Below are 72,089 nucleotides of genomic sequence, written 5' to 3'. Positions count from 1 at the left end.
TACACACAAGATATCAAAATAATGCATAAAGAAATAAAGCGAGCGCGAAGCGCGACCTATCCCTTTTTCCATATTTCATGTATAATGATATAAAATTTAGTATTCTGAGCAGCTGTTTATTATCATGAACAAGATGCGTATGGAACTAAAGAATTAATGCGAGCGCATATAGCTAAAAATGTCAATATACTGATCTGAAATGAAACCAGGTAATGACAGTTTGCAGTGACTCACAAAGGGGATATATTGCGAGTGCTGAGTGCGCGCGCCCTGAAAATTTTAATATACTGATCTGAAAAACGACCTATTAATGACGGTTTTCAGTGACTCATGAAAATTATATGTATGTCATGATTCATATGATGCGAGCGCGAAGTGCGAGCAGTATAGACTTTAACACTTGTTGTAAAAATGAATATAATAGGTATCTAACCAAACAATATTGATGCTAGGGCGAAACGCGAGCTTAAAATTTTCATTGTCCGACAAAAAAACTGGAAATGTACTTTTCGTAATCATCAAGAGGATAGGTAGGCCTATCTAATTAAAAGTAATTATGCGAGCGTGAAGCGCGAGCTACAAATTTTTGATTTTCCTACGATGTAACTGGAAGCATTTATGTAATTGATTCTGTTTTCATCATTGATGAAAAAAAAAATTTTGCTGATTTTGTGTACCTCGATCACTAAATATATTCTAATAAATAAAAAGGTATCTCACTAAAAAAATGATGCGAGCGCGAAGCACGAACTAAAAATGTTGATTTTTCGACATTGGAAATTTGTAGCACTTTATTTAACCATGTACAGAATGGTAGAATAGATATCTAACTAAATAAGTAATGCGAGTGCGAAGGCGCCAGCTTAAAATTGATATTTTCCGACTAGAAAACTAGAAATGTACTTTTCGTAATCATTAAGAGGATCGGTATCTAACTAAACAATTTACGCGAGCGCGAGCTGAACATTTTTTTTCTGACTTTTAACCTGCAATTTTTTACAGGGACCTATCCACGGAGGATTAGTCTATTGTTAATGGGGGTGCTGAGCATTGTCACAGCACCCCCGGTAACAATAGATAATCCGCCGTGGCCAGGTCCATGATTTTTTAAGCACTTTTTGTAACCATGAACAGAATAGAAGAACTGATGCGAAGCGCGAGCTCAAAATCTTTGATTTTCCGAATTTTAAACTGGAAATTGTCAGCACATTTTGTAACTATCTCACTAAAAAATTGATACGAGCGCAAAGTACGAACTGAAAAACTTTGATTTTTCGACTTTTAAACCGGATTTTTTAAAGCAATTTTTAGCCATGAGAATAGTAAAATAAGTTTCTAACTAAACAAGTGATGTGAGCGCGAAGCGAGCTAAAAAAATTCATTTTCTGACTAAAAAGTTGATGTTCTATGAATGGGCCAACTGTTTGTTATACCATGAAGACAATGGGCATCTGATCAAACGATTGAAATGAAGCGTCACATGATTTATTATTTTATTTTACGACCTGAAAAGTGGGCATTCTAATTAACAATTTGTGCGAGCGCGAAGCAGGAGCTAAATTTAGGAGGGGGTAGATTTTGACCCCAGAATAGGACGTTCTTTGCATTTTTTTCTAAAGGCAAAGGAAAGGATGGAAATCTTCACTAAATGAGACGAGTGCGAAGAGTGAGCCATTTTTTTTTATATTCCGATCTAAAAAATACATTTTAATCATCATTTTAATAAAAAAAAACACACGTACTGTGTAACCCCCAAAACAATTAACAAATGCAAGCGCGAGCTGATGTTTTATATACTCACTTAAGATAAGGACTGTTTTAAGCTCTAATTCCTCTTCTTTTTTCTCTCTGTCAATGGGGGGGGGGGGGGGGGGGGGGGGCTTACATTTCATCTGGATGGTAAATCATTAGGTATGGGTCTGAATTGGCAGCTGCTGCAAGAGAAGGAAATTCGTAGAGCCGCTTTGCCCCCTGAATCTGCCTATGCATATTGGAATCCTAACATTTTAAGGACTTATGTGTGGGATCTATGGAGTGGATACCTAACTCACTAATCAAATATTGCGAGGGCGTAGCGAGCTGAGTTTTATATTCAGCCCTTTTTTGTGATCCTGAACGGGATACCTATCTCGCTTTTTTGTATCGTAAAAACGGGATATTTTAATTCAGACGCATTTAACCTTTTTTGGCAGGACGTGTATCATCTCACTATAACCAGGCAATACGAGCAATTTGTATGGCGCCCCCTAAATTTAAGGTCAATTTGGCGCCCTCGCGGTTAACCATGAATTCGGTTCCCCCATGTGAAATATGAGTATCCCCCCCTCTGAAACATGAATTTGTCGCCTCCGGTCGAACATCCAATCGCCGCTCCCTATAGTTTAAACATCAATTCGGTGCCTCCTACTTTGAACATAGATTAAAGCAAATCCTATTTCTATTCAAAATACATCCATCTGGATCATGCGATATTTGTGGAGTGCCTGAAACAACATGACATTTCTTTTAACTGAATGCTCAAAATATATCATAGAAAGAACAATTCTATTATAGGGGTCGAAACAGACTGCTACGAGGCAGCAGATCTCAAAGGATTTTAGCTTCATCAGAGGTTTCACACCAGAGAGCACTTGTGCATGTCTCGTCTTATTTTAAGTTCTTTCTGCATAACAGATTACAAGATACTCTGTCCTTTTCACTTTCATGTATCCAACTATTTTTTCTCTCACTCCCATTTTACCCTCTCCCCCCACTCACGTCTTTATCTCTCCATTTTGCCATCTCTCTCAACATATATCCAACTGTTTAGGGTGTAGACTGAGTGACAATCATCACCATCCCTTTCACCCTTCCTCTCCCCCCACTCCAAACTTAATAGTCTCCATTTACCCCATTGCTCCTCCCCCTAATTATCTTTAATGCTTCTATATGTGACTCTTAAACCACAAAAGCAAAGTTTTAAAAGTTTTAAAAGTTTTAAAATGTTGATAATTATTTAATATGCATAATTTATACTTCATAATATAGATTCTCATTCTGTACAAAATGCATTCATTTATAAACAAGATAATGCAAAGGCCTTTCAAACGAATACAAGATATATATATTTGTAAACATTAGATACTGTGGTAGCCAATGAAAGCGTATAGACAGTTAACTCTGTAATCGTTAATCATTTTTCCCTTCAGTATTTATATTCTGTTCCTTCATTTCCTTCATGTGTTAAGCATGTCAAATGTGTTGAACAAGTCAATTTTTTTTTTTTGGGGGGGGTTGGATGGGGAGGTCCCATCATGACAGTATAAAGAACAAGAAATACCAAGCACTATTAAATAGAGAAGGGTGGAATAATTTGTAAAATGGCAGAGAAGTAAAATGAGATATATATCATATTTTCTTGAAGATTCCTGATAATGTTCCACTTTAAACAATGTATTTGTCTTAATTCCATATCAGTCACAACTCTCAGCCAAAATAGAAGTAGTTATACAAGTGAAAACCCTTAAAAAATGTATAGACGGATGAATTTGAGGTTCCTCATAGCTCATTATGTCATGATTGATCTTGCAAACCTGTTTGCCAAAGTCAAAATATGAGCATAGAGAATTCAAAAGACCTTGGGGTAATATTCAATCATTAAGACAATTTGACATTAACCATGTTAAGAATATCCTACGTAAAGAAATATGCCATCTCCTCCTCCTCTTTGTTGGCCTTCTCCTTGGAACGATCAACTTTGCGCTTCGTTTGTGGGGGCTCTGAACGATAGACAAGTTTGCGACCAGTCTGGAACAAAAAACAAGCAAGCAAATTATGGATTAATTCCTGTTGACTATCAACAAATGATGTATAAGTAGTGTAACACTTGAGGTATTTATCATTGATATCCAAAAAAATATCAGGCATTACAAATGTTGATAAATACTGGAGTCAATGTTACTGATGACTTATGTTTAATATCTTTTTTTCTTTCAAGTCTTGCATGACTTTTGATATCAAATTTGCAAGGCCTGTGTATACAGTTGTGAAGTACATATAATTCCTTACATGTGTGAGACTAAGAAATACTCAAAAACTTGAATTTGTGCAGAATGTTAATTCAAATGTCTCTTTCACTCTTAATTAATTAAGTGTGATCTTTTATAACTGAACTAAAAATTGCATGTTTATGAGCAGAAAAGTGTACTCATAAATTTCATAAAAAAAGAAAAAGACAAAATAAAAAGCAAAACACACAAGAAAATATTTAATCTTTTTTTTTTACAGTAGAAGTTTTAAAAGACCAAAAGGAGTATCAAGACCTAACATAAATATATTTCTTTATTTAGAGCAGAAATTCATGTATAAATTAGCATGAGTAATGACATCACACAATTAAAAAAAGAAATTGACCGCAATTTATGATAAGGGTGACAAGCATGTTGATTTCCGGTGCACAACGCTGTCACTGGCCAATATCCAGAGGGGTCAAACGCACCCCACCCCCTGTAATAAAAGCTGGTCTTGTAATGCTTAAACTGTTATTAGAAAGTAAAATATAATGGTCTACTTAGCTTTAACTTTTGCTCAGTGAGAATTGTTGTTTTGCTTTCCACAATCCAGCTGTTATGAGTAACTTTATGAGCTACTTTATCAAATATCACCCTTTTCACCAAAAGAAATGTCAGTACAGAGGCTGAATCACCTGATGACACCTACCTTTTTCTTGGGATCTGCCTGTGCCCTTTCTAGGGCTCTCCTAACCCTCTCCTCTTGGTGAATCCTCTGAGCCTCCAACTTCTCCTCCCGAAGGCGGAGACGTCTCTCTTTCTCCTTGGCCTTCTCTGCAGCTTCGACCTTCTCTGGGGGCATGGTCTCGATGCTCTCAAAGAGTTCCTCCAGTTTGTTCTCTATGTTCGTCAGCATCTGGAGAGTGCTGTTGTAACAATATCAATCGCATCAAGTGTTACTGCTAATGTGCAGAGTGATATATCAACCAGGTGATTTGAAATCTGCCCATTATTTGTCATAAAAGAAATATGTATCACTTTCTCAATCAAATGATTTACTGTAATTTGATTATCTTTTTATTCATTTATATGTTACTTAATTAGTGAATTGTTAATTCACTAATTCATTCGTTCATTCATTCATTCATTCCATCTTCAAGGTAACCTTGTTAAAGATAGTGGCGATGTAGGTGCTGCACAAATATACACATTATCCATTCCATTTAAGATAAGAATTGGTATTAAATACTTCTGTTTAAAATCATAATTAGTAATACTTCTGTTTTAACATGCAATTTTTTTTTTTTCATAATAGTCACTGTAACAACAATCATCACAAAAGTTAAATTGTTACAAGCATGGATTTTCATGACTATTTGTCACTCTCTTCAAATAAGACAAACAACCCAATATTTCTGTGATCCTACAGAATTATACAAGGCACCAAAATTGGGGACTGGCATAAACCTGTCAGTATTATCATCTTCTGACAGTAATATTCTCTGCATGTACATTATGAAATATTGTTGAATTAGGAGATTTTCTTTGTTGTTGTGTAGATACAGATGTCAAAGCAAAAAACACAAACCTGATATTTGCTTCATTGTCACCAATACAATTGGCGTAGACCTCTTCTACTTTGTTGTTTAATGTATCCAACATGGCTTCCTGCAATAAAAAAAATTGTGGGAAATCATTAATCAACTTTGCATCATGGCCTGTGTACTAAAAGGAATATGTATCTGAAATCATATCCAGTGTACAAAAATGATTTGTATTTCATACATGTATCCAATTAATTGTATTGTCACAAGTTTCATAAACCCACCATTTTCACACATGGCTTTTGCTCATAAAGTATTTACATCATCTAAAAACTCAGTTTTTTTTTGTGCACAGTTCTTTACTAAGTGTAATAATGAATACAACATAAAGGGAAAGACATTTTATGAAAAGGGGGCACTACCCATTTGCTTATGCAAACAATAATCTTGTGCTTGAGTGTTAAAATGTAACTTGGTGATATGTTGTTCTTCCTACTTGAGATAAGTTAATCTAAAATCAAATTGAAATAAAGCAAATAGGTGGTGTCTATGTAGTTCGAGGAGGGGGAGGTTTCTTTCACTTAAATAATAGGGTTGTGTTCTATACACAATTAAGGCCTCCTTTTTTTTATACCCTCCTTTCTTTCTTCTTCCACTTTACTCCTTTTTACTCCATTGTTCCACTTCTTGAAAAAGCATGGGGGAGGGGGGCTACTTCACCCCATCCCTGTTTGCATGTAGCACCATGCACCCCTACTTGAGCATGCAATGTGATTTAGCAGCAAATTATCTTCCAAAAGTGGAACCTGATATTGGTATTTCCTGGAAGACTTTAAACTTGACAAAATATTTGTGGTTAAGCCACCATCACCTTTTTTGAAATATCTTGAAGAATGCCACTTAATAAAGAGTTTACATGCTGAATTTAAACATAAAACATGAAACCACATGACTAAAAATATAGAATATGAAAAAATAAAAATATATTTATACACCTGCAAAAATCCATAAAAATTAGGGTGCACTAATATTGAATGAATTAATTGAAACAAAAAAGTGTGCCCCTCAGATATGACTGAAATGAAGGATGAGTAATGAATATAAAAAATTGCATGTATACAAAAGTCATGCCATTTCCATGCATTCAGAAAAGTTCAATCAAGTAGTAGCAGGACGGAATAAAAACAATGACAGTGATGTTGGCTTGACTATATACATTGAAAACGGTTTCAAAAGGGGGTACTCCCATACATTTGTAGTAAGCCAATTTGATGACCCCCTTTGTTAGACCTGGATTTCTGTTATCTCTACATTCTACATATGACAAAAGTTCCATTCAGAAGCCGTCCTACCCTGCTCACAAGAACCCTGTTACAACATCTCTGTTCCCCAGACCTGCCAAAATTGTCCAGCGTGAGCCTTGAAAATTAAATCCGCAAAGCTAGCTGTATACATGGCTTCACAATTCTCTTCACTCCATCATGCCACTATCCCACAGCACACTGTACCTTCAGTACAGAGCCAGCCATAAAGCGATTGCGACTACGGGACTACAGCGTTGCCAATTACAAGTGTACAAATGGTACAAATGAAACGTATAACATTACGCATGCTGCATACACTACCCCTTAGATTTTCAAGTCAACTTATGCAAGCTTAACATGTAAATTGCACGCTTACATATATGATCATTTTATTATATGTGGAATCAGATGTTGAATCTCAGTAATCATCTCAAGCTCATTTCTGAATTTAGAACATAGTGTAAAGCATTCCATCATGCATATGATACATTATTTGAGAACTTTCATAGCTAATGCAAAAATTTTATATACTAGAGCTGAAAAGACAAGATTCCATATGGAAATTCCCTTATAACGGAAGCCAGTAAAGGAAATGTGGGATTTATCAAGCAATCATAAAACCAGTATTTCATTCATGCGAAATCATGCTCATAAAAACAAAGAGGGAGCTTTCTTACAGAAAGAAGGTTTGCATTTTTTAATGACAGACAGGAGTACTCTTTTTGATAACAGTGTAAGAAAGATTCTACAGCTTGGAAAAAACAATCCAGATTCAAAGATACTAAAACTGAATTTTAGTAATTACATGCAGTATCAATCACAAGACATACAAGAAAAGATCTAGTGCTCCTTAAGTAAAAGAAAATTCAAATACTGCAGTACCAAAGGGAATATAAGCAATCATGTTTTTACATGATAAAGAATTGCACACAGTCTCCCCTAAGACCACAAGAAATATAAGCAAATGGGACTAAGCTGGCCAATAAGGTATGAATGTCACATGCATGTCCATAGTCCCAGGCTGTAAGAGAAGGATTTGATAGGACTTGTGGAATCTGAATCTCTTACGGTTGACGATGGGGAATCTACAGATCGACCTGCTGACGATTTATTGGCTGCACTTGTAGATCCCTGTAAAAATTGTCACAACACACCTCTAAAAACAAACAAAGCTGCTGCACTTTAATTCAATACCCTTTGGTAAAAAAAAAAATCCATCAATGAACATTGTAAACAGCAAATACAACATAAAAAAACAAACAGATTTTAGTGAAAACAAACAAACAAAACACGAACATGATATTAAAAACAATTTTTTTTTTTGGGGGGGGGCTTTAATACCATGAATGTGCAAGATGTGTCTGTATGACTGCCTGTTTCTGTCTCTTATCTCCATTCCTGCCCTTCTCTTGGTACTCTTGTCTTAAATAAATGTGTTGGTACATAAATCTTGTTCAGTCTTGTTGTTTAGATCAGTCAACAACATTTACATACATTCATTACCAAATACTGCTAAGATTTCTTACCTGGTCTTCTGCCTTGAATTCACCAAAAGAAAACATTCTAAAAGCAAAGTGGTAAATATAACTTATTGCATTACACTGAGTTGTTACATTAATTGCATATTGCATTCTTGGAATTAAAATACATACGTGCATCATTTTACTATTATTTACATTTATTTTGCTATTTACCTGATTTTTTGTTGGCAACAAAATATGATCACAAATTCTATCAAAGTCTTAAATATGGCAAAGTAATTTCAAAACAAAGAATCTGTGAGAAATAGCTGGAGATAGATTAATCATTAAATGTACTTCACAAATTATCCATCTCTCAACAATAATATAACCCTCAATAATGGATGTAGTCTGTTCTTTGTTTTAGTTTAGCAATTCATAACATGTTACCAGGGGGATTAAATGCATTAAAATCTATCGGCAAATCTCTTGTTCTATACACAAGTGTTATGAGTACCAAGTCTTTGTTCAAATTTTAATCCTGATGTAACAAGGTTCAAGCTCAATTTTAGCAAATATAATAATTATTCATTATAACATCATCATGTCTGACTTGCTATGATCTCAAGGAACTGATCATATTCAGCAGGGTATTCTCATTAATGTCTCCATAATCATAGATGGGATATATGAAAAGGGGTTTTCATTATGATCAAACTTACTTGGATTTGTGCTCTAGATCTTTGGCCTTCTCCTCTTCTCTATCAATGGCATGTTTTAACATGTCAATCTGCTGCTTAAGAATCTCTGTTTCACGGTCCCTGAAAACCAAAATAATAAAAAATGCAAATGATTACAATAGTAAAATAGTCTAGTTCTTGATATTCAGAGAAGGGGTATGAAAGTTTATTATTATGGGATATAACACCAATCAGGGTTAATAATACTCTTGAAATATGTCTTTCTATGCAACGTTGCACCTATACAGCTGTATTTAGAAACAGATTTTGTTGATATCTTTAATAAGGATAACTGTATTCACATGCTGATCAATTTTCAACACCCATTAAATTTCTTCATTATTATTAATACAATGATATTATGCCCATCCTCATCTCTTTCCTCTATTAATCACTTATCACTTATTCATATTTTCTACATTGGATCTCTTTAACTTGTAAACTGAAAGCAAATCAGCCTACGAGCTGCTATGATCAGTGAATAAATAAACCATACTATTACTACCGGTACTACTACTACATGAGTGTGGAAGTTGTCTGTCCATCTATTAAACTCACATTCTTGTTTCTGTTGATGAGATGGTCTGTTTGATCTCCTCTAGGTTTTCTTCTGTTTCTTGACTGTTCTGAATCAAGGATAGGTTCTGTTCCTCCAAGTCAGCAAATATATCAAGAAGCTGTTGAGGGTCACTGAAGAACAACTCTGGCTCCTAACAAAAACAAAAGCAAAGATAATGTTTAAAAATCTTCAAATTTTATTACAAGGCATAAGCGATGTCATGTCTTGCCCACTTGTGAAAGTAATCAGAAATACATCATGATTTGCGAGGGCACGCAACAGAATTGTACCGGTATCAAAAGTTCATTGTAAAATAACTGGGATGGAATAACATTTGTCATAAGAGTCTTGCATGTAAACTTTAATGTTGACCTCAAAATGACCTTTGACCTTACCATGTGACCTCTGAACACAATGACATGCAGGTCTACTAAGTACAGCTACAACCCAAATTTGGTTCAAAAGTGACTTCAGTTGTGGAGTTGTCATAACAATGACCTCAAAATGACCTTTGACCTTACCGTGTGACCTCCAACTGCAGAATTACATGCAGGTTCCCTAAGTACATCTACAATCCAAGTTTAGTTGAAAAGTGACTAACGGTTGCAGAGTTATGTGTCATCATGTTTGCGACGGACGGACGACATTTGGATCCCTTAGTCTTGCCTTCACTTCTGGTGGCCAAGACAATAACAGATAGCCTTTGTCCCTATAATGCTACTATTGCTCCTACAACTAATAACAATATATAACACAGTGCTTAATACAGTGGTAAGTGTTACATGATATTACAATCCTTCTTATCCTTATTCTTTTCCTTCATCTAAGTAAAAATACTGGTCAGACTCTTGCCAACTTAAGGAGTTTATCCTTCCCGGCTGCTTCAGTATTCCACAGCATTTCTTATCAAGGAAACAACAGTTCATGACAATGAAAAACATGAAACAGACTCTAACACTACTTTACAAAGTACATTTATCACCTTACCTTTTGCAAATGCGTCAATCATGAATATAACCTTCATGGGCTGTTAAAACATTGTATTTAAAATAGGTGCATGTTAGACCTATAACAACCTCATAATAGCAGGTTGCCACTGATGTCAATAAAACAAAAAAAATTTTTTTTTTACATAACAAGTTTTTAAAAGCTCGTCGACAATAAGTTTTTTCTAAGAATGTTTTTCTTCCTTTACAATTATTTCCCTAGGTTTAGCTATGCAAATTTAGATTATTGTTTATTCAATGCTAAAAGTAACATTCTATTCCCGTAAAGGTATTAGTTTTAGAGGTGTTATTTGATATTAGTTAGGGAATGATAATATGGATTGCTACCTCATCGCTCTCATAGTCTGAGTCGTCATCTGCTGGTCGTGCTTCATCTTCACTCTTAGCTGGACTCTGAATCGTTGCTCTGGAAAGGCAAACAGTAGCAAACACAATAAATGCTCAAAATGTCAAAATTTAGATACTCTACAGAACATCTACAGAATGCCTAACATGCATTTCAGCAAAGACTATTGTTAATTTAGAACTTTATACTTTCACCCAAATCTTTAACAATAAAACAAGGGTTGAACTGAATTGTTTATCTCAATGAATTCAAATCTATCCCCAATAAATATTGATATCAATCACAATATCTCCAAGATGGACACCTTTAGATAAATGAAAACAAATAATCAGCCAAAACAGTTGGTAAGTTAATATGCAAAATAAACTAGAGATAATCAAAATCAAATCCTTAATCTCCAGCACCACACATGTAATATAGAATGATTTATTAAAGCTCAATATAATACCTCTTGACAGCTGATCCTCTACTAGATGCCTTGCCCAGACCCTTTGACATACTGGACCGAGAATTTCTTCCTTCAGTACTTGCAGACGATACTGTATTCAGAAAGTAAGTGACAAGATTGAACCGCTTCATATCAAATTCCTTTTAGTCTTGCACATTTCAAAATTCAAAGAGGAAAAAATAATGAATTTCTCAAATTTGTATGTACATATAGTGTACAACTCAAGGCCATGAAGAGACTGTCTAGCAGTAATGTCACATAAATGTTTTTTTTTTTTTTTTTGTAGGCCTAGAATGTGAATGTCTATGCAGAACAATCGCGGACAGAGTATGAAACAGGCATGCATGTACTGTATAAGCTGAATATTTTGAAGAGATTTATTTGTAAACACTTTGCATCATACTAACAGCAAAATAAAAAATATTTACTCTCTGACATACTTGTACAAAGTGGATTAACAAGTGATAAAATTAGAAAACTATACTCCTGTGAATTTCCGGCCTCAAGGCAACATTGTGGAATATTGTTTGCACTTAAATCCTGAAAACAAAACTCATTTGTGTTCTTAGTGTAATACCGAAAGTTTCCTTTTAATTAGTCATGCAATTAAAGCAAACTGCTGGCATTCAGCATTGTCAAAACTGTGCTCAGGTTAAAGAGATGTAGACTTTAAAAACAATATAGGTAATGCTATCACTGAGAGATAACAAGCTCCTGCTACAAGTTACTGAACTTAATCAAACTGTGTAATTGATTAGCTTATTGATAGATAGGTTGGCATGGAATAAGAGCATGCCATTGATAACAAAATTGATTCAGATTATATCACTGTATTCACCTTTCTTCCTGCTTGCTGATGTGAGTTTCTCATGATCTTTATTCTTCAGTTTCCTCTTCTCCATCCTCTGTGTTCTATTTTCTTCTTTCCATTCTGCGGGTGTGAGAGAATCTAAAAACTTCTTGTAGAGTTGGTAGTCTTTCAGCAGCACCTCATTCTTTGAAATTTCACTAAACGAAACCCCCAAAAAGATGAAAAATAAGAATGTCAGATATCAACAAGTGGAATGCCTCTGGCCGTCTCACCTGCATCACGCGATTCAATATAGCAGCAGTGCTGATTTTGAAAACTACTATAACTCGCACAAGATGTTCAGTGATACTTGGTTACTCTTATTTCCACGTTTTATGAACTAGACCAATACACTTATAGAGATATGATGGCAATTCAACAAATACCCCCAACGTGTCCAAAGTTCTTTGACCTTACATGACCTATGACCTTGATCATGTGACCTGAAACTCGCACAGGATGTTCAGTGATACTTGATTACTCTTATGTCCAAGTTTTATGAACTAGACCAACACACTTTCAAATTTATGGCTGTAATTCAACAAATACCCCAATTTGGCCAAAGTTCATTGACCCTAAATGACCTTTGACCTTGATCATGTGACCTGAAACTTGCACAGGATGTTCAGTAATACTTGATTACTATTATGTCCAAGTTTCATGAATCAGATCCATAAACTTTCAAAGTTATGATGGTAATTCAACAGATACCCCCAATTCGGCCAAAGTTCATTGACCCTAAATGACCTTTGACCTTGATCATGTGACGTGAAACTCATGCAAGATGTTCAGTGATACTTGATTAACCTTATGTATAGGTTTCATGAACTAGGTCCATATATTTTCTAAGTTATGATGACATTTCAAAAACTTAACCTTAGGTTAAGATTTTGATGTTGATTCCCCCAACATGGTCTAAGTTCATTGACCCTAAATGACCTTTGACCTTGGTCATGTGACATGAAACTCAGGCAAGATGTTCAGTAATACTTGATTAACCTTATGGCCAAGTTTCATGAACTAGGTCCATATACTTTCTAAGTTATGCTGTCATTTCAAAAACTTAACCTCAGGTTAAGATTTGGTGTTGACGCCGCCGCCGCCGCCGTCGGAAAAGCGGCGCCTATAGTCTCACTCTGCTATGCAGGTGAGACAAAAACGTAAGAGAAACATTGGTAGAATCTACCCAACATTTAACGCAATACAAGAATGAGAATATTAGCGTATACTACAGTGAGCAAAGGCCCATCTTTCTCTTTACTGATAAACTATTCTGTAATAATTTTAATGTACATGTAAAAAACCCATTCTCAGTTACTGTAATTGAGAATTATACATCTAAAGGGCAATTTGGTCACTATAGGGCAAATAGATAGGTTAATGAAGTCCCCATTTATCAAAATAGAACATATTTTTTAAAGGCCATGAGCCACAAGTGTCTGGATTATAAGCCTGTTTGTGCATAATGCCATGTTTTTTACTTAGATAACTGTCTTTGAGGAATGGTAAATTATTTATGCATCATTGACACAGTATCTAAATAATTAATAAAGAATTGAAGTGTGATTGCTTTCTCACCTTATGTGCTGATTAGGTACACTACAATACTTTATAATCTATTTATGTATTAAACTAATTCCATTCTATGTCATTTTTGTTTTTATTTTGAAGAGGATTATGCTGCATGGGTAATTCTGACATAGTTGCATCTGACAGAAGGTAAAATTGTGTCCATTATTGTAGATGTATAAATATGTGTAATGCACTGTAAAAGAAGCAAGTATCATTATTTATTCCATAAGTCAAAAAAGCAAAGTAACCTGAGCAACTTACCCTCTGATACGTCCAATCTCTTCATTGATTTTCCTGATTTCTTGCACCTTTTCCATCTTGGCCTTTGTTTCTGCTTCAGCTCTGTAAATATTCAAAATTCACATAAATTTTTAAGATGAAATCTGCGTGCAGTTTAAGTAAAGCTACCCAACTGTTTAATGCTCTTACTTTCTGACTTGTTAGGAGAGCAGTTTTAGGTAAATTCAACTAGAATAACCCCTAAATAGCTAGAATCAGCTTTCCACTTCTGCACCAGTCTGAAAGAAATATCAAGCTTAACCATACCTTTACTCATAAGATATAATATACAGCCCTCACTACTCTACCTTCTTTTTTTTTTGGGGGGGTCCCTTAGTTTTGTTTTACCTTTATAAAAAAAATCATTACACTGTGACATAAATAAAATTTTGTTGAATATTTCTTTAATAATCTGAGTACTTGCTAACTGTCCAACATACCTTTATCACGTACCTCATCAATTCAAAAGTAATGGATGAATGCCAGCAATTACAATAATTTACATTATATTTTGAACATTCTACTCTTTGCATGAGGGGAAAATGAAACATGGATTACACTGATGTTTGGAGAATTTTTCACTGAATTAATGCAGATACTGTAAATTCAGATACAACTTAAAAGGAGCAGAACAGGTATTTCAAGCTAACATTTTGATTGCCTCTACAGAGTTCTTGTCATTCTCCTTGAGGAATTCATCAAACATGGCTGCATCCTCCTCCAGGTATTGCTCAGCCAGCTCTAGCTTCCTCTCCTCTGCTGATGCAATCTCTTCTAGCTTGCGCATCTCATCTCGCTTCACGCCCAGGGAATATTGAACCAGAAACATCTCTCGCTTCTTGGCAATGTAGTCTGGAAGGCTCTCTTTCTCAACATGTCTGTCTGATAACAAAGAGAGTAAATGAGAGTACATATCTATCCTCTATCAATAAACACAATTCCAAAGACTAAACAGTTTTTTATGAATACAATAAGAAATATAACTTCTTACATTATTACATAATCATCATATCAACAACTGACTTGTTTGTGATAACTTTAGGACTGTTACTTATTTGCTCTTATCTTCTCTGAACTGTAATTATTTCATTTGAAACTTATGTATTTGATTTTTGTTGTTACTAGATAATAGATCTAAAAATGTTTAATACATCTCTTTGAATTTCAATTGTTTTTTAAATATAGAAAATATGGCATAGCTCACAGATTTATGTATGATTATGTGAGGTAAAGGTCAAAATGCAGAAATATGTGCACTCTATCTTTGCTTTTTATTCCTCATTTTGAAAGGAATTCTGGCTTCATGGTCAAGAAAGTTATAGTACTTGTTACCAAACCATTTTTAGATTGCTTGAGAGATAAATATGATGATGGAAAACCACCATGGAGTTACATGTAGCGTGATTTTGCTTTATTAACAGCTGATAAGTGATAGAAATTTATCAATATAGATTCAGTGAAAATCTATCAAAGAATGACAAAATATTTTTGAAATTACTTATTCAGGAAGCTGTCCGTATGTCACAAAATCAAAACTTGAAAGAAATCATTACCCAGTATTTCTTCATTTTTTCACAAAACCGAGTGGACATACTTTTAAACCCTGTTTTAACCAAGTACATCATTGTTATTTATGATAAATACCTCTTGTGACAGCAATAGTAAATGAAGGGTCATCCTTAACAGCCAGTGCCTTCTCATCTCCTGCTTCATCGTCTTCTTCAGCATCAAGTTCATCCAAAGGCCTTCTCATAGAGGCCCTCAAGGCATTAACACGAGATGTGTATGTTGTCTTTTCATGGACTTTGAGTCCCCTTTGCTTGATTCTTTCCTGTTTACAGAGAAAAAAATGAAAGAAGACCATAACCAATAGAGCCAGAGCAGATGTGATTAACCAAATGAACACATTATTATTTGATTTTAATATACACCCTACCCCAAGGCATTAAACTAAATTGGTACAACAAATACAGCAACTTATCAAGTATTCTCAGTAATGGAAGTAGACTCAACAATCAATAGTAAAGCAGGCTGGATTTTGCCTTTATGGCCTAACAATAAGATAATTACATATTAACAGAGCAAGTGGAGCCCCTCTGGCAGCCTCGTCTGCATTACGCGATTCAATATAGCAGCAGTACTGACTATGAAATAATTATTCACAAATAAAAACATTCATATAAGATAATACTACGTTCATTGACCCTAAATGACATGTTACCCAAGACTTGTGCAATATGATCAGTGACACTTGATTACCAGTATGTCCACAATACATGAACTATATCCATAATCTTTAAAAGTTATGATCGCAAATCAACAAATACCCTTAACTAGGCCAGAGTTCATTGACCCTAAATGACCTTTGATCTTAGTCATGTGACCTGAAACTCAGACAGGATGTTCAATAATACTTCATTACCATCATGTCCAAGTTTCATGAACTAGGTCAATATACACTCTCAATTATGATGTCTTTTCAAAAACTTAACCTTGGGTTAAGAATTCAATGTTGACGCTAGCGCCATCAGAAAAGCAGCGCCTACATGTATAATCTTGCTCTGCTATGCAGGCGAGACAAAAAATGAAGATTGATATCACAATGACTAAGTCTGCGAGTACCATTACATAATGTAAAGGCTGGCTAAAATTTGAATAGTTTGAAGAAAAAAAAAATCGAAAATTATTTTGATGACTTTAAAAAACAAAAACACCCCCTTACATCAAAATGCAATAGACATAAGGACGTTCCACAGTTATTTGTGTGCATCATGATTTGTGCATATTTTTACACTATGCTCATTGATGTAACAATGGATGAACAGGTGATTAATCAACTGTAGGTACAATGTATCAGCTGATTTTCCCCTTTATCTGCATTCCAACTGCAGGCCCGATTTGTTATTTTATGAACCCAATTAGCCAGAAATATTCCATGGACCCTATTTTTTAAAAATACTTCTACAATTTCAGAATACTTTACTCTGCCGTTCTGAAAAGTATGATGAATATGACGTCGAGTATGAATACTTCCAATTGCGTGAAGCTCGATAGCAAAAAAATCAAGTACATGAAGTCATGAACCCATGTTAATTTTTGCATATTTGGAATAGTCAGGTGCTAAAGTACATGTCACTATGTGCAAAATTTTGTGAAAATAACATGGATTTCACTTTAACTGTGGCGTCCTTAAGTTGAGAAAAGTAATATTCATTTCTCTCAACAGCTGAAAGAATGAATGACTTACTGCTTTCTTTCTCTGCCTTTCCTTGTCTCGTAACATGAATATATCATTATCAGCAGGCATGGTGAACGGATTGAAGTCGGCTGGCATTTCTTCATCTTCTGTGGTATCAATGTACAATCAATATAATAAATACAAATAAATGAAAGTATTACACAGAAGGAAATGATGATTCATAGTTTTAACAAATCAAGCAATAACTCAAGTACAATCTCATAAACAGTGGCGGACCGTGACCCAGTAGAGACAATGATTGGAGGGGCACTGTATTGTTTCTGAACAATGCTGTGCCCCTCCAATGTTTTGTCTCCTCCGGGTCACAGTCCGCCACTGCTCATAAATAAGAACCTTTGACTTATCAGGCAAGACATTTGAACACGAACAAAAATAAAGAATACAAATAGTTCATAACAGTAATAAGAAAAAAAATGTAAATCCACTAAACACATATAACAGCATATAAAGTAAAAATCAATTTTAAAAATATCAACATAATAACAATTATAATATGCAACATTTATATAATGCTTAATACAAATGTTTCTAAGCGCTGCATACTATTTCCCCAGCTATAGCATGGCTACCCTGATCAGGCACATTGAGCATTCAAGGAATTCCTTCTTACCAGGTACCCATTTACTACACCTGGGTGGAGAGTAACAAATGTAGATAAATGCCTTGCCAAACGATCTCCGGACCTTGTGGTTTAAAGTCCAAAGACTTGTCAACTGAGCCACAACCCCTCTAACGATACTTGAGTATATACTATAGAATAATAAATCTCATTAAAACACTTAAAGAAATGTTGAAAGAAATGAAAGAGTGTTCGGCTACACAAAATAAAGAAATAAATTTGGTTATAAATAAAAAATAAAATAATAAGTTAATTACCTGTTATTACTGAATTTTGGGAAGCTGATTTGATGGATTGTGGGAAGGTCACTCTTCCGGATTGTCGAGAAACAATATCTTGTCCTGCAAAACATTTAAGCCAGATTATATTCAAATTTTATCAGACATATTGTATAATCATATTCAAATATTTGATAAAGGTGTTGATTCTGTTGAACATTACTTTGATCAAGTGATCAAAATTTAATGACAAACTTTTGCATTTGACATCATTACGGCCCTCCCTCAGAGCATAGCTCTATGCTCAGAGGATATAAGTGTAAATGGAGTTGTCCAGAAAAGAATGCGTCAGCTGCAGATCACCAACGCATGCAAGGCAATGGATTCAATGGCCGCATGATGACATTAATGCATAAGGTCTATTGTTGATATTCTATACTCAAAGGTACAGGGTGTATTTTTAAATATTAAAAATTTCAATTCAATCACTCTCATTTCGTAATATGTTGTTTATTCCATGTGATTTGCGATAGTTGTAAACAAACTCACAAGTCTCCTTAAATTCAATGAAATACTTATTCTTTTAAAATCTCAGCTATATGACCGTCCTTGACCTAAATGACCCTGACCTCAACCCAAGGACTCAAATTCTACTCACATATTTGATGAGACTTGATAACATTATGTCCAAGTTTTATGAACCAGAATTTTATAACTTACAATAACAAAGTTAAAGTTCATAAATAAAAAATGTTTAACCTTGATTTGTGACCTGAAATTCATGCTGAATAATTAGCAACATTTGATTACCTATGCCCAGATTTCATTAAATAAACCCATACATACTTTCAAAGCTATGATTTTGTTATTGAAAAGCAGTTCCTACTACGACTCTCTTTTGCAATGTGGATAACAAGACAAAATATACGAGATGAAATCAATAAATAATGCCACTTGCAGCCACTCTAAATCGTTGAACATCATGCCTGATGTGGATATTACAATAAAAACAAACTTACTAGATTTTTTCTCACCAGAGTTTGGTGACTGTGAAGGTGATGGAGACCTTGCTGGGGATCCAGATCCAGACATGATGGCAGTTTCTTCAATTGGTCTATAATGGCAAGAGAAAGCTCTAACATGATCAACAATATATACACTTAAAGGACAAGTCCACTCCAACAAAAACTTGATTTGAATAAAAAGAGAACAATTCAACGAGCATAACACTAAAAATTTCATCAAAATCGGATGTAAAATAAGAAAGTTATGACATTTTAAAGTTTCGCTTCATTTCACAAAACAGTTATATGCGCATCCCGGACGGTATGCAAATGAGGGAACCGATGACATCACTCACTCACTATTTCTTTTGTATTTTATTATATGAAATATTTTGATTTTCTCGTCATTGTCATGTGAAATGAAGTTTCATTCCTCCCTGAACACGTAGAATTCCATTATTTTAACATTTTGTGGTTCAGGCAATGAGGTCCTAATTGTCAAATTCGTAAAAATTGAAATATTGTATAATTCAAACAATAAAAGACAAAAGAAATAGTGAGTGACATCATCAACTCTCTAATTTGGATGTAACTGGCTCGTTCATACAACTATTTTGTTAAAAATAAGCGAAACTATGAAATGTCAAAACTTTCTTATTTCACATCCGATTTTGATGAAATTATTAGCATTGTGCTTGTCTGATTTTTCTCTATTGATTCAAATCAACATTTTTCTGAGGTGGACTTGACCTTTAATAATTACAGTAGTTTGACTTTATGCTTAGAAGCCCATGGATTACAGTCTGTGACATTTACTAAACTGAATTATCACCTTCTCTGCCAGGACTTTCCTCAACCTCGCTGACGTCCTGTCCGTGGACCAAGAAGTGTCCAGACTCTGTGCATACAAGAGCACTTTGCACAGTCACACAGCTCAGAATATGCAGACAGTGCACAAAAATGGAAAGAACTTGCACTTGTCTTCCCACATCATGATTCCAACTTAGATAATACATTTATCCCTGTTGCCCATAATGAAGAAGCAAACTCATTTTATATTTTTGAATAGATTTGTCTTTCCGTTGATGATGACCACAACCAATTATTATGGCAGAGCTGAAAAAGTTGACTTGACCTTGTCTGCGATGTCCTACTGTAATGTTGAAACATTTATTTTTTTTTACTTTATGATAAAACGATATGTTTTCGAGATGAAAGCAAAAAGCTTCACACGACGATCGTATTTCAATACCAAATTTAGACTATATTGTACACGGCCATACAACTTGAACTCGCCCCACAAAAATGGTGTTGCTACGCTTTTTAAATTTTTATTTGGTTTAACATGCATGTATTGTCATGAAATTAATCAATATAAAGCTAAATATATATAGCATAATAAAATATAACGTAACACAAATGGGGCGAGTTCAAGACACATGGCAACACGAGATAGTCGGCTGGTAATGTTCGCATGGTCACATTCGGACAATACATGTAGTAGCGCTCTAGACTAGACCCCTTTTTGATCCCATGATCCTTGCGTGAAGCTATTTGCGATAAAATCTACACTCTATGGCCCGTATTCTGAAGTCAGGTTTAATTTAAACTCTGGTTTTAAGTTGTGGTTTAACTATGGAAAGCCAGTTGTTACATAAATCTATAACAGTAGAGGTTCAATGTATCAGCTCATTTGACTCCCAAAACATTATTAACTGCCTGGGAAGGACAAGTCTGACAGTTGTCTTCACCATGAAAGAATTAGTAGAGCACAGTAAACATGAGAAGCATTTACTGTAAACAAAATTTTGAAACATTTGGCTTCCCAAAATTTTAGCACAGAGTTAGACCATGGTCTAAGTTAAACCCGACTTCAGAATACGGGCCTATAACAAAAAGTATAAGTTTGTCTGGCCATGTCAAATGTAGCCTGGAGCTCTGGAGCTAGCAGACACTCAAGGGTTCATTGCATGCTGCCGTGCACAGGGAAAATCAAGGGACGATAGATCTACTTCTTTTTCTCTTGTAAAATAGATTCTTCCCGTTCCTATATGGACACTGCGCCTACTCTCCCGTGAGTATCGTTTGTAATAATACTCAATCATTTTAATGCGCGCAAGGTGGTCGGTTTCAAAAGAGGTGGTCGATATGTGGTGCCACCACATATCGACCGGCAGTGGTGGTCTCACTATAATCTATATATCATGTCTTCTTCTTCTAAGAAGTTCTATGTCAAAATATTAAAAAATATCATCACGAAGTCCTCAACTTGAGGCTAGACCACTTGTTCACTGCAACCACCCTGCCTGTGGGGAATTTACAGGTTGGACTATGGCATGCCAATGCTGTACAGAGCACACACTTTAAAAAAGGATTAAAATATCTCTTTTGTGACCAAAATTGCGATGTTTTGAAATCGGCCGTGAATAATACGTGTGAGGAAAAAGATACTGGCCCAAAATCAACAATTTTGAGGATAACCGGAGGGTGGACACGGAGTGAAATACGGCTGGGTGTAAAGTAAGATATTAACACTCATTCAATGAACAAGGTTATGATATAACCTTGTTCTCAGTTATATCTCCATGTGTGGCAAAATAAGGATGGCAATGTTTGGCTTATTTTCTCTTTTTCTTTGGGACAAATGCTTGATTTTTTTAAACTGACAGTTTCCATTACACCTATTCATCATACAACTTGGCCCTAAGTGAATTTGATTCTTTAAATTATTTTTTTCTTAATTAAAATTAGAGATAAAAAAATGAAAATTTTCTTGCCATATTATTTTCCACCAATAGAGGGCGTACACAAAAATATGCCCAAAATTCAAGTTTTTGAGCGCTCTAGTGAATACAAAAATTATTCCCAAGTTACTAATGAAAAATAAATTGCAACTGTACAGAAATTAGTAATTTTGGTCACAAAATTGATATTTTAATCATTTTTTAAAGTGTGTGCTCTGTACAGCATTGGCATGCCATAGTCCAACCTGTAAATTCCCCACAGGCAGGGTGGTTGCAGTGAACAAGTGGATATTAAGTCATTCATATCCCTCTTTATATTTTTACGATAACCATGATTGCCATCCCACCTAATATGACTCGGAATATCCGATCTAGTTCACTGTCCCGATGTTCGGGTAGGTGGAGCGTAGCCGTAGTGTAGCGGTAGTGAAGTGGAGCCTGCACGAACATCGCCTGAGGTAGGCCTAGAGAGTAGAGAGGCTACATGTAGACTAGACAGCAGGTAGCCATCTGTTTCGAGGAGTTTTTTAACATTTTTTTATTTTTTTAATTTCTCTGTATTTGGTGAGTGAAGCCAACGGAGTTCGGCTGAACAACCAACATAATAACAGACACCGAAGCTTTTGGTCTACATGTAATGATGTAGACTAGAGTAGAGGCCAGGCCAGGCTCATGCACTCACACTATTGCGAGGTTCTAGACGGTCGGTAGGCCTAGACCAAAACAAAACTGCTCCGGTCTCTGTTTTATTGGTTGTTCCGCTGAACTCAGTTTGCTCTTCTTACCAATTACAGAGACCACTCATAACCTTCTTCTCATAGTCATACAAGATGTTTGGCTCAAGCGCAACCCAGCAGCCATCGGCCACGGCGGCGGAGCAGGACGGTGGAGGGTCGCTCTCGCTCGCTATCCACCGCCTCCGGCATGTCTGGCCTCTTCGAAGTTCGATCCCCGCATCTCGTACCGTACCGGTATTCGTAACGCATAATTCTAACTCACTCATATTATTATTTTAATAGCTTTGTTAGAGTTGGTCAAAGCTTTAAAAAATTCTCACGACACAAGAATCCTAAGTAAATACAGAGGCAAATAGAGATATTCATCGATATCTTACCAATTATAAAATACAATCCTAGTGATAAAGTACGATTTGGGGTCGATGAGAAGATAGAGTCTTTCCTTTACAACTTAACTAGGGCACGGCGTCATAGCAACACTGTGCAATTTATTGACGTAGGGGGCCGGCTGCTTAGCTCCCTTAATTTCGGGAGCTTACGTATATATACGTAAGATCGTATCTCTGTGGTTTCTTGCATAGTATAGTACCACGGAAATAAAGATAATAATTAATAAAATTTATTTCCGTGTTACGTACACGTAAGCTCCCGGTTTCTTGCCCTGTACTGGGTCTTCTTCTTGTTATTAAAATGCACAAGTTTTAAGATCAGATTTAATCATTTCAGTAGCTTTTAACTGTTGTTTAAAAATTGTTATTATTAAATGGGCACCTGCATGGTCTAAAGCCCCGGGGGGGGCCACTTCCATTGGCAAGTGGATACCATGCGCGACCACGGGGTCTCGAAAAGCACCCTAAACACGTATTTTCCATGTTCTGAAAATGCACCCCTTAACAAGTATATTGGCGTCTGAAACCCTACCCTTAACAAGCATTGGAAACAAAACTATACTCTTGGCAAGTATTCCCTGAAATGAACCCCTAAACAAGTATACAGCGATATTTTATTGTTGTGTCACGGGTCCGGCGGTCGTCGGTTTTGTCTAATTTACACACACCATTTGGTTTAATATGGCCCCACCTTCCTCACCTCGCGCAAATCGGGACTCTAAACACGTAGTGTTGGGGCAAAAAGGACATCCTTTATACAACATGTTAATTTTTGTTTGATCATCCCCGCAAATGTGACCCTAAACACGTAGCTTTCCTAGCGAAATAGATACCCTTTTTTCATTATTTTTGTGTTTTTGACACCCTAATCACGTTACGTACGTAACGTGCCCTATCTTGAAAAAGACATCCTTTTTACGTGTTTTCTTGGTCGCGCATGGTATCCACTCGTCAATGTAAGTGGCCCCCCCCCGGGTCTAAAGCGCCCATAGGATTTTCCACAGGGGGAGGGGGGGGGGCAAAACCGTCCGCCAAAAAAAAATTGACAAGCAAAAAAAAAAAAAAAAAGGTCTTCAATCACAAATAAAGGATTTTGTACCAGAGAAAACATTTGACAAGCAAAAAAAAAAAAAAAAAGGTATTCAAGCTCGTCAGGGGGGGGGGCAATAAAGGTCTTCAAGCTCGTCAGGGGGGGGGGCAAAAAAGGTCTTTCAAGCTCGTCAGGGGGGCAGGGATACGTCCTTTGCATGGGTTGTGGCTCGTCAGGGGGGCAGACTGCCCCATATGCCCCCCCCCCCCCGTAGACACGCTAGTGAAAGCGCCTGATAATTATATATAGACCAGCAGAGAAGAACTTATTAACCAGAAGTGGCCAAACCACCTACATAATTATTTACGGATGGCTCAGTCTCCAGATACGGGCGGGGCAGCTGCTGCATTTTTTATACCACGCTTCAACATAGAATCCAAAAGACTACACAACAATTATACATCTTCATACAGAGCAGAATTAGCTGCCATATTGGTTAACCAAATACAGGTACCAGCTAGGATTACTCACATCAGGAGCGGTTATATCCTGTGACTCTCTTGGAGCACTATATAGCTTTGAAAAACAACAACGAAGAACAGTTCATTTATGAGTTGTTGATGCTCCAGACAAAACTTCATCATAAAAGAATACATATTTGTTATGAGTGGATACCTGCGCATTGTAATATCATTGGCAATTAAGTGGTAGATAAGGCCGCCAAAAGTGCTTTAATACATCCTACAATCGACATCCATAACAAACTAAATAAAAGAGAATAAAATTTTATTACATGCAAAAATTTCGAAATAGGTCCCAGATGGGAGGAAACTGTATCCCTTTAAAAAGAATCCAAAAATATGTAGCAGTAACTTTTAAATGTTCTTTGAATCACAAGAATAGTGAATCCATTTTGCACTGTCTTAAGAATGGATTAAACCAAAACCTATTTCTATTAAAAATACACCTATCTGGATTATGCGATGTTTGTGGAGTGCCTGAAACAACAAGACATTTTCTAACTGAATGCACAACATATATCATAGAAATAAGAACAATGCTATTAGTCGATACAGACTGCCAAGAGGCAGCATATTTATATCGAAGGATCATCTTCATCAGAGGCTTCACGCCAGGGAGCACTTGTGTCTTTCGTAAGAAGGACACATACAGACTCTCATATTTTTAAGTTCTCTCTGCATAACATAATATTACAAGATCCCTTACAAGATAAATAGCAGGCTGTAAATAAATGTATATAAATGTGTATGTATATAATATATGTTTTGTTTTGCTTTGTTTTCCTCTCTCTAGATTTACTTGTAATTTGGCTACTGCATTTTGAAGTTCCCCTTAGTCTGTACACACGGGTCACCCATCTATGAATCGATAGAATATTCCAAATAACCATGTAAAACATATTACAATAATAACATACGAGATTAATTGCACCGAGCACAAGCCCAGAATGTCTGCATTAATTATTTTTTTCATTTATATAGGTTATGGTATATCATACAGTAACATGTATTTTATATTACACATTTTTTATTTTCTCTTTTCAAACCTTGGAAGGAGAGGTCTGTCTTGGTTGGGTATGGGGGGGGGGGGCTAGGCAGTGCTTACTTTTTATTCACGCAATCACACGCATGTTGCTCAGAAGCCCATTCAAATTACTAAACCAATGCATCAAATATTATAACCGCAAAACGACAAATTAATCATTGGCGTAAATATTCATATCTGAATGATACGCGCCTTAAAACCCAAGATAACAACATCAACAACAACGTATTTAATTAGGGGGTTTGATTCCTTCTATTTCTTTACTGAACATGACAAGCAATAAAAAGGGAAATTGTTGGTCATTTCGTTTCAGAAAATTTTGACAAGTGAACATGAGTTCTGCGTATACACAAAACGATACGTGACCAAACTCTTTCATTTTGGAGTGAAATACCCCCTTTATGCTTGTCATATTTTTTCGGACCACAAGTCACTTTCGTTGGGTTGGATTGTTGACATACCAGCCCCCTCCCTCTTCTTTCCAAGGTCATATAGTGCATGAACCAGAATGATGATTGGTAATTATTGTACAGTAGGTTATATTAAGTATGATTTCTTATGAAAACATAATGTATTACGCAATGATCAGTTTGGATTTAGAAGAAATATATCTGCACTTTGCTTTGATATGATTAGTTTATATTTGGTGTTGTATGGACTTAAGTAAGGCCTTTAATTGATACCATATATGTTCTATGGTGAGAAAATATGTAGGGCCTATGGTGTAAGAGGGATAGCTTTGAAATGGATGAAATTTATTTTTCAAATATCAATTTACAGAATACTACATATGGATGTATTTCGTCATAATTATTGCATAAATGCGGATAAAAGTTTGGCCCCATTTTATTTCTTTTATACAAAATATAAAGTATGCAGTTATCAGCCTAATCATGGTGTAAAAAGGATCGATAGCTTTGAAATGGATCAATAATGAGTATTTCGTCATAATCATTGACGAAATGCAGAATATCACAAGGATCAAATTTTTAAATTTGATCCTTGTGATATTTGGCCCCATTTTATTTCTTTTATACATAAATGGTATTTGTAACTCTGCCCCTTCCTTAAGATTTATACCACTTATTTGCTGATGACGTACACTTCATTGTTCATGAGTAGTAATACATTGATTAGTCAATCAGTTTAATGAACAAATTAAAAAGGTATCACAGCGGCTTTAAGTAAACAAACATACCTCTTAATTTAGAAAAACAAAATGTATTCTTTCTTTAAAACAGTATAGTGTAATAGAAAGCAAGTATTATATCGGAGTACTATATATGGAAGCTTAAAGTGCCACCCAGATGTTGAGATAATTATCTTGGGAAGTCGACATCTTGATAGCGAAAAGATCAGATGACGAGATCTCGGTTCTCATCATGTCGGCATCCTTTTGAAGAGATGATCAGATAACAAGATCCCGGATCTCATCATGTCGACAATCTGTAGAAGAGATGATCAGATGACAAGATCCCGGATCTCATCATGTCGACATCTCGTAGAAGAGATGATCAGAAAACAAAATCCTGGATCTCATCAAGTCGACATCCTTTTGAAGAGATGATCAGATGACAAGATCCCGGATCTCATCATGTCCACATCCTTTTGAAGAGATGATCAGTTGACAAGATCCCGGATCTCATCATGTCGACATCCTTTTCTATGGAACGCAAGGCTAAACACAATTCGTCACCAACAGTACGTACACCAATATTATAGGCGTACGTAAGTACCGTTGGTGACGAAATTTGTATGTCCAGCCTGGAAAATAGTGTGATTATATAATGGGGGCTACTAAAAGAAAAAGAAGAAAAAAAAAGAAGGAGGAGGAGAAAAAAAGAAGAAAAGAAGGAGAGGGAGAGGAAGGAGAGGAAGAAGGAGAAGAAGAACAAAAGCCTGTGCATCATGGCCCTGAGAATCGGGGGTGCTGGGGGTGCTGTGCAGCACCCCCTGAAAATGGGGTGCTGTTGTTTGAGGGCGCTGAGAATTTAAACACCATAGTAGCCTAAAAGAGTGACCGTTTCAGACCAAAAAAATTCTGATGAACCCGGCAATGTCTGTTTTCAGGACAACCGTGAATTTTAGAGGAAGTGTGAAGAGTCACGGCCGAAAATTGCTGATGTTTTTTTTTTGCTTGCCAGAGAATTCTGACATGCAATAGACATTGTCATGCTTTCAGCACCCCCAGGACAAAAATCGTTCCCACATCCCTGCTGTGCACGTGTCATCTAACAGACCAATCAAAATGCTTCAAATTGATTTTGTTTTCACAGTGTTTTGTGTTGACTTTGATATGTTTGCATTGCTTTGAATAACTGGGATTATACCTTTTCATTTTTTTTGTAAAAAAATACAAGGCCTTAAAAATCGGGAGGGGAGACACTATATAGTTGCTTAGATCTGCAACAATAACAATTTACACTGATCTTTAGTTAGAATTATACAAGTCAACAATCACATTAAACTCCTTTTTAAAGTCTGATTGAAATGACTTCCAGAGAATGCTGGAAAATGAAAGAATAAAAAATATTTAAAGTGATTAGGCTACACGAAAACATTAACAAATCCCAGCTGTTGGTTGCATTTCCTGTTTCTTCTTCTTCCTAATTCTTCTTCTTCTCTTCCTTCCTCTTGTTGTTGCTCTTCTTCTTCTTCCTCTCTTTCATCCAGGCGCAGTTCTAGACTAATTTTTTTTTTTTTTTTTTTTTTTTTTTTTGGGGGGGGGGGGGCTTCTAGGTAAATGCGTGACGTTGATCATTTGCATACAAGGAAAATTGGCCCATCACGTCCCGGTGATAAATTAGTTTCAGTTGTTATGCGAGGGGCGTAGCAACTGAGAGAAATAAAATCACATCAACATGTATAACACCCTGGACCTGTGATTTAGTTCCATGATAAGGGGGACAAGACTGGCAATGAGGAGGTCTGTGTTGTTACCCTCTCCAGGCGTTCAAATTCTTCATACGCGAGAAAAGCGTAGCGAACGAGCAATTGCTTGACTAAATAACACACAAGATAAACTATCCGTAAAGGGCCGGTATGAAATTGAATATTGAAAATTTTTTTCCCCGATTAGGGTCCCGGTTTTGGGGTATCAAAACTATACTGATCCTGATAGGGTGATTTAAAGTGATTTTTCCCATTTAGGGTAACAAAACCACCGCTCCTGATATCCCGTTTAGGGCGCTTTTCAAAAATGATTTTCGCCCATGCTGTAGGCCTACACGTCTCAATGGGACATGCCCCCGGGCACTTTACTCTACCATTTTTAGGTCAGGGAGCATGAGCATGATAGCGACCGAGCCGTGAGAGAACTACTGAAGAATGACAAAAATTCACAGCACATTTGACCAAAATAGAAAAAAATAAGGGTTTAATCTTCTATTTTACATTGGTAGGCCTAGTTTGATTTTCGGGGACGGGGGAAGGGAGAGCTACTTTGAAAAATAAAATTGTTTCTCACTCCTTATATGTATTGCTGACACTCAATTATATCCAACAGGGTGTGTCCACAGTAGTTTACTGTATTGTACGTACAGGGAAATTATTGGCTTACTATAGTCGCACATCAATATAGCATTAATGTATTTTAAGCTTAGATATTATTTTGCGAGGGAACGTGTAACAACCGAGCGAGAAAACTTTCGAATTTGAATTGTAAAAGTTTTCAAGAGCACTCACGACCTATAGAGGATTTGTGGTCCTTTTTTTTTTGGGGGGGGGGGGGCTTGAGTCCTCATAGCCCACCCGTAGAACCGCGCTTGCTTCCTCTTGTTCTTTTTATTGTTCTTGTTTCTTCTCCTTCTTTTACTCTTTCAACATAATCACACTATTTTCCGCTATCTGGACACATCAATTGGCGGATGTACCATGTACAGTTGGTGACGAATTGTGTCCAGCCTGGCGTTCCATAATATAGTGCCGCGTTAAGTTCGAAATGAATGGTGTAGGAAAATTAGTTTAGGGGGATTAGTCAAGGATCTCGTCATTAGTTCTGATCATATCTTCTTAAGAATGTCGACATGATGAGATCCGGGATCTTTTCATCTGATCATCTCTTCTAAAAGATGTCGACATGATGAGATCCGGGATCTTGACATCTGATCATCTCTTCGAAAGGATGTAGAATTGACGGGATCCGGGATCTTGTCATCTGATCATCTCTTCTAAAAGATATCGACATGGTGAGATCCGGGATCTTGTCATCTGATCATCCTTCAAAAGGATGTATAGAGATGATGAGATCCGGGATCTTGTGGGGATTTTTTTTTTTTTTTTTTACCTGATTGCTAAGAAAGCATGAATGCTTGTAATCAAGCAACCAGAGGACCGACGGCTTAAGGTCCTCTCCGAAGGACCTGGTAATGAGGATTAATGCCTTACCAAAGGGCACTAGCGCACCAAGTGGGAATCGAACCCGGGTCACCGGAATACGAATCCCCCGCTCTACCGACTGAGCTATCGCGCCTCCTCATCTTGTCATCTGATCATCTCTTCTACAAGATGTCGACATGATGAGATCCAGGATCTTGGCATCTGATCATCTCTTCTAAAAGATGTCGACATGATGAGATCCGGGATCTTGTCATCTGATCATCTATTCTAAAAGATGGCGACATGACAAGATCCATGGATCTTGGCATCTGATCATCTCTTCTAAAAGATGTCGACATGATGAGATCCGGGATTTGTCATCTGATCAACTCTTCTGAAAGATGTGGACATGATGAGATCCGGGATCATGTCAAGTGATCATCTCTTCTAAATGATGTCGACATGATGAGATCAGAGATCTCGTCATCTGATCTTTTCGCTAGCAAGATGTCGACTTCCCAAGATAATTATCTCAACATCTGGGTGGCGCTTTTAAGCTTCCATAGAATACCCCTTGTATCAAACTGTTATTGAAAGAGAATCCACCACACAGTTTCTAGGTATTCTATTACACGAGAATCTTTAAACACTTATCAATTTGCATTTTTTTTAATTCAAGTGCATGAAAGGAACTTGTGTGCAGCCTCTTGCCAATATGTTTGAAACCAATTCTATGATTCATGAATGCAACACTCGAAATAGTAAAAAAAAAATATTTGGAATATAGATAAACAGTCGAACATAGATCTCATTACCAGCTTCTTTTTCGGGGAATGTCTTTTGAATACTTTCAAGAAATTTTTAAAAACCTTCCATTTTTTAAATTGAAAATGTTCACAAAATTCATCAAAATATTGTGCACAAAATCCTTCAATTTCACTATGCAACTGCTTTGCAAAATGCAAAAGCGCCCTCATGACAAGCTCATTTCGCTTCCTCAAGTTTCTTTGGAAATTTTTACGCGTCTTTCGGCCAGGGGAAGGGAAATTCTGCGTACGGCGGCCATGGTTAGGGGGAGGAGAGAGAGAGAGGGACATGGAAGGGGGGGGGGGCAGAGGGAGTGGAGGGCAAGACGTGAATTCAAATACATACAATTTATTATCATACTGTACAAATCTGTATTGACTCCTGTCATTTACAAGTTTTTAAAAAGTTTTCTTGTGTTCGGCCTTTTCCATTTATTTTCATTATAATTTGCGATGCTTATGTATTTGATTTATTCATTTTTCATATACATGTATATTTCAGCTGTTTAAATAATTAATGTACATATTTTGATGTTGTTTTAATGGAAAAGAATAAACAAATTGAAATTAATCGGAAAAAAATAGGAAAACATATTGAATCATTCAAACTAAAAAAAAAATAGCCAGGAAGTGAAAACAGTAAAAGGAATTCAATTTGAGGGGGGGGGGGCGGGGGGAGAATAACACTAAATTGTAACATCTATTACATAAAAAAAATGGGAGGCTTTCGATTTCGAATGAATGGTATGGTCCACTTTCAGTTTTCATTCTTCATTTTCTCTTTCTCCAAGGTTACAATGTTGCTAGAAAAGAGAGAAGATTAGAGTTTTGCTCTGTCATCGGTTTTCAGCAGATTGTCACTTTTTTGTTTTAAGTGATTACGGGAGCGTGCTCTTGTTTAGCTGAAGGCGTTGTTATATTGGAGGCCCGCGGGGGAGGGGGGGGGGGCAGTCAAATGTACTGTTGTACACATGCGTGACCAAATTATTTCCAAACACCCATAAACGAGTTTTTCTCTGTCAGGTCTGTGTGCAAAATAACCCTCTAAACAGGTTTTTCGCAGGCTTCATTTACACATTTAGACCCCTAAACAAGCTGTCGGAAGAATATTACCTCGGGGAAAGCTTGGGGAAAACATACCCTAAACATGTTTAGCTAGTCTGAAAAGAAAAAAAAAACCCGCGATTGAATATTGACCAGTCTTTCAAAACCATTCTTTTTTTTTAATCGGTGTCATTTTTCTACCGGTCCTTTACAAGTGCACGCGCGGCCCGCGTCCAAAACTGAAAAAATACCCCTTTAAACGTGTTTTTTTTCTTTTTGGTCTTGCATATGTACAACATTAATTGACTGCCCCCCCCCCGGGGGGGGGGGGGTAGAGGGGGCCCGACGGGGAAAAAGGAAGAAATGGGAAGAGAAGGGGAAAACCGGGGGGGGGGTAGAAGGAAGGAGGAAAAAGGACAAAGCGAAAGAGGAAAACAAAAGAAAAATAAAACGAAAACAAAAGGAAGGATAAAAATGAGAGAGAAGGGGGTGTATGTGGTAGACGAGGTTTTGAGGTAAAACGCCTAGTCTTGCTTTGCTATGCAGGCGTGACAAAAAGGGGAAATAATGAAAAATCCGAGAATCTTTCTTATACACAAGGTGAATGCACCGGTAATGGAGCTTTTGAAATATATATTTATTACAATATCCCAGAGCAATGTCACCTTGCTCTCTACCACAAATATCATTCCTTTCAGGATCCCATAACATTTACAGTAATTGCATAGCTTAATTTGTTACTGTTGCTATTTCCAAATCAGCAGAGGCGTAACTACGGGGGGGGGGGGGGGAGGGGGGCATGGGGTGCACGTGCCCCCCCAATCGGCTGGCCAAAAAAAAAAAAAAAACGGGCAAAAGGAGAAAAAGAGGGAGAAAGGAAAGGAAACGTAGTGGGAAAGAAGAAATTATTGTTCATTATAGTGTTCTTATTATGTTATAATTGAGTTATGTTATATTACATAAGAAACACTTTTTTCATAACTTTATAAAACATAATTTGCTCTGGGCCTATGTCTTTATTGTTCCTTGTGCCCGCATTGTTTGTTTAACGAGATATATAATCCTGTTGTACTAAAACCTCCCGTTTTCAAGTCAATATACACCAAATGTATTTCCACGCACTTTATGCTATTATTGTTTTATGTAGTGACATATGCTTCTTTTTCATAACTAATTAACGTGATTGCCCCATTTTAAGGTCTTAATATGAAATATTGCCTGTACGCGTTCGCATTAGAGGATATAGTGAGATATGTCTGCTCTTCATGAATTCCTAAAATCAGTCCTTTAAATGTCCCTTTTTCTGATCTGAATTTAAAAAAATTTCAGCTCGCGCTTCGCGCTCGCATCATTTGGTTAGCGAAATACGTATGGTCTAGGTGAATTCCTACAAACAAGCCTTAGAATATGCCCCTCTACAGATCTGAATTTTCTAAATTTTCAGCTCGCGCTTCGCGTTCGCAGTATTTGATTTATAGTGAGATGTGTATGTTCATCATGATTACAAAGACTACAAGTGCTTCACGGGTTTAGATGTAATTCTAACAAAATCAACTAGCGCTTGACACTCGCATTAGATGGCTATGGTGAGATATGTATACTCATAATGGATCCCTAAAATACAGTCTTTAAAATGTCCCTGTTTGGGGTCAATATATACAAAAAATGTCAGCTCGCGCTTCGCGCTCGCATTGTTTGTTTAGCGAGGAAGGTACGTATCAGGATTACAAAAAATTGCTTATAATGTCCCTGTTTAGGTCTGAATACTAAAAATTTTCAGCTCGGGCTTCGCGCTCGCATCATTTGATCAGTGAGATACATATCTGTTTAATGGCACTGTCCTTAAAATGCCTCTATTAGGTCAGTATACTGAGCAACGAAGCGCGCTCAATAAGCATTAAGTGACCCAAAATTTTTGCTGGTGCCCCCCCAATGCCGTGACCCACGATACGCCACTGCAAATCAGTATTATGTAAATGATTTTGTTAAATGGCAAGTACCCAGCAAAAAGTTGTCTTGAATGAACTTGGAAAAATCGAACCTTCCTAGTACTGAAATACTGAAAAAAAATCATCAAATCAGATGCAAAATAAGAAAGTTACATAACAAAATTTCCCTCGTTTTTCATAAAAAAGGTATACATGAGACAGTCGAGTCATTTTTTTTGTATTCTATTTGATAAAATAGTGTACGCAGTATTTCATTAAACAAGTGGAACGCCTCTGGCTGTCTCTCCTGCATTACGCGATTCAATATAGCAACAGTGCCGACTTTGAAAACAGCTATTCACAAAAGAAAAAATACTATGTCCATTGACCCAACATGACCTTGGACTATGATCATGTGACATAAGATGTGTGCAAAACAATCATTCATACTTCCTTACCCTTATATCTATGTTTGATGAACTACATGTGTAGATGCATAAACTTTTTAAGTTCTGGTGCCAATTCAACAAATTCCCCCAACACGGCCAAAGTTTATTGACCTTAAATGAACTTTGACCTTGGTCATGTGAATCAAAACGCAGGCAGGATCTTCAGTGATGTACTATCACCCTAATGTCCAAGTTTCATCAACTAGGTTTAAATACTTTCTAAGTCATGACGACATTTTCAAAACTTAACCTTGGTTAAGATTTCGATATTGATTCCCCAACATGGTCTAAATTCATTGACCCTAAATAATCTTTGACCTTGGCCATGTGACCTGAAACTCAGGCAGGATGTTCAGTAATACTTGATTACCCTTATGTCTAAGTTTCATGATCTAGTTCCACATACTTTTTAAGTTATGATATTTCAAAAACTTAACCTTGGTTAAGATTTCAATGCAGGCGAGACAAAAATGACAATAAAGGAACTCTTTATCAAACAGAATGTTATCTTGTTAGGGAGGAATCAATATTTGTTTCACATAAAGAAAAAAAATATTTCATACTTCATATACACTAATAAAAAGAATTAGTGAGTGACGTCTTCAGTTCCCCCATTTGCATACTGACCAGAATGTACATTTTGTTCTGTGAAATTGAGCAAAAATTGTTAAATGTCACTACATTCTTACTTCACTTCATTATGTCATTGTAAGCATTTCTCTTTATTCACACCAACTTTTTGTTGGGGTAGACTTTCCATTTAATTTTACTCTCAATCTCAAAAACTAGAAAACTATTGATTTCAAGTTTAAATCATGAAGTAAGAAAGTCAAAAAGGGGCCTAAGCTTTCGATCCTAGCAGAATCTTCGTCGGAGGCAAAATGACAAACATATAAAGTGGAACAACCATAATATAGACCACAAACAAGCTACAGCAACACTAGAAACAAGGAGACAAAAGGGGCATTAGTGAGTAGAGAAGACCAATCAGGTTAGTGAAGGGGATGAAAGAAAAGGAGTAGGCAGACACAAAGGGAAGTTAGTGTAAGTAAGGCCAGTAAAAGACCTCAAGTCAAGAGGGATTAAAATAATGAGGCAGGCAACATCAAACAGGATCTGGAACAAAACAGTGATAATGGGATGAAAAACAAGAGAATTAATGAGAGGTGGGTCAAACAGGTTACAAAGAAAGGCTTAATAAACTGGTGCATAAGAGTAGGGGAAAAAAAGAAAAAGAATGGGGAACAACTGATAATGTGCAAAAAAACATATAAGTATATATGATAAAGCATTAAACAAACTAAGAGAAGAAGGTAAGTGTAAATATGTATCTATAAGTTATATGTATATAAATATATCCAAAAAAGAAATGTATATGAAAAAATATATAAATACACATATGGTGTAACTGATATTGTAATCCGCTAGGTGTGACGGGAAAAAAAAAAACCCATAAGACTATATAGTAGGAAAAAAAAAAAAAGAAAAAAAAAAAAAAGAAAGAAAAAAAAAAAAACCTGTATATGTGAAAAAGAGGAAGCAAATTGCCTAAAAAGGTAAAAGCAAATATAGAAGAGAGGGGGTGTATTATGAAGAAACCATAGTATACATGTAAATAAGCAAATGTGGTAAATCTAAAAGAGGTGAGTGGAGAAAAAACAAATATATATATATATATATATATAATAATTATTATATCGCCTGAATAAGGAAGGAAAAATTGGAGCTGAGCTTGTATGAGATATGGGAGGAAAGTAGAGTAAGAAACTATAATGTAACTATTCAAAAGAGCTGAGGGGAAAAATTATATGTATATATAAATTGAAAGTGGATAGGAAAGAAAAATCAGTCGTTCCCCTCTTGGATGTTCAGGCCATGAGGTTGGGTGGTGCGAAGTCGTCTCATCCAGAGCTTCTCCCTGCTAGTACGGACTGAGTCAGGACGGGTACCTAAAGATTCGATGCCCTGTAGCATCATGTCAGTGATGGAGTGGTTGGGGAGGTTAAAATGGCGGCCAACTGGAGTGTCCAGCTTTGCTGTGTTGACGGTGGATCTGTGCCCGTAGAATCGTTTCTTGAGTGTGGTCTTGGTTTCCCCTATGTATTGTACCCTACAAACTCTGCAAGTGATGAGATATACAACGTTAGTGGTAGTGCATGTGATGTTGCCCTTGATTTGGTGAGACAGGCTGGTAGAGTTGCTGGTGAAAGTATCGCCCTCGTGAAGGTGTATTTCACATATGATGCACCTGTTGCTGGTGCATTTGAAGGTGCCATGCTGTATGGGAGAAGAATGGTTAGTGAGGGAGGGCACTTCATCACGAACAATGAGGTCCCTGAGATTCGGTGGGCGTCGGTATGCTAGAAGGGGAGTATCGGGAACGGCCTGTTGGAGACGATCAGAAGTGTGTAAAATGTGGTGGTTATCAAACAGGATTTTGCGGAGAGGGGGTAGATTGGGATGGAAGGTGGTCACAAGCGGTATTCTGTCGGTGGTCTCCTTGTCACTTTTTGGTTTGAGAACTTCAGATCTGGGGAGAGAACGAACTTTGTTAATTGCCAGTTGGACTGCCCTGGCCCCGTGGCCCCTGGCACAGAGATGTTTCTGCAAATTCCTGGCATGGAAGGAAAAATCAGGGTCCTCGGAGCAGATACGGCGAAGTCTGAGGGCTTGACTGTAAGCGATGCCGGTTTTGCAGTGACGGGGGTGGCAGCTGGATGAGTGGAGGTACTGGTGGGTATCTGTGGGTTTAGAGTATAGGGTAGTGGTGATACCATTAGGCTTTTTCTGGACTGTAACATCAAGGAAGTGGGTTTCCTGTTGGGAGAAATCAGAAGTGAATTTGATGGTCCTGTGGAAGGAATTGATGTGGTCAATGAATGTATGGAGGCTGTCTTCATCCCTGGTCCAGATGAAGAAAATGTCGTCTATGTAACGCCACCAAATCCATGGGCGACAGGGGGCTGAATCTAACATCTGCTGTTCCAGCTTCGTCATGAAGAGACAGGCGAATGAAGGAGCCATCCGGGTGCCCATTGCTGTACCGAATATCTGTAGGTAGTGCTTGCCCATGAATGTGAAGTTGTTTTTTGTTAGTACATGAGACATCAGAGATTTGATATCGGATATGGGGGGACTGGAATGGCCACTGGCGGCCAAGGCTTCACATGATGCTTGGATACCTTCGTCGTGGGGAATGCTGGTGTACAGTGAAGAAACATCGAAAGTGCCGATGATCGCAGTCTCGGGTATCTGGTCCTTGATGTCATTTAGTTTCCTGAGAAAGTCTGGAGTGTCGTGGATGTAAGAGGGTGCACGTGAGACAAGGGGCTTAATGTGGTAATCAACAAAAAGGGAGATGTTCTCTGTTGAGGAACCATTTCCTGAGAGGATGGGTCGACCGGGGTTGCCAGGTTTGTGGATCTTCGGGAGGAGATAGAAGCGGGCAGGTTTAGCATTAGTAGGGGAGAGAAATTTGTGGGCCTTCTCAGAGAGATGCTCGTGTTCTTTCATGTCATTCAGTGTCGATTGGATCTGTAGGGAGAAATTACAAGTAGGGTCAGAATCGAGGAGTGCATAGTGAGATCGATTATTGAGATGTTTCATGGCTTCATCGATGTACTGCTGGCGGTCCATAACAACGACGGCTGATCCTTTGTCTGCAGGCTTGATGATGATGTCGGACCTGTTTTTGAGTGATGAGAGAGCCTGGCGTTCTTCTCGAGGAAGGTTGTCATGTGCTCTGGTGTCGAGGGTATCTGTGGAGCGAACTTGGGATGAGACAGCTTGGATGTAAGTTTCAAGGGAAGGAACTCTATTCTTAGGTGGAATCCATGTGCTTTTCTTGTAGAAGGGCTCGGGATCAGAAGGGGGTGCATCTAAAAAGAACTCTTTGAGACGTATCCTGCGATAGAATGTAGAGAGGTCTTGGCTGAGAGCTATCTGTTCAACTTCTGGTGGCGTGGGGCAAAACTTGAGACCTTTAGAGAGAAGAGAGGTTTCTGCTTGGGAGAGATGGGAGGATGAGAGATTAACAACCAAATGGGAGGATACATCATTGTTGTTGGTATGTCGTCTAAATCTGTTTGACCGTTGTCGCTTCTTTGTGAGGTTGCCTATTTTCTTGTTCCTGCGTTCAGTGAGGAGAGACCTGTGTTTAGAGAGATCAGATTCAATTTCATCATTATACTGAAGCCATTGGGTTTGGGTACAGCAAGAACGTAGTTCGTCTTCCAGGCTACTGATGTCAGCTGAAAAAGAATCAAGAGAAGCAATACACTGTTCAGAGAGGATGTTAATTAATCGAACTGAAGCTCCATGTAAGGTCTGGTTCCATCGTTTGCGAAGTTCAGGTGTGAGCGTACCGAGACCGGGAGTGCAATGAAGTTGGAGGCCTGTGGGTATAATGCGATTGAGGGAATAAAATCTGTAATTGTCCTGGTGAAAAGAGGTCTTGAGGGCCTTCAGCTTGATCTTCCTGAGCTGGTGAAATAAAGATAGATGGTTAGTCATGGTAGAAAAGAGACCTAGAATAAAAAAAAGTGTAAAACAAAGAAAATGGATATTCATAACAAATCAAAATATAAAGAAGGAGAAAAGTCGAGTAGATTTGAACTGGACCTAAAACAGAATGATAATAAGATAATAAGATAAAATCATCTCAGCCGCTAGATTTTAGTTTATATTTTTAGATTTAGGGGAAAATAGAAATAGCATTTCCACATATGTTCACCTCGCCCATTGCTTATTCCATTATGGAGATTCGTGAGTGCAGTTGGAAGGGAGGGCAACTTTAATCATCGAAATGCCAAGATATGACACTGCCTATTTTCAGAATTATTGAGATGTTTATTGATCAAACTCTAAAAACACAATATTCAACTGGGTAAAGAAATAACACAAACAACTGAATCTTGTTTCAATACATTTTTATTCCATGAATATTTTTCATAGTTACAATAACATTTCAATTCAAAACAATTCTTGTTCACATATTATCAGACTTCCTGGAGAATCACATTTCCATAAATTTATCTTATTCAACATTATGCCTGAAGGACATGGACATAATGACGGTATATTCAACTGATGTTTCTGCATGAACTGTTAATTTCAATATCTTCTGTTAGGTACCTTAACAAAGTAATATCCATAACTTGGCCCCATGTGGGATTTCGTGCTTGCTAGCTATCCTTATCTCCAAGGTTTGTAATTGCAAAAATTGAATAGGAAGATAAAAAATATGATCATATTCACACTAAAAGCCAACATATAACATGACTAAACAGTTTATTTATTTACCTCACTGGATGAAAATGTAAGAGGACATCATTACTTACATGTAGTAATCATTGCATCAGTAATACCTCGGTCACATTTGCTCTACGGCGAGTCGAAAACAGCCGTTTTAACATTTTTTGCACCAGCTGCATATAGGTGGTTTGAATTAAAATTAATAAAATGACTGTTTTTTACTCACCGTACGGCCGCCGTAGAGCAAATGTGACCAAGGGGTTTTAGTGTACCCGAAATAAGTTAATACCTCCAGTCTCAACTCTTCTTTTTAATCCTAAACATGGCAAGAGTTTTGCCAAAACAATTTGATTTTGAATCCAAGAGTCCTCCATTGTCCAGAGTTTCAACTACTGTGAGGCATATCAAATTCTAGTGTTAGATGAGGTAATATGAAAAAAAATTGATGCTTACTACTGTATCCAATATACCTCTTCAAATCCTTCACCTAAATGTTAGCATAGGAAATAAATATTAGTGTGGTGTATCTAGTATAAAATTCTCCTTTGAAAATACAAATGCTAAACAAGGTAAGTCTGATTACATGTGAAATATAAAAGGAACATACTTTTAAAGTTGATCATATCATTCACACACCTACACGCAACAGCGAGGGGCTTTAGCCCCAAACATCCCGACTCAAAATGGAACACTGAGGCCAAATAATGGATTTGTTTGCCACTGAACAATATAAATGCACAACTACAGAATATCATACATAATGCCACCTGCAAAATTAAGTAAATGTTTGGAAAAATGTAGTTGAACAATCATCACCTTTCATACTCATTTTTCTCACAAGTAGTCATTGAAAATTTTAGTTTATCAAGGAAGTACATGTAACTCTTTTGTCGGGAGGATAATGCCTTGGATTATTATACTTTAAAAAAAATGTAAATAAAAGCTTGGCATTCTGCTTAATTATTTCATCATGAGTAATGTATTCAAATATCCATTAACACAGCATTTATACCTGGAGTGATCAGATTTTCTGACATTTAATATTACATTTTACTTATGTATTTAGCTTTGGATATGATCTTTCTTTCTTTTTAATCTAGGGAAATAAACTACACATTCGGACGACAAGGATAAACTATGAGTAATGTTGAACTTAGTGATTAATCGCACAGTTGATTTGTAGGCTTGTGCTTGATTGCATATGATCAATCTAATCAAATCAGTCCTCTGATCAAGCATTAAGATTTGTGTTACAGGGCCTAGGTGATGACAAAATGAATTTAATTACCCTTCAGCAGTCTCTTATATACAGATTTGAATCTATTATTCAGTTTCCAGATCTAGACACTACATTTGGCATTATCCCTTTTGGTGTGATCGCCTATTTCATTGACCACATTTGGTCATAGGTAAATAAATAGTAAGATAGTGGGACTGATATATGTAACCTTCTTATTATAACAAGATATTACATCTGAAATTTTCAAAAGCACCCATTTTATTTGCCTCGATGTAAAATACCACAATAAGTAAGTGGCACTAGATGGAAATGTAGAAGTGCTGTTCCAAATCCTGATGACGCTTTCTGATTTATCATAGCTGAGCCTGGTAGAAATTATAGTTTATTGCATTAGTACTCTGCATGTAGTAACACTTTGCTTTTGGAGCATTCGTTTTAATATTAAAGTTGAAATCATTTGGGCTCAACAACTTAGACTTGCAACAAATCATGACCATTTCTGACCATTCATGGTAACTTCAGTCTATTCATCAGTAGCATTAGCAATTTTTTAGTGCTTATTTGTTGTACTCCATTAAATACACGATGAAAATTACATACAGATACAATTGTACATTGCATTGGAAAGCATACCAGACAGAGACATTTTTTCAAGAAGACCTAATGCCATGTGAGGATGAATATTCTTTCATTCTTACACCAGCAATGAAAGTGAGAATGTGTCTTGCTAAATGCCTTATTATGAATCCTTCTTTGTGGTTCATTGATAACATTAAAAGGGGAACCTATGCAAGAAAGTGTAGTGACAAGGGATGAAGAAACACCTGTCCCGTCGTAGGAATAATCAACATGGGTGATTTCAAGTTTGATGTTTGTGTTGGAAGCACAATTAAGTTTGCCTATTTAGCTCCAACGTGTGCAAAGATGATCCATATCACATTATTGTTAGCTCACATCAAGAGAGATTGATCACAAAACTAGCTTCCTCTGAGTTTGGAGCTATGCTGATTTTATAATCAACCATACAACAAACTTGAAATCAAGTACACAGTGAGTGGCTCTACAGACCATCAATGAGAAACTGGTTGAATCAGCCAGCATGCTTAAACTTTCCAGATACATGACTTTGTGACATACCACAAATTGTAAATATATAACTAGATGAGAAATAGAGTGAAAACCCTCTATCTTTATCAATCAATCAACCAGGAACTGCAAGCCCAATGATTGGCTATAGCATATTTCATTAAATGCAAGTTCATATCGGATTGTCATACTGTTCTGACAGCTGTCCTGGAGAAGACGGGTCAGTGGGATGAAAGATATTGCCCTTTCCTTGTGCAGAAGGTATTTACCAAAGATGACAATATACTTTCCATTGGATAGGGGTACGCCAAAAGCATCTACTAACACGTAGGAGGGGATTTGAATTTTGAAGACGTCTACTAGAATGTACCAGTCTTACTGTATCAATGTCCACCATGCAGCAGCATTGCTTTGTTGTCACCTGTTGCTAGTAGTACAATATAAGAGTCTTTTTTTTAAACAGTCCCATAATCTAGAATGTTTCCTCATCATCTTCAGCCATCTCCTTTGCTAGTTCAAAATCCTGTTGCTCTCGTTCTCTCCTGTCCTGGAATTAAAAATGGGGGGGGGGGGATATTAGTGAGCAAATAGACTAATGTTCTGGGAAAGGGTACACCTATTTCCTTCTTCTCTATTTTTCATCAGGGAGAAGCACTGTAAATAAATCATCTGCAATCATTATCTCTAAAATGCCCTAATGTTGAAAATATGACACATAAAAAAAAGTAGGTCAGATCATTCATGCTAGAATTGTGTGTGGTTCAATATATTTGACAGGCAATAATGAAATGTTGGGTAACTTAGGTACCGTGTACACGGGCATCACAAATTTGGCCTCAACGATGCGCAAGACTTGAAAAGTAAAAAGCTAACGAGCGGTACGTCAAAAATTGCGTGAGGGGGTGTAGTCGTCAATTTGACAACCCCCATTAAAGATTCAGGCTTCTATTTTAAGTGGAACGCCTCTGGCAGTCTCGCCTGCATTACACGATTCTATATAGCAGCAGTGCTGACTTTGAAAACAGCTATTGAATAATTATTCACAAAAGAAAACATTCATTTGAAAAAAAAAATACAATGTCCATTGACCCAAAAGGACCTTTGACCATGATCATGTGATCTAAGATGTGTGCAAAACAATTATTTCTACTTGATTACCCTAAAGTCTTATGAACTAGATCCATAAACTTTCAAAGTTACGATGGAAATTCAACAAATACCCCTAACATGCCCAAAGTTCATTGACCCTAAATGACCTTTGACCTTGGTCAAGTGACCTGAAACGAATGCAGGATATTCAGTAATACTTGATTACCCTTATGTCCAAGTTTCATGAACTAGGTTCACATGCTTTCTAAGTTATGGTGTCATTTCAAAAACATAACCTTAGGTTAAGATTTGATGTTGACGCCGCTGCCGTCGGAAAAGCGGCGCCTATAGTCTTGCTCTGCTATGCAGGCGAGACAAAAAACTTAATAAGTTTTAACCCTAAGTAAAAACGAGTTACAAATTGTATTGAACTTGGGCATGTATTGGCTGTGATTTATAAAGATAAATCTTTTAACATTTGGTGTACTTACCTCTGCTGATTCAAGATCCTTGTTATATGACTTGGGAGGAAATCTCATTGCCTGTGAAAAAAGAGGAGACCAAAGTTAAATACTGTAATATCATACACATGTAAAGGTGAACTAAAAATGACATATGTTACTGAAAGTCAGGATCATGTAATATTGTAATTCACACTTCAATAACATGAAAAAATGCAGTAGTATGTACAAGACATACATCATTGAAACATAAAGCCCCTTACAGCTGCTCTGCTAAAGCAATGGTAATTATGCTGCATTATTGCACAGTGCTAATAAAGCAACCGAGATGTGCTATATAACTAAGCAAGAAAACTGACATACAATTACATGTAGGCATATTTATGGTGTGAAGGAGATTAAGGAATTATGTGCAAAACAAATTAAAAAGACATGATTCACTAGTTGGGAGCAGTGTACATCAAATTTCACCTCTATGCTGCCGCGCAAAACTTTTTGACAGCACTGCTCGCTGAAATTTTACTTTCAAGTCGTGCGCATCTTTTAAAACCAAATTTGCGATGCCCGGGTACTCGGTTCCAAAATTACGCAATATTTTGTAAGCGCATGTCGGTCCCAAAATTGCTCAAAAACGTGATTCCGTGTACAAAGTCAATGCAAATTGTGTTTTTCAACTAAAAATCATAAATGCATGATTATTTTTATGTTTGTTGGTTTAGATGGATTTATTTAATGTTATTTATGATCGCAAAATGGTACCCGACAAAGTTCATCGAAAAATAAATAAAAAACAAAGGTTTGAAAAAACAAGGAAATACATAATTAAAACAAGTGGAACGCCTCTGGCAGTCTCGCCTGCATTACGCGATTTAATATAGCAGCAGTGCTAAATTTGAAAACTACTATAAAATAATCATTCACAAAAACACCATTCATATAATGACATAATACCACGTTCATTGACCATAAATGACATTTGAACGGTGACTTAAGACTTGTCAACTACACCCATGTCCACATTTCATTCACTCTATCCATAAACTTTCAAACTTATGATGGCAATTCAACAATTACCCCAACATGGCCAAAGTTTATTGACTGACTTTTGACCTTGGTTTTGTGACCTGAATCTCACAGGGGATGTTCAGTGATACTTGATTACTCTTATATCCCAAGTTTTATGAACTAGATCCATAAACTTTCAGAGTTAGGATGGTAATTCAACAAATACCCCCCAACATGGCCAAAGTTCATTGACCTTAAATGACCATTGACCATGGTCATGTGACCTGAAACTCGCACAGGATATTCAGTGGTACTTGATTAACCTAATGTCCAAGTTTCATGAACTAGATCCATAAATTTTCAAAGTTATGATGGTAATTCAACAAATACCCCCAACTTGGCCAAAGTTCATTGACCCTAAATGATCTTTGACCTTGGTCATGTGACCTGAAACTCAGGCAGGATGTTCAGTAATACTTGATTAACCTTATGTCCAAGTTTCATGAACTAGGTTCACATGCTTTCTAAGTTATGGTGTCATTTCAAAAACTTAACCTTAGGTTAAGATTTGATGTTGATGCCGCCGCCGTCTGAAAAGCGGCGCCAATAGTCTCGCTCTGCTATGCAGGCGAGACAAAAAACAATAAAATACATAGGAAATTAATTATTTTTCAGCAATTCTTTTTGTAGATTTTTGTTAGAAATTAAAAAATTTATTTATTCACCAAATATTAGCATTCTACTAGCTATACAAATTGAGTTAAAGGCAAAAACATACACTAAAAAAGAACAAAATTAGGGCAAATTTCATATGCTTATTTGCATGTTTAATTAATTGAAAATATAATTAATTTTTTGAAAATTTTACTATACAGTCTCGGAGTTTCTATCTGGCTCTACACGCTTGCAAATTTTCGCGGCGATCACGGAATCAACAGCCAAGATCTGGGGAGGGGGGGGGGGTCAAATTGACCAGTATATTTTGGTCTGGAATAGCCCAGTTAAGATAGGGTTAAACTTTCATTGTGATACCGAATTGGATTCATTGTTGATTTTAGACCCTGGTGAATTATCACCCCCTTCAATCTCCAGTATTATAGATAATAAAATCAACTCCATCTACTTTCATCATTTCGTCCCTCCATCTTGACCCACTTGTATTCATATATCACACACTTCCTACTGAAAATACCAAATAATTTCAATGACTGTACCTTGACTGACTGATTATGAATATCGAGGCAGAAGCTGATTCGTTGGTGGAAGGCAGACATAGGTTCCCTGGTGGTGTAGACATCAACTGTTTCTTTGGACTGTACATAGCCCTTCTCATGGTCTATACTGGCCTCTATAACACCATCCCTGATTGCCTAAAACAAGAAAAAAACAAAAACATAGGTTCAGAGAAAAGAAGAAACAAGAGGAACGCCTCTGGCAGTCTCGCCTGCATTACGCGATTTGATGTACCAGCAGTGCTGACTTTGAAAACAGCTATTAAATAATTATTCATAAAAAAAAACACTCATATGATAATAAAATACTATGTCCACTAACCCAAAATGACCTTTGACCATGATCATGTGACCTCAGACGTGTGCAAAACAACTTGATTACCCATATGTCTATGTTTCATGATTTACATGTGTAGATCCATAAACTTTCTAAGTTATGATGCCAATTCAACAAATACCCCCAACACAACCAAAGTTCATTGATCCTAAATGACCTTTGATTTTGGTCATGTGACCTGAAATAAGCACAAGATATTCAGGGATACATGGTTACTCTTCTGTCCCAAGTTTCCATGAACTAGATTTATAAACTTTTTAAGTTATGACAATTCCACACATACCCCCAACATTATCAAAGTTCGTTGACCCTAAATGACCTTTGACCTTGGTCATGTGACCTGAAAATAGCACAGGATGTTCAGGGATACATAATTGCTCTTATGTCTAAGTTTCATCAACTAGATCCATAAAATTTTAAAGTTATGATGATGATTCCACCAATACCCCCAACATGGTCAAAATTCGTTGACCCTAAGTGACCTTTGACCTTGGTCATGTGACCTGAAACTTAGGCAGGATTTTCAAAGATACACTATCACCCTTATGTGTAAGTTTCATGACCTAGGTCCATATCCTTTCGAAGTTATGACGACATTTCAAAAACTTAACCTTGGTTAAGATTTCGATATTAATTCCCCAAACATGGTCTAAGTTCATTGACCCTAATTGATCTTTGACCTTAATCATGTGACCTGAAACTCAGGCAGGATATTAACTAATACTTGATTACCCTATGTCCAAGTTTCATGAACTACGTCCATATACTTTCTAAGTTATGATGACATTTCAAAAACTTAACCTTAGTTAAAATTTCAATGTTGACGACGACGCCGCCGCCGTCGTCGGAAAAGCGGCGCCTATTGTCTCGCTCTGCTATGCAGGCGAGACAAAAATTGATCTCAAGCAATTCATGAAATTTTAGGGCAGGTGCAGTTGAGGCGAAAGTTTATATACACCCATGGAATTCAGTGAAATTTGTTCACTTGTCAAACATTGTAAAATTTATGATATCTTCAGAAATATAAATACTACCGTGACAAATTTTGTATCAAATGAAAGAGCGTATATTTTATTAAGCTCTTTCACATAGTGATTGGGATGCCGTTGGGATTAAAGTATATTTCAGGTGGAATTTTCTTTGAAGAAAAAAAAGTAATATTCGTGCCAAATGTATTCTATTGTTTGCTATTATATTTTCAAACATAATTTCATAGAAATGTCAAATCTATGATTTATATTACAAAATCTGTAATGTTTGTGTTGAGAAGTAACTAGCACAAATATGAAATGTTTTTGTCAAGTTTTTGTTTTAATTTGTCTAAAATATAAAGATTTTTTTTTGAAAACTGACACCTAAATATTTTTTCCAGCTCCTGATGACAAAGCAATGTGATGAAGGGGCATGACATATTCATTTGTTTGATATCAGATTCATCATGATAGCACAAATATTTTATAAGATACAGTAAATTTCATGTTTGGCAAGTGTCAACTATTCTTTGTATTTCCTGGGTGTCTGTAAACTTCTGGCCTCAACTGTATATATAAATTTTTTTATCCCCTAAAGCACCCCAACATTTTTCATGATAAATCTGTAACATGAAAAGCTCTCACCACAACATTTCGTTTGTGACACATGGGAAAGTTGTTCCAAAACACTTTTGCAATTTAATAAGACCCCAAACTGCTCAAAAGTGTGATTTCATGAACAAATTCAATGCATACAATGTTTCTGGCAAAATTAATGAATTCTAATGTTTGAAAGAAAACAAAGGACTTGCATGAATTTCAGAATTAATCAACCTTTTAACTCCCTAAAGAATTTTATTTTTAAATTCATTTTCTACTACAGTGTAAAAATGTCATGTACAAAAATGCATTGAATTCAGAAAACAGCATACAATTACCTTGGCTACGATGAACTCTGCATCTTCTGGACTGTCTAGCTGGAGCTTCTTAGCAACATCTGAGAGGGAAATCTTTGAATAGGAGAGACTAATCATACGAACACCGGTCTTGATAACATTGTGATGAAGTCGAATAATTAACGTGTAAGTGAACTCAGACTGGAACTTTGCAGCAAAGTCCTTCAACATCTGGTTGAAAAGACCAAGGTTACCACTTTTGACAGCTGTATGAAAAGAAAAAGCGAGAGAATTGCTAAGTGCAAATTTTGAGGTTGATTTGAGCATTTCATTTCAATATCAAAGCAGGCACACAGACTCACTCTATTTTTATGTCCGAGATTTATATTTTAAGGAATTAGATATGGTATGTAACCAACTAAATATCAGCAGGCTAATAAGAATTAATAGAAGCAAAACTGAAGGGCATTCATACTCTGACCACAGCACAAGTGCTTAATATATTACACCATTACTTTACAATGGCAAAATACTTTGACATTCTGAACAAAGAGTGACTTTTCACTGTCGCTAGACTAATGAGTGTACCAAATTTCAAAAGCATGACTTGATAACAGATGTAGTAATCCAATAGTTCTCCAGTTACCACATATAATATTACCTTTGGCCTTTGAAATCAAATTCTACTAAGATCACCATCACATCCATATGCGTACCAGAGCCAATACTGAAGTTGATCCATGACATAGTTCTTTGGTTATTGTGAGATGGGGGTATTTTAGTGGTGGAGGCATAAAATCTACAGATCTGCCAACTCTAAACTTGCTACCATTTCCAAAATATCATGGAGACACTTCTCATTTACAATAGATAATTATCTTTGTTCTTTTATTCCTGGGGAGGGGGTTGGAGGTGAATCTTACCTTGAGTAAGCTGGAAGTACGGAACCAATGTTTTCTTGTAAGCACTCTGCCTGAAGATACTCCTATCAGGGATCTCTCCCAGCAGGAGCTGAACAACAATGGCTAGTTTGTGAACCTAGGAAGCAAGGAAGAGACATCCATATCTTTTAAGCAATTTCAAAAGCATTACAAGTCTCAATATTTCAAGGGAACCAAATAATTTTAATAATGTTATTGTTACACACAACATATACCACAACTCCTAGAAATCAAATGATTTGTGATAAAAAAAACTAACAATCTTAAGAAAAGTGTTATACATTAAGGGTAGTTTCACACTTTGGTATCTTAAAATGATTCAAAAGCATTTGGTTCAGAGGTATTAAAAAACATTTGAAAAACTTTTAACCATGTAATATCATGGAGCTTAAGTATTTGTCCATCTTCTATATATGTGACCAGTCACCCCAAAACCAACAATAAGTCGCCCAAAATGAATTTTGAGATTTTAATTGTGAACAAGCACATCCTAAGCATTAAAACGGTATATGATTTGTCATACTTGATCAACAGTAACTCACTACAATACTTGATTGAATGCAGAGAAAACGAAGCGAGAGCCTAAAAAAATGAGAAAACAACATTTAAAGTTTGTGTTCACTCAAGCAAGAGATGTGCACACTGTGCAAATTTCAATGAAACTTCCAAGCAGTCCTTAAAAACTTGTGTAAAAGAAACTTTTGTATCTTGTTTTCTATTTAACTCTACAACTCAATTTTTTTTCAATATGAAGATGAAGAAATACTCCTTCAAACAAGCTAAGATAAAATTTTGGCTTAAAAAAAAAAACAATTTACCATTTTGACTATTAACAGAGAACCTTCCCTGGCGACTTATTGGTGGTTTGGTTTGTTACATATTTCATACATACATACTAATCTTTACATAAATATAAAGATAAACATCAATAAAAATGTTTTCACTTTATATATCAAGTATAGAAGAAAAATGGAAAAGGTGGTTCATGAACCACAAGTTTCGCGATCAATAAAATATGCAATATATTTTGACCCCTAGATCTGATCTTTGACCTTATCATCTTCATGATCACACATGTGGAATATTTGTAAAGTGTAAACATAATAGATGTAGAAATAAGAAATGAGAGCAAGTTGAAGAAAAACCTGAAAGAAGGATCGACATGACCTCATATCATATCAGCTTTTAACCCCAAGATGACCTTTGACCTCATCGTTTTCATATGCACCAAGTATGAACATAATTGATACAGAAATAAACAAATGAGATCAAATTGAACAAAAACTTTTGAAACATTTTTGTAACAGACTAACAGGAAAAGGGATCAGGGGAGTGTTTCATCAATATTTTCATCCGACAAGTTGTCAGATCTGACATCTTTCTCTGATGTAGATTGTCTGAGTGGTACTGTTACTATGGTAACTGTCGGATAAAATGGGACTTGTCGGATAAAACGTCCGACAAGTCCTTTCATGAAACGCTCCCCAGGTCTCTGCCGGAATTTCATTCAGGCGAGACAAAAAGTGCTTCAGGTCACCGGCACTTACAGTTTGCTTAAATCCTACAGCTGTGTACTGAGGTGCTTTGCGGAGAGCTTGGATAAGGTTCTTATGTGCTTCTGAATACTCCAACTGGATTGCCTTAATTCTACCTGAAAATGCAAAGTAAAAAATGATAAACAGAAACTAGTATTTGATTTCTGACCTCTAGTATGTAAAGTCAATATTGTTTTTCCAATGTTACACTTAGATTTAGAACCATACCGTAATTTCTCCCCAGAGTCCCCAGACAGTAGTCCTATTTCAACTTAGAAATATTTTACTACCTCTGGACAAAATAGACCTCCTTTGCCATCGACAATGAAAACTCTTTGACTTCACTCATACAAAGATGAAAAATTTTATATGAAGAGCTTTTACATTTGTTGACACAATATGTTAAAACATAGTTCTTTATTGATATACATGGTTTCTGGCTGCTTTGTATTCTTTTTAGGCAACTCCCTTACCTAAGTAGTATAGAAACCTTGCCCATTCATGATTCGATGCTTGTTCAGGAAACGTTGACTTTGCCACAAGCTTATCTGCTTGGTCATATAAGTTGTAGTGGAGGTAGTTTCGCAACAAAAGGTTCTGGAGCGTAGCTTGAGCTTCAATATTGTGCCTTAGTGTTGCAGTCCTCAGCTTGGCATGTAAAAAACTAGATTAAAATATGGTAAAAGATTAATATAACAAGATCAGTACAGACCAAAAAGAAAAAAAAGGATCACTTTCATTGAACTATTTGTGATCCTCTTACATGTTTAATACATAAAGAAATATGGTGCAATTCAACAACAGTCATTAATTCCTAACACCAACACTTCAACATAAAGCCTAAATAACAACTGCTTGAATTCCAAGGTGCCTAAGGACTAAAATTGCTTTGAAAAGATGTATTGATGCCCTCTTGAAGGACATAAAAATCATTAGTTAAACCAAATATCACAAAACATAGATATATATATACAATGTTCAAGAATGTTTAACAATCTACTGTGTCAAGTCACCCATTACAGCAAGAACAAACAAATAAACAAAAAGTGAAACACCTCTGACAGTCTCGCATGCATTATGTGATTCATTATAAAAGCAGTGCCAACTTTAAAAAGATGAATAATTTTTCCAGAAAAGAAAAAACAATTTATTTGATATTTCCAAAATTTGTAGAACTAAAATGGCCTTTGAACTTAACAAAGAAACTTGTTATTCAATTCATATCATTTGAGACATCCAATAATCATCTTGCACAAGTTTCATTAGAATTTTTGAAATAATCTACAAAATATGAATTCTTATCAAAGTTGATTGATCTGAAAGTCTGTTGACTTAAAGTGATTGGTTAACATTGGTTTGACTTTCAAAAAATCTGAGCTAGAAGGTCACACTTGTCACCTGTGTCTGTGATATGTTACAAAAATGAAGCCCAGAAAAAATTGCGTTTGAAAACAATTATTTAGTGCTTCAAAAATTGAAATATAAAGTGACCGAAAACACCATCTAAATTTCATCCCATACACATATGTGTACTATTTAGGCGTCTATAAGATGCCTATTTACAAACTCAGGGTTTGCCTTGTAGTTTTAGCTTTTCATTCTCAATAATGGTTGTTTTCAGGGTTTATTAGTTCTAATACATGCACTTGTACACATGTTTCATCTTGGTTTGAGAATTTTTTAAATTGACTGCTCACTAAGTTAAACAATACCTTTAAACCAAGTAAAATGAAATTACACTCATTTACATGTAATGCCTGGTGCCTCTAACTTATTATAACAGTAGGCCTATCTTGAAAATTCAAATCTTATTCTTTGGTAAAGTTTTGATAAGTTGTTACAAGTTCAGTGAAGAATGACTTAGCCAAGTGACCTGATAATGACTTCATCGATTTGGCAATGATTAATAATCATTATATTTACACTGACCAGCCATCCCAAAACCAAAATCAGGGTGCCAAAATAAATTTTGAAGATTTAATTAAGCTTGAAAAAAAAAAACATCCTAAGCTTTAACATGATACATAACTTGTCAAGACTGATCAACAATAACCCATTAAAGTACTTGACTGAATGTAGAAGTAGTTCACTGTGAGGTCCACAGAATAATGGGAAGAAGTTTCGGGATCACTCAAACATGACATTTCCACAATAACTATTCATGCAGTCTGGAAAAAAATGGTGCTTAAAGAAACTCTTGCATCTTGTCTTTTATTCATCATTACAACTTAAAATTTTGACAATATAAAAAGAATTACTCTTTAATATAACTAAATTTTCTACTTTTTACTCTTTGAAGAGCAAATTACTATTTTTGCTATTTCCAGAGATGCTGGATAGAGAGGTCTTAAAGTGCTTCTACATGTTCATGGGACCCGAGATGGCTTAGGCTAAGCCGCTAAAGCCAGTCCACGGTCTCAAATTAGTAGTAGTACAGAGAAATTCCCTGGTGACTTATTGCTGGTTTGGGGGAGGCTGGTCACATTTTAAGTTTCATGGATTAAGAACTTACACTTAAATGACCTTTGAACATGATTATGAGACCTGAAACTCATGCCAATTGAACAGTGAAACTCTATTAACTCTTTGTCCCAATTTCACGAAGCAGGTCCTTATATTTTCAAAGTAATGATGACATTTAAGAAAATTAACAAAATACATTGAGCAAATCTAAAAAAATACTTTACCTTCTTATTTGGTCAAGTTGACCGATAAGCTCATATGCTCTTGAATGATAGAAGTATGCCTTTGCTGAGAGCTGGTCTAATGAGCGTCTGTTCTGAGCATCCAACTTTTTTACAAGAACATCTGAACATTTAACAGCCTGAAGAATTCATACAAACATGCAGAACCAAATTATCAAGACAGAGCAATTGCAATGTGGGATTATAGTTATGATTTCTAAATGATGATCAATATCGTATTTCAAAAATGTAATATAATATTAAACACATTACATACATACATTAAATATTTATATAGCACCTTTCCATTAACATGCTAAAAAACTAAGTTATATCAAAGCAATGAAAGTAAACAGTGTAAAAAACTGGTTCACAATTCTACTGTCCTTTCAAGTTACAACTTACATGTATAATCCTGATTCATTAGTTACAAAAAAAAATATCGAGATATAAATACATTTCTTTCCAGCCATTCAAATGACATGATAGCTAAGTTTTTTATAACAAATCATAAGAAATATTTACAGACCTAAAATCATGAATACAGGATGTTTCTAATCTCTTGCAACTGATCCAAACACAGAACACAATTAAAAGATGTTTCTTATTCAAGTTTGAATTTTATTCTTTATATGTCTACTCTTAAGTATGAAGGCAAAACAAAATGTCAAAAGTCTGTATTTCTAATTCTGAATGAGATCATATCAAGAAACCTAATTTCACGTACAATTACATAACTTAACTGTCAATAAAAATTATCAAATCAAGAGAGAGTCACAGTTGGCTTCCCCTATTCAAGTCATAAATAATTTTTCAAAGAGAACAACAGTTCAGTATACTTCTGACCTCTAGATATTCAATTGAAGCGAGTATTCCTACCTCACTGAATCTCTTTGAATCTAATAGGTGCACAACAACTAGAAGATGAAGATACACATCAAGCTCTGGAAGGAGAGGGGCATGTGCTGCTTTACCAGTTCTGGGTCGGAACAAGATATTGTTTTCCGTGTCCATGGGCTACATATAACATGAAAATTGGGCCTTTATTACATGAACATTGAACATTACATGTAATTTGCCTTAGAACTTCTTGATTGTTAATAATGAAATCTTATTACCTGAGATGTATTAAAGACCAAACAGTTAGCTTTTGAACTATTGTGTTAAACAGTTGACTAGGTGGATTAAGACTAAAACTTTAGACTTAAGAATTTACGCCTCTGCCATCGCCATATCTGAAATTATGCATCATCCGCTTAAGTTTTCATAATCTCATCCAATCATCATTCCCATATATAGCCATGTGTTTTTAACTCGTCCCATTTGTGTTCTGTCACCCACATCTAATGAAAGTGCATTTATCAGGACAAAAATTCTACCCTAACAAAAAGTTGATTTGAATAAAAAGAGAAAAATAAAACAAGCATAACACTGAAAACTTCATCAAAATTGGATGTAAAATAAGAAAGTTATGACATTTTAAAGTTTCGCTTAATTTCACAAAACAGTTATATACACATCCTAGTTGGTATGCAAATGAGGGGAATGATGACATCACCCACTCACTATTTCTTTTGTATTTTATTATATGAAATATGAATTATCTTAATTTTCTCCTTATTGTCATGAGAAACAAGGTTTCATTTCTCCATGAACATGTGGATTTACCATTATTGGAACATTTTGTGGTCCAACCAAGAGGGGCCTTATTGTCAAATCTGTGAAAATTGAAATATTGTATAATTAAGACAATAAAAACAAAAGAAATAGTGAGTGACATCATCAACTCTCTCATTTGCATATCACTCAGTTGTGCATATCACTGTTTTGTGAAAAATAAGCAAAACTTTAAAGTATCATAACTTTCTTATTTTACATCCGATTTGGATGAAATTTTCATCATTATTCTTGTTTGATTTATCTCTATCGATTCAAATCAACATTTTTCTGGGGTGGACTTGCCCTTTAAGTAACTCTTAAAAGTGACAAAACTATTTACCCTATCCGTACAAGAGGATACTTTTTCTAAAAGGGAAAGACTTAATAAGCAAAAATCAATACTAGGCCTTTTGGGGCTTCAAATTGGCCATACAGATGATGGATGTCAGGGTGTGGGGGTAGGGACAACTCCCTCATTTGCTCCATCACTCAAAATGGTTAAAATCATGATAATTGATCAAAGTTGTAGTCAGAATTAGATTTTTCTTTCTGTTTATCATTTGAGGCAAAGATCTAGGCCTACATGCAAATATTCTGATATTTGAGTTTACTGCCACAGCTGTCATTTTCAAATTACAGTATTAACTATAATTCACTGCTGTCTAATATCATAATGACCAAATAGGGGGAGGGGTAATGGGGTAATAGTATGTAAATCTAAATAGGATATTTGCCACAAAGATTAAAATAGATCATAGTTACCTCATCAAGATATGTCAGCAGGGTTGCCTTGCTTGTGTTTCCATTTGGAATATATCCAGTAATAAGCTTGCGTAACACAGTGTGGTTTAATTTGCGCCTTGAGGATGTAAGGGCTCTAATAACTCTAGCCATATAGTTCTTTTCCTTTGAAGAGACAGCTTTCTCGATGTGTTTAACATGCTCCTTGAAATCTGTTCAACATTTAAATTACATAAACATTTTTATGTTGGACTCAAATGCTTTGTTTACTTTCATTCAACATCTCAGGTATTAAAGGTTATGACCTGGCATGTGGCCCCTTAACCCTAACAAGGCCGGGCTTTTTTGGCTTTTCTGTGGCCGGGGTTGATTCAACCCACCCTGAGATCTCGGCCGCTGATCGCGTGAGCGCCGCAAAAATTTGCACGCTGGTAGTGTGCGATGTAATCTACAAGGCTGTATGGTAAAATCTTCCAAAATAATGAGATTTATTTTATATAAATTAATTATGCTAATTTATGCATAGATCATACTTTTTGTCTCTAATTCACTAAATAGAGCTCCTAGAATGGTAATTTTTGGTAAAAATATTCTTTTTTTTCAATTCAATTCAATCATTTTATTTTCCACTTTCAATTTCATATTTACAATTAATTAATTAATTATGCTAATTCTTTGTAGCATTCTTAACAATCGCAGTTGAAAAAAATTTCGGTTTGGAAATCAATTTCTTATGTATTTTATTGTTTTATGAATTTCTTTGTTTTTCAAACTTTTGTTGTTTTTCTTTGTTTTTTTCACCAGATTTATTGCACAACCTTTCTGAAGCATAATTATGCTAAAATCAATTGATTTCAGCTGTTTAAAGTAAAAATAATCATATCTTTATGAATAAGATGAGAAAACTCAATTTGCATTGACTTTGTATACAAAATCACGTTTTGGAACAATTTTTGGTCTGACATGCACTTACGAAATGTTGCGTAATTTCGAAACCGCATACTCGGGCGTCGTAAATTTGGTCTCAAAAGATGCGCGAGACTTAAAAGTATAAACTCTGCGAGAGGCGCGGTCAAAAAATTTCGCGTGGCGGAATGAACGCAGAAAATGTTGAGGGGGGATTGATTCAACCACCCCCCCCCCGCCTGTTTAGGGTTAAGGTAAATTTGTCGTAACAGTAAATTTTTTCACATTTTGTTAAAAAGGTTCAATATTAATGACAAAATGTGAATTATATTGGCCTATCACTTTACAATCTAACCTATTGAACGTGTAGAAATTGTCAAATCTTGTAAATTCTTTGTGAAAATGGATCTATTCAGCACTATCCCATCCCTGTTGGTCTAATCCTCAGATTGTGGAATACCACAAGGGCTGAACCAGAGCTACAATGTACCATCCTCGGTATATAGAGGGTGGCAGACGTTTGCCGCCCTCTATATGCGTCTCGCAGCTTGGCTACTAACAAAGAGGACAAGATGGCCACGTAAACATTGGTAAGTTAAATCCCTTCTTCTTAGAAATTATTTTTTATTTATGTTTTAAAATGATGGAAATGAAGTTCTAGCCTATTTACATGATTTAGGGCTCGAACTTTAACAGGGAAAAGTAGAAATCTCAGGGGCGAAAATGTCAATTTTGACTGTCCTGTATTGTACATGATATGGGTACAATCCCTGGCTCTGTGGAGAGTAAGCACACGTTAGTGAATGATTTTTACTCTCTCGGAGCCTCCTGGCTACACTTTAAGCGAAAAATTCCTATATCACTTCTGATATACAGCCCTCGTGAACATCAAGAAATATAATATGAAGAAATCAAGAGAAGGATAAAGAAGCAAGAAATTGACTTCATATCGTTCGGTAAGTTTTATACAATAGTTTGAACCTATTAACGAAGTGTTTAGGCTAGGAATGTCACACAATCTCATGGAAGCGTTGCATGCATTGTGCCTGTGATTTTCTGTGCACGATGCATGTAATGTTTCCACGGGTAGTTAGGTCCCGAAACTCAGGATTAGACTCCCACGCCCCCCAAAAAAGTGTTACTATTGGCTTAACCCGCCCGACCCTAAAACATCCCTACTCCTTTTTTCTATTGCTTATCGATATCTGATATCGTGCTGACTTCGCGATCGAATTTGCCATGTTGAAAACCCAAAGTGTTGCGGACATAATAGCTATTTTCCCGTCGTAAAATATTTCTTTCGAGCGGCTTTGGCAGGAGTATTCTTCGTGAGCACCATAGAGATGTATTTCAGTATTTGTGAGCATGCCCAATACCGCTTAATATTGGAAAGATATCTACGCCCGGATCCGGGTCGATTTGCCCTCAAGACAGGTCGCCCTAGAACAGGTCACCATCCCGTTCATGAGGAGGGTGACTTGACTTCTACAATTCTTTTTTTTTGAAAAAATTTGTTTGTGGCTTGCCTGATAGAAAAAACCAAATTGTTTGATTGTTTTTTTATGATGGTACTACTCTTATTTTTAAAGGTCATACAAAATAATAACAATTGAGAATCGTGCACAGTAAAGAACACACATTTAAGTTTATTTTCAGCAAAGTAGGCCTGAGTCATTACGTTTATTTTGAAAAAAACTTTTCGCTATTTATAAATGGGCGTTTAAGATTTAAAAAAAAACCTTCACCAAAAGTTGCTAAAATTTCATATTTTGCACTAAATCCATGAAATGATCATCTGTTTGCCATATTTCCTTGGAATTGTTTTGATTTAGTTGGACACTATCAAGAAATTGAAGAATATTCAGCTAATTCTTGACTCTGAAAAAGATTGTTTTATGTTACAAAAAAAAAACCTTAGTTTAATTCACCAAAACTGTCAAGTGGCTAAAACTTCACATTTTGCATCTTTGTTCACTTCAAATCCACGAAATGGCCATTTATTTTCCACATTTCCTTGAAATTGTTTTGATTTAGTTGGAAACTATCAAGAAAATTAAGAACATTCACCTCTCTCTCGTCTTTTCTTCATTGTTTTATGATGTTACACTCAGTCAATATATTTTTTTTTATTGTAGTCCCACATGTAGACTTTCATGTGGGACTACAATAATAAAAAAACATATTTACTGAGTGTAACATCATCATAAATCAGAGTCAAGAAAGAGCTGAATATTCTTCACTTTTTCGGTAGTTTCCAACTAAATCAAAACAATTTCAAGGTAATATGGAAAATATATGGCCATTTCATGGATTCAAAGATGCAAAATGTTTATTTTAGCCACTTTAGGTGTTTTTTTTTGGGGGGGGGATCTGCATCGCCATCAGCGAATAGCGCAAGATAGTTGCGCCAGCTCACATAGCTAGAACGTAAGATGCGATGGCATGGTTCTTCGAACGAGGTACCTAACAATAAATTATCAGTAATTGGCGCTGATTTTACATCAGTTTCCACTGTTTTTTGCCTGGTTTGTTTGACATTATATGAGAGGTAGTTGTGACTATCCCCCCAAAAAAATATTGAAATTTACTGATATTTTATTTCCAAAACAACCACTTGCCCGATTTAGCAATTGTAGGGACAGTGATTTTCCGCGATCGCGGAAAACGGACGGAATTCACGGAATCGGCCGTTTGAAACGGAAAGTGGCTTTTCAAACGGAAAAACACGGAAAACATGTTTTTTCTCAAAATGCACAAAATAGCAACAGAAATTAATCCAAAATACGAATATCAACTGAAAAAAAAACACAATTTCACTTTGCAACAACAATCAACACATCCCAACTACACACGAGCCTCTCAATCACTCGATCGTATCTAAATTAGTTTACACTCACGTCCGCATATAAGGCAGAATACGGCCGTGTGTTGCTGCCCTCTGTGTTCGGTCATAATACAATGATCACGGTGATTCAACAAATCCAAAATGGCAGATAGGCGGAAGTCGTCGACTGCTCAAAACGATGTCCGAAAAGTCCCCAAATCAGCGATAAAATCCCATTTAACAATAATATAATGCTAATAATATGAAAGGTGAGAATGTATTCATGTTGATTATGTTTCTCTAAATAGTTTTTGAGCTCGAATCTCTTCGATTAAAATGGATTTTAAAGCGATATTAGTACATTGGTAGATGCAAATTTTGAGCAGCGCTAGCATTTTGACATCGCTACTCATTGCGTATTGGTTTTCTATGTAAACGGAATTGTCAATTTTTCATGTACACAAAGTCTATGGGGAAACGGAATTTGAAATTTTCTGAAACGGAAAAGGCAATTTTTAGAAACGGAAAATCACTGTCCCTACAATTGACTTTGAAGCTTTGAGAAATGCTTGCTCGCACATCATTTTCTTCTGCCCCGGGCAAGTGGGTTTGTAGCGCCCTGCTACGTTTCACTACATTGTTCCCTCAAATTTGAGTCAAAATATAAAATTTGAGGCAAACTCACCTATTGACTTTTGGACACATGTCTACAGGGACAGCACAAATCTAGTGCCATTGGCATTGCCTAGCATATCTTAGTCCTTACCAAATGCTTTTAATAGGCCAGTAAACCCCTGCAGGATTTCCGTTTTTCTTTGTATGGCAGTGAGTCCAAACTTCGCATGTGTTCATACTTCGCGGACGGTCATTATCTAAAAAACTAGCCAATATATTTAAAATCTGACATCAACGTAAAAAGTGACCTAAAATTACCCTTTGGCTTAAGTTTCTTTAGGATGAGTATTCATGAAAATATTGACAAATCAGCAAACTTGTCACCATTAGCGCCCCTTCTGAAGAAATCTGATATTCTCAACAAGCATCACGATATCATCATTTTGCAAGCAGATATCATCAAAATGTGAATTCAATGTGGTACTGACCGCATTTTGTCGTCAATCTGATACATGTATATATCTCACCTTTTGAGCTTGAGTTTTTGTTTAAATCTCTACAAAAAATTTGGTCCGTAAAGTTAGATCACACTTTTTCAGAAAGGTTTTCCAGCACAGCGCGCATTCGTCAATCGAAATAGAATTTTGATATCGCGATACTGGTGAAACCCCTTGACCTCCCGTGGGGGGTACTCGACCAAAAAAGTGGTAGGTATGTGCCGCGGGCTGGCTTATTGTAAAAAGGAGGGTCCTCGGAACGGGCTTCGGAACTACAATTTTGTTTGTGAAAACGGGGGTCTTTGGAACAGGTCGCCTGCGTGTGAGTGCGTATTCATCCCTATGGAATGGGCATACGTGCATGCAGCTAGCCCGGCGGCACATGCGCCGGGTGCGCTCGCGTAGAGGCGATGGTTGGACAGAGCTCTGTGGCCGCTTTTCACCCAAAATTGCAGCTCATTGTAGCAGATCAATGCGACCGGAACAGCGTAGCGAAAATATGCGAAGCTTTGGAGCGGATTTTTTTTTTTTTTTCAATAAGACAAAAATGCTATGCCTTGCCCTTGGGCTTGGAACGGAAATTTGAGTGTAAAATGGGGGTCCCCTCCGCGGCACATACCCACCACGCATTATATACTGAGTGCCCCACCCCCCCCCCCCCCCCCCCCGGGCTTGACCTAGATCTACTTCACATTTTCGTCAACGGACGATTTTGATCTAGCCTAGGCCTAATTAATAATATTAATTTTTTATACGATCACCTGTCGATCGATCTTGCCATGATCAATGACAATGTGGTACCTTAACTATTTCTTGAATTTGTTTTGACTTTTGTATAAATTGTGAATTACTGTGAACAAATAAGCTGGATGAATATTTTCGAAAAGTCTGCGAAGTTTGGACACCCCATCATACACAACAAATCATGACACAAGAGTCAAGACTCTTCTCATTCACCGATCAGACGTCCGCGTTCGTACGAGACGCGGCGCGCGGTAACGCCGGCAAGTGCGCGGGTACGTAGCTGGGTCATACACGATCAGCAAGTAACTCGCCCTCGCATTGGGGATGAATCAGCATTATCTCAGATGGCATAAAAAAATTCATTTTCTTGTATTTTTCGTAATATTACTTTTAAAAAATTGAGAAAAATATACTGATATGAATATATTCTTAATAAAAATCGACATATATCAATGAATTTTGGACCAGCAATATGTGTTTTTCAGGTTTAAAACTGATACTTCACCTTCCAAAGTTATCAAATCACTCTCTTTCTTTCCAGTCGAGGATTTTTCGTCAGTCGCTTCTGGCGTCTCAGTTTCGTCCTTCATTTCTACATCATTCACCTTTTTGGCACTTTTAGAAGCCATGATGATAAGGCTCAATGAGTAAAGATTTGAAAACGATTGTTGAATATTGAAATTCACGCCTTTTCAGTAAAATTAAAGTTTAACACAGTTCGACGAGAAATGTTGGCACAGTGTCTTCAACGAGATACACATGAGTGACATGCAAAATGGCTGGATTCAGAATTGTACGCAAGCGCGATGACCCTAAAATTAGTCTTGATCCCTGACATGACCTAAACGTATCTTCATTTAGTATGCCGCCCTAGCTATGTGTATCAGTCTGCATTCACAGGCTATATCCATTTCGTACAAAATTTGTTTTTTTGACAAATCATAAAAAAAAAAAAAAAACTTGAATTAATTTTCAGTGTTTATGGCATAAAAAAGTCCATCTCAAAGCACCGCATGATCCATCCAGTCATAAGTTTGTAAAATGATGGTTGATCTACGGGGGAGGGGAGGGGCCGGGAGGAGGGCTGGGGCAGGCTAAAGAGTTTACCCCCCCCCCCCCGAATTTGGCTCTCAAAATAAAGGAAAGGAAAAAGACAAAAGAATATAAAGGACTGGGGGGAAATTAAGAAGAAAAGTAAGAAGAGAAAGAAAATCCACTAAAAATAAGGGAGGGTATATAGGCCTCATGATCAGAAAATAGACAAACTATATTAAAGGTCAAGTCCACCCCAGCAAAATGTTGATTTGAATAAATAGAGAAAAATCAAACTAGCATAACACTGAAAATTTCATCAAAATCGGATGTAAAATAAGAAAGTTATGGTATTTTAAAGTTTCACTTATTTTTCACAAAACAGTGATATGCACAACTCAGTGACATGCAAATGAGTCAGTCGATGATGTCCATCACTCACTATTTCTTTTGTTTTTTATTGTTTAAATTATACAATATTTCATTTTTTACAGATTTGACAATAGGGACCGACTTGACTGAATCATATAGTATTAAACAATGCTAATTCCACATGTTCAGGGAGGAATTAATCACTGTATCACTTGACAATGAGGAGAAAATTAGAATATTTAATATTTCATGTAATAAAATATAAAAGAAATAGTGAGTGGATGATGTCATCAGTCTCCTCCTTTGCATACCAACCAGGATGTGCATATAAAGCTGTTTTGTGAAATTAAGCGAAACTTTAAGATGTCATAACTTTCTTATTTTACATCCGATTTTGATGAAATTTTCAGTGTTATGCTTGTTGGATTTTTATCTTTTTATTCAAATCAAGTTTTTGTTGGGGTGGACTTGTCCTTTAAAATACAAATTTCGCTGACACATCGCGCTCCTATAAAAAAAAATGCCTGTTTGAGTGAGATAATAATCTGCTTAGGAGGAAAGCACAGAGCTTTATTCATCTATCGCTTAAAGTAAATATGCTCGCGATTCCACTTTTCATTGATTTGTTTTTCAGAGATACGCATCCTGGCTGTTCACGCTTACACACATAACACACACAAAAAATGCTGAATATAAAAAAAATGTTCAGCTTGCGCTACACGCTCACATTTTTATTAGCAGATAAAAGAGATTTGGTACCTCTTCATGAATCCCAACGAACAGATGCCCCCTTTAAAAAACGGTTACAGCCCAATAGTCCGCGGTGTGTGTAAAATTATGATCAAGATATTTTTTTTATTTATCATTTATTTATTGAAATATATTTATCCAGGTACAAAATATCAGTATAAAACTGTTTTTCATCAATGACCTGATGAAACATCACAAAGATAATAACAAATCATCATATCCGATACATGAAAATAAAATCACAATCTGAGTCAAAAATATCTACGCAATGAACGGAAACATTAAAAAAATTACATAAATTATAACATGAATGAACCTAAAAAAAAATGTAAGTTCTATTTTTTTCAAAGTTAGTTATCAGAACGGATTTGAACTAGTAATGGTATAATTCATTCACAGATGAAAAAACCCACTAAAATGATAGTAATGAATTAGTGGCACTATACAGGGGCGGATCCAGGGGGGCCCGGATTTTTTTCAGCCATATTCTCCCCGATCGGCGGCTCGAAGATGATTTTTGGTTTCTTTGAATGGGTAGTCCTATAATAGTCACTTGTTAGCTTTATTCTTATGAATAAACATTAATATATAATATCATAAAATCCTTATTTATATAATGCGAGCGCGAAGCCCGAGCTAAAAAATTTTACCTAAGGAATGGAAATTCTAAGCACTTTTTGTAACTCAAACAGAATAGGTATGTAACTAAACAATTGATGCGAGCGCGAAATTTCGAGATTTAGACCAACTTAAACGAGACACTCGATTCAAGTTTTGTAAATCATAAAAAGGATGAGTAAGTGGGGATCTTCCTTAAATTAATAATGCGAGCGCAGAGCGCTAGCAGAAAATTTTTATATACGTTTTGAACTCATTATCGAAAGGTACCTGTTAAATATTTTAACAATCAAATAATGCGAGTGCGAACCGCGAGCTGAAAATTTTTCACATTTCTACATAAAGAATGTAAATTTTAATCAATTTTTGTAATCGTAAACAGGATAGGTATATAACTAAACAAAGGAAAAAAAAAATCGAGATTTAGACCTAAAAACGGGACACTCTATTCATGTTTTGTAAATTATGAAAAGGATTTTGTGATATTTGTGAATTTGTGATATTGTGAAATGAAACTGGATAATGATTTAAACAGAGAACAAGCTGCATATCTGAATAAACATGCGCGTGCGTGTTTCAGATTACAACCTAGAATCTGAGTGGGCATTCTAAATACCTTTTTTATCATGAAAATCGATAAAGTGAGCGCGAAGCGCGAGCTTAAAATATTTGATATTCCGATCTGGAAAGGGTAAATTTAAGCTCTGTATTTCAAGCACTTTGTAGGAAAATTGTGAGGTGGATATGGATTACGTTTTAAAAAAGAGCTTATAAGTTTCATTATTATTACTTTGAGATTTGACATAGGACCAGGACTTTCCAAGAACATTATATCATCACATGAAAATGATGACTATATCTTCTTATTAATCTTTCTAAGCGCGAGATGAAACTTGTCGATATTCCATTCTGAAAAAAGGGACAATTTGATTATTGAATTAATATCTTATTCATTAATCTAATAAGCCTAATGTGAGAGCGCGAAATATGTTAATATTATGGCCTGGAAACTGGACATTTAAAGCACGTTGTATTTATGAATAAGATACATATATAAGAGTTAATTTATTTTCAACAATCAATGCGAGCGCCAATCGCGAGCCGAAATTTTAATATTCAGACCATAAAACAGAGTTTTACAGAGCACTTTTTAAAAATCAAGTTCTATTTCCGAGCTGAATTGTGTTTTCTATGTTGACTTCAAATTTAGATATTTCAAGCTCCATACTGATATGTAAATCACCTAACAGGCAATAGGAGCGCGAGCGAATTTTTTTTTATAGTGACATGAAAGATTTTAAAAATTATAAATTTTCCTAGTCTTCCCCTCATCTTATTTTATTCACTCGTCTTCCTCTTCTTGTGTTTCCCTTCTTTTTTCTCCTCCCTTTTCCCTCCTACTTCTTTTTTTCTTTCTTTCCCCCTTTTTTCTTTTTTTGGCTCCACCAATAGGGGGCCTGGGCCCCTCGGGCCCCCCTGGATCCGCCTATGCTATAGGAAATATATAGAACATTGGTTGAAACAAGTGTGTGTAATACTATAAAATATTAAAGAGTTCAGATCATTACAAATACATGTAATAGCAACGTATCAATGTTTTAGAGAAATAAGGGAATCATAGATCAAAATAAAAACTGTAAGTATAAGGGTCAGGGGCGGATCCAGCTTCCGCCAATAGGGGGGCCCGATTTTTTTTTTCACCCATATTTTCCCGATCGGCCGCTGAAAGTTGATTTTTGTTTGTTTCTTTGAAGGGGTTGTCCCAGTGGCGAAATGAGCCAACAATTTTGAGGTATGCTCGATATGGCGTATCGCATACAATTAATAAAAAGTTGCGAGCGAGCGAGCAAAAAATTTGACATTTTTATTACAAATATCCAAGTTCGTGATAGATTTTGACATAATATGTGGGAAATGATGTTATATTTCACCCTTATCCCTTTCCTTTTCTATTTTTTTTCTAGTCATGAACCATTTTTTTTTTGGGGGGGGGGGACAAAACGCCCATGTCCTAATAGTCATTTCTTAGCTTTATTCTTATAACCAACATAACTTTGTAATAATCTCATAAGCCCTATTTAAATAATGTCAGCGTGAAGTGTGAGCAAAAAGAAATTTGAAATTTCATGTATTTTGTCCTGATAATTGAACATTCTTTGCAATGTTTGTGGACCTGAAGAAGATGCGTATGTATAGATAAATACTGCGAGCGCGAAGCGCTAGCAGAAATTTTTAATATGCGTTCTAGCCTTGTCGAAGAGGGATCTGTTAAGGACGTTTTGCAGTTAGCCATTAAGGCGATACATATTTCAAAGAATAAATAATGCGAGCGCGAAGCACGAGCTGAAAATTGTTGACATTACAACCTAAAAAAAATGACGATGCACTTTTTGTAATCATGCACGGTATAGGTATATAACTAAACAATTGATGCGAGCGCGAAGCGCGAGAGGAAAAAAATAGATTTCAGACCTAAAAACGGGACACTCTATTCATGTTTTGTAAATCATGAAAAGGGATGGGTATAATTTGGTATCTTTCTACATTAATAATGCGAGCGCAAAGCGCGAGCAGAAATTTTTTGATATTCTGATCTGAATCTAAATGATTTTAGCGCATTATGAATACAGATCAATTTAAGCACTATTTAAAGCACTGTGTAGGGAAATTGTGAGGTGGATGTGGATAGCACTCAATAAATGATGCGAGCGCGAAGCGCGAGCTGATATTTTATTATCATTTTGACCTAGAATCGGAACATTCTAGGCCTAAGGACATTTTGTCATCATAAATGATGACTATCTTCCTATTCCTCTTCCTAGCTAAGCGCGATATGAAACTTGTCGGCATTCCTTTCTGAAAAAGGGACAGTTTAGTTATTAGGAATTCATATCAAATAGTGTTTTTAACTTTTGTTCTACTTTTATATAGTTTTTAACTAATGGTGAAACAATTTCCTTGCGTCAGTTGCCTTAAAAAATACTCAAAGAGCTTTACAATGTACTGTTTGTAAAAAATGGGTTCACACAAAATGTGTTAAACTAAGTAATGATTTATATGATGATCCGACTCAATTGTTTTTAGACTGGCAATGTACCAAATGTCTTTTCAATTACTTACCTTTTTTAACTGGTGAATTTGATAACATTTCATGTACCACTCACACTAAAGTCTCCATCATCGACTGACACTAAACGTTTACAAGAAATTCATAACTTATATTCTTTAGATCAAATTAATAGAACCGACTACACAAGGGTCACATGCAATTCAATGACTCTTACTAATTCACTTGAAAATATAAATAAATATGGTGTTATTCACGTTGGTATCAGTGCATGACCACTCAATGAGTTACATGATATGGAAATCAAAACATGAAGACGCTTCTCGAATGATTAACTTCAGAAAACTATCAGGTATTGATCTAGAAGCGTACATGGAAAGATTAAATAACCAGTCTTGGCATGAGATACTTAATTATGATAATATAAATGAAGCATTTATCAAATGGGAAGAACTTTTAATGTCAGTTGTTGACTTTACGTTATACATAAACGATTTCAATAAACATGTAAAATATTGTAAACTGCATCTGTATGCAGACGACACAGTTATTTATTTTTCTGGAAAAAATATCAGTGAGATAGAATACAACGTAAATATTGATCTACATAACATATATGATTGGCTGTGTCATAACAAACTAAGCCTTAATGTTGATAAAACGAATTCTATGCTTTTTGGAACTAATATTATGTTGTCAAAATGTGCAAATATAAATGTTAAAATATCTGATAAAACTATTAAGCAATCTAACTCTGTTAAATATTTAGGCATGTATCTCGATCCAAAATTGAAGTGGGATACTCATATTGAAGAACTGTGTAAGAAAACTAATAAGCTTGCCAAATATTTAGCACGTCTAAGACATTTCGTAACTGAAAGTAATCTGAAATTATTGTATAGTTCAGTTATACTTCCCTTATTTGATTATGCTGATATTGTATACGAGTCCACAAATAAGAAATATACTGAACGTCTTCAAAAAATTCAGAACAGAGGTGGTCGTATCATTTTGAATGTTAAACCGCAAAATCGAATATCAAATAGAGAAATACACCAACGACTCGAATGGAGGTCATTGCAATCACGAATAAATATCCATGTACATACAATGGTGTTCAAATCATTGAACGGCCTGGCTCCATTATACTTAGCAGATTCATTTAAATATTGTAATTACTCATACACTCTTAAAAATGTTGGGCAACATACGGTCCACACAACAATTGGTTAAAACTTTATCCAATTCTGGGTAGTTTTACACCAATAATGTGTGCTTTGGGTGAAAACTACACAGTATTGGTGTAAAACTACCCAGAATTGGATAAAGTTTTAACCAATTGTTGTGTGGACCGTATGTTGCCCAACATTTTTAAGAGTGTATAATTTAAGAACCGTAGGTAATGTAATTATGCCCAAACCAAATACAGAAAATTGCCGTAGAATGTTTATATATAGAGGTTCACGCCTATATAATGACTTACCTTTAGATATGAAATTTATCAAAAACTTAACTACATTTATTACTTCTTTGAGCTCTAAGGTTTCGAAGTACATTGATATCTGAGCAACGCGTTGTTTTGACGGGAAGGGGGGGGGGGTTATTTGCTTGTAGCTTGAAATTGTAACTTTATATTTAGTTTTATGTCTACTGACTAGCTTTCATTACTTTATATTTTGTTTAATGTCGTTCTTTTCTATTGTTAATGTTTATTATACAATCTGATCTATTTTATTATGTTCTGGACCCCTAGGCAGAACAGAGTGGTAAAAATTACCACTCTGAATGGGCAATCCAGCCATTCATATGTATTCATTTTATTTTGTAATTATATCTGATGTATTTTGTTTGTATTTTGCATGTTTTTATGAATGGAAAATAAATACAATACAATACAATAAAAATGTTATCATATTTATTAATCTAATAAGCCTAATGAGTGCGTAAAAAATCGTTGACATTATAAGGCCTGAAAACTGGATACTTTTGTAATCATAAATAGGATTAATGGGTTAATATATTTTAACAAATAATACGAGCGCAAATCGCGAGCCGTTTTTTTTTATAAACTGTCATAAATGCGGGATGTTAAGTAATTTAATATAGAATTGATATATATGTATCAATCTAAATGCGAGCGCACAGCGCTAGCTAATAGGCCTTAATTTTTTACAATCAGACAAGTGAAAAAGGATATTTTGAGAATTTACGGAATACACAAAGACAATATAGGTAGGCCTACTTGGCAAATCAAATAATGCGAGCGCATAGCGCAAGCTGCAAAATGTTGATACTCACACCTTAAAACAGACATTTTACAGAGCACTTGAAATAAATCAGTTGGTAAATCAAACAAAACAATGAAAGCTTGATGTCCGAGCTGAAATATGTTTTGTATATTGACTTCAAAACTTGATATTTTAAGCTACATATCAGCCTATTGAGCAAGATATGTATCTCATCGAACAGGCAATGCAAGCGCGAAGTGCGAGCGAAAATTTAATAAAAAAAAAAAAATCATTTTCCAAGTCTTCCCCTGACCCTATTTTATCCACTCGTCTTCCTCCTCTTATTTTCCTCCTTTCTTTCCCCTTCTTTTTCTTTTTCCCCCCTTTTTTTTCTTCATTTTTTTGCTCCGCCAATAACATCTATGAGGGTTTAAAATAGACAAAAACCTTGGATTACAAATACTACCCGGGAAGAACGGAAGGGTAGGAACAAGGGTAATAACATGAAAAGTAAGGAAAGATGAAATATGAAAATAGAAATACATTTTCATATGCTCATAATAATTGTGTATGACAACCAACGTGAGGTGAAAATTGACGTAGTATGATAAGAAATAATTTTTTAAAGGATAATTTGAAAGAATTTACTGAAACTGCAGTGAATCTGGCAATAAAGTGAGATCAAATGTCATCGAGAGGTCAAAAGGTCAAATGATACGAGACCATGGGGTTCTATAATAATAACGCAAAGGGCAATCGCACTCTGACAACTACTTCAAGGAAAATATTATCCCCATATTTTTACCGCCGGGGACTGTTACCCCCCCCCCCTTCCGGAAATTTACCCTCTAGACAATTACCCCGGATAATAATTGGCGGCGGAGGCATCAACATTTAGGGGGGGCGGAAAAAAATATTTTCACCCAAATTTTTTCCAGTCGGCTGCTAAAACCTGACTCAGTTTGAATTGTTTGTTCAGGGGGTAGCCCCTACTTAAGTCTGAAGTTTTTAGTACATCTTAGTTTTGTTTATATCTGATAAGGTAGGCTTGTGTCCAGGATCCTGCACCCAGGGCCCCGACCTGATTTTGGTGTCCCTGTGTACTTTTCGGAAAATGGCGCCCCCATGAACATGAACCATGGACACGATGGGTATCTAAATAAACATTTTATACGAGCGCGGGCTGAAAATTTTTGATATTCCGACTCGACACGAAACTGGACATTCTAGCAGTGGCGTAACAGGCGGGGGGGCAGGGGGGGCAAGTTGCCCCCCTGGCGGATTTCACCGGGAAAATAAAAGAAAAACGGGAAAAAGAAAAAAAGGAGGGAGAAAGAAAGGGAAAGGGGAAGGAAAGGGGAAAGGAAAGGAGGAAAAGGAAAGGGAAAGGGAAAAGAAAACGAAGAAAAACTTTTTTTTTAATGGAAAAGGAAGGAAAGCGGGAAAATGTACGAAAGAAGAACTGACATTTGAGAAAGAACAAATCATTCCGAAAAAGGCCTATGTAATGCAATAGCACGGTGGGAAATGAATTAAAAGATGACAAAATGGCAACCAATAGCGGGAAACGAAGGTAGAGAGTAATTAGTCAAAAGCTAAATTGGAAAAGAAAAGGGACAAGGAAAAAATATAATAATACGACTGGGCTGCCGATGATTGAAATTAAAGAGCGGGAAAAAAGATGGACTGCATACAACATTGTGCTATAAGCTTGCTAAATTTTATGCAAATAAGCTACCGGGGCTTTGCCCCAGACCCCACGCAGTAGGGGCTCTTCATTCATAACCTTCAAATGGCTCTATAACGCCCCCCGTTCAATCACAATCAATCACTGGCATACAGGCGTGGGGGGTCTTGGTTCCACACCCAAGAGAAAATAAAAGAAATTATAGGAGACAACGTATGTCATGAAATGAATGGAAACAATGAAATGCGTTATTTGCTGAATATAATGGAAAAAGCTATCACATAATTAGAATTTAATTTCAATTGGCAATTTTTTTCCAGCTCGCTTTGCATGCTGGCGACTTTTTTTTACAAATTTTCCCACATTGCTATGTTTTGCCCCTTAAAAATATTTGGTTCATTATGCAACCGGTTTGAATAAATGTGTTATGTAAAAGCTATATTCTGTATATGACCGTGATTTTGATTAAAATAGCGGCAATCTGCGAGGTTTAAATGGCTTTGATATCAAAAAGTTTCGGGGGCTCTGCCCGGACCCCAACCGCACAGCACTGCGTATGGAAGGGTTGGGCCATGGCCCCAAAAAGTTCTACAAACAAGAATTTAAAAAAAGGAGGAAAAAAAAGCAAAGGAAAAGTGTAGGATATGATTTTATTTACTGAATATAATGTCAAAAAATAGCTCAAAGTTTGATTCTCATGAAAAGGTGATTTTTTTTCTCGCTCGCTTCGCTCGCTCGGGACTTATATAAAGCAGCTTTTTAGCACATGTGCTATACTGCTCCCCTGTTTTTTTTCCTTCTTTTTTTACTCTTCACGCTAATGCCACAAAGAATCCTGTTCACAGTGGCGTATCGTACAGACCACAAAAAAGGAATCTAAAGAGAGAAAAGTGAAATATATTGTTTTCTGGATATCATGTCAAAATCTATCACAAAATTGAATTTTTGTATTAAAAAGGTCAAAATTTTTGCTCGCTCGCTTCGCTCGCTCGCAACTGTTTTTAAAGATAAATTCTGCCCGATACGCAATATCTGGCCTTCTCAAAATAGTCGCCTCATTACACCATTACGCCTGTTCATACCATGATATGACCGGGAAATTTTTGGCTCTTGCCCCCCCTGGCCACCGACCCCTGTTACGCCGCTGCATTCTAGCTATCTTTTTAAAGCCATGAACAGGATGGGTATCTATCTAAACATTTATGCGAGCGCGTAGCGCGAGCTAAACAAAAATTATATTCCAAACCCAAAACTGGACATTCTAAGCACATTTTGTAACCATGAACAGGATGGGTGCAATAATTAATCGTGCTCTATAATAGTTTTGATAGTTCTTATTCGATTATATTTTATTTATTCGCAAGTAGGGCTTTCTATTCATTTCATGTATTTTTCTATATTCTGTGAAATT

At 36.1% G+C, this 72,089-nt stretch overlaps 2 protein-coding genes across 3 annotated transcripts; both read right to left on the bottom strand.

Moving 5' to 3' along the window:
• Window positions 1-3,271: 3,271 nt before the first annotated feature.
• LOC129257087 (cilia- and flagella-associated protein 100-like) lies at window positions 3,272-23,164 on the bottom strand. Of its 2 annotated transcripts, none has more exons than XM_064097261.1 (16): window positions 23,057-23,164; window positions 19,214-19,308; window positions 18,234-18,317; window positions 17,346-17,443; window positions 15,743-15,929; window positions 14,749-14,980; window positions 14,081-14,161; window positions 12,236-12,405; window positions 11,398-11,488; window positions 10,931-11,009; window positions 9,596-9,747; window positions 9,020-9,118; window positions 8,364-8,400; window positions 5,578-5,657; window positions 4,699-4,915; window positions 3,272-3,786 (listed from the first exon to the last, which is right to left on the bottom strand). In XM_064097261.1, exons 2-16 carry the CDS (start codon window positions 19,284-19,286, stop codon window positions 3,673-3,675), a joined length of 1,794 nt encoding a protein of 597 aa, XP_063953331.1. In that variant the 5' UTR covers window positions 19,287-19,308; window positions 23,057-23,164; the 3' UTR covers window positions 3,272-3,672. The 2 variants fall into 2 exon arrangements, with proteins under 2 accessions (XP_063953331.1, XP_063953332.1); XM_064097262.1 differs by having other exon boundaries at window positions 19,229-19,308; window positions 23,057-23,157.
• A 15,955-nt stretch (window positions 23,165-39,119) lies between these two features.
• LOC129257088 (26S proteasome non-ATPase regulatory subunit 3-like) lies at window positions 39,120-61,721 on the bottom strand. Its single transcript, XM_054895341.2, has 11 exons — window positions 61,430-61,721; window positions 55,360-55,550; window positions 53,818-53,955; window positions 52,942-53,078; window positions 50,728-50,918; window positions 50,267-50,370; window positions 48,702-48,816; window positions 47,821-48,044; window positions 45,557-45,712; window positions 43,368-43,418; window positions 39,120-42,334 (listed from the first exon to the last, which is right to left on the bottom strand). Exons 1-11 carry the CDS (start codon window positions 61,551-61,553, stop codon window positions 42,260-42,262), a joined length of 1,506 nt encoding a protein of 501 aa, XP_054751316.1. The 5' UTR covers window positions 61,554-61,721; the 3' UTR covers window positions 39,120-42,259.
• Window positions 61,722-72,089: the final 10,368 nt, after the last annotated feature.

This window comes from Lytechinus pictus, chromosome 3, assembly GCF_037042905.1.
Source record: "Lytechinus pictus isolate F3 Inbred chromosome 3, Lp3.0, whole genome shotgun sequence".
In the NCBI taxonomy this organism is placed as follows: Eukaryota; Metazoa; Echinodermata; class Echinoidea; order Temnopleuroida; family Toxopneustidae; genus Lytechinus; species Lytechinus pictus.
Note: the sequence above shows the minus strand (reverse complement) of the source record. Positions and strands in the feature narration are given on the sequence as shown.

Coding starts and splice junctions, on each gene's coding strand:
- LOC129257087 (XM_064097261.1), bottom strand. CDS start 19,286: ATGTCTGGATCTGGATCCCCAGCAAGGTCTCCATCACCTTCACAGTCA. Junction 9,748..10,930: donor CAGACTATGAGAGCGATGAG/GTAGCAATCCAT, acceptor TGTTTTTGTTAG/GAGCCAGAGTTGTTCTTCAG. Junction 4,916..5,577: donor GACAATGAAGCAAATATCAG/GTTTGTGTTTTT, acceptor TTGTTACAACAG/CACTCTCCAGATGCTGACGA.
- LOC129257088 (XM_054895341.2), bottom strand. CDS start 61,553: ATGGCTTCTAAAAGTGCCAAAAAGGTGAATGATGTAGAAATGAAGGAC. Junction 55,551..61,429: donor TGATTTGATAACTTTGGAAG/GTGAAGTATCAG, acceptor AATGTTGAACAG/ATTTCAAGGAGCATGTTAAA. Junction 50,371..50,727: donor AAGGTTTCTATACTACTTAG/GTAAGGGAGTTG, acceptor TTGCATTTTCAG/GTAGAATTAAGGCAATCCAG.